General features: G+C 38.4%; 4 protein-coding genes and 1 pseudogene across 10 annotated transcripts; 3 read left to right on the top strand and 2 right to left on the bottom strand.

Moving 5' to 3' along the window:
• Positions 1-479: 479 nt before the first annotated feature.
• rcn3 (reticulocalbin 3, EF-hand calcium binding domain) lies at positions 480-9,160 on the top strand. 4 transcript variants are annotated; one of them, XM_085155849.1, is made up of 9 exons: positions 480-584; positions 1,280-1,503; positions 2,657-2,850; positions 3,597-3,769; positions 3,871-3,931; positions 4,019-4,110; positions 4,413-4,520; positions 8,138-8,194; positions 8,404-9,160. In XM_085155849.1, exons 2-8 carry the CDS (start codon positions 1,286-1,288, stop codon positions 8,156-8,158), a joined length of 867 nt encoding a protein of 288 aa, XP_085011975.1. In that variant the 5' UTR covers positions 480-584; positions 1,280-1,285; the 3' UTR covers positions 8,159-8,194; positions 8,404-9,160. The 4 variants fall into 4 exon arrangements, with proteins under 4 accessions (XP_085011975.1, XP_085011972.1, XP_085011973.1 ...); XM_085155846.1 differs by lacking the exon at positions 8,138-8,194; XM_085155847.1 differs by lacking the exons at positions 8,138-8,194; positions 8,404-9,160 and adding an exon at positions 7,365-8,115.
• On the bottom strand, positions 8,648-17,645 carry nosip (nitric oxide synthase interacting protein). Its single transcript, XM_085155850.1, has 10 exons — positions 17,546-17,645; positions 17,229-17,315; positions 17,000-17,105; positions 15,471-15,552; positions 14,584-14,719; positions 14,236-14,387; positions 13,654-13,770; positions 13,235-13,305; positions 9,970-10,078; positions 8,648-9,737 (listed from the first exon to the last, which is right to left on the bottom strand). The coding sequence occupies exons 2-10, from the start codon at positions 17,296-17,298 to the stop codon at positions 9,666-9,668; spliced, it is 915 nt and encodes a 304-aa protein (XP_085011976.1). The 5' UTR covers positions 17,299-17,315; positions 17,546-17,645; the 3' UTR covers positions 8,648-9,665.
• Positions 17,646-29,938: 12,293 nt separating this feature from the next.
• bcl2l12 (BCL2 like 12) lies at positions 29,939-42,715 on the top strand. Of its 4 annotated transcripts, none has more exons than XM_085155834.1 (7): positions 29,939-30,055; positions 37,334-37,505; positions 37,797-37,995; positions 38,443-38,665; positions 39,431-39,535; positions 40,915-40,991; positions 41,172-42,715. In XM_085155834.1, exons 2-7 carry the CDS (start codon positions 37,336-37,338, stop codon positions 41,505-41,507), a joined length of 1,110 nt encoding a protein of 369 aa, XP_085011960.1. In that variant the 5' UTR covers positions 29,939-30,055; positions 37,334-37,335; the 3' UTR covers positions 41,508-42,715. The 4 variants fall into 4 exon arrangements, with proteins under 4 accessions (XP_085011960.1, XP_085011961.1, XP_085011963.1 ...); XM_085155837.1 differs by lacking the exon at positions 29,939-30,055 and having other exon boundaries at positions 36,770-37,505; positions 40,918-40,991; positions 41,172-41,435; positions 41,552-42,715; XM_085155836.1 differs by lacking the exon at positions 29,939-30,055 and having other exon boundaries at positions 36,770-37,505; positions 41,172-41,435; positions 41,552-42,715.
• Positions 42,716-43,551: 836 nt separating this feature from the next.
• On the bottom strand, positions 43,552-55,023 carry tspan4b (tetraspanin 4b). Its single transcript, XM_085155854.1, has 8 exons — positions 54,638-55,023; positions 50,031-50,100; positions 49,671-49,862; positions 49,462-49,536; positions 49,054-49,149; positions 48,009-48,122; positions 46,809-46,892; positions 43,552-46,320 (listed from the first exon to the last, which is right to left on the bottom strand). Exons 1-8 carry the CDS (start codon positions 54,643-54,645, stop codon positions 46,252-46,254), a joined length of 708 nt encoding a protein of 235 aa, XP_085011980.1. The 5' UTR covers positions 54,646-55,023; the 3' UTR covers positions 43,552-46,251.
• LOC146520656 (5S ribosomal RNA) lies at positions 45,689-45,807 on the top strand (annotated as a pseudogene).
• Positions 55,024-55,390: the final 367 nt, after the last annotated feature.

Here is a 55,390-nt window from a genome sequence, read left to right as displayed (position 1 = left end):
TTCTAATTTTTCGAGTTTCACCTGTACCAGCCTAAGTTTGTCTAACATGATCGTTTTCTTTTTTGTTTGTTTTTTTCGTGCACGCGCGAGAAGGGGGGGCGCGAACATTTTTCTTGTAAAACAAAGAAGGGTGCCTAGCGAAAAAAGATTGGGAACCACTAACATAAGCCCATTTCAGGCGTGCAGACCCAATTCAGGGTCTGCACGCTTGAAGTACACTACGCGTACTGTCATATGTCTCCCTAACCACTTCCGGGAACTAGGGCGTATGTGAACCACGTGACGATCCCTCGCCTCGATTCCTCGACGGGAGCGAATGATGGTTATTACGTGGACCGTTTGCATGACAACGTGGCGGTAAGAAGCCAATAAGAACTTACCTTGAAACGTTTCCCTCCCGCCCCGCCTCCATACTTTGACGAACTTTTTATTGGTTAGAATTTTCTTTAAGGCACTGATGATTGGATAGCTGTGTATCTAAACCCGCCCAATTGCCATTGTTATTTAAAGGTAGCGTTTGCCAACGCGGACTGTTTCTGGAGTGACCCTACCTGTATATTGTAAAAGGTGGCGCAACAAAGCTGGTGAGTTCATCTTTTTCTTGCATGTAAAAAGTGATGTGTGGTGTATGACAGAGCTTTTGTGTATTTATTCTATCAGCACTTTAAAAATGAATTTCAATGTTAAGAGAGCGAGAAAGTGATTATGGATACTTTTACCTCATGATGACATGAATCGTTTACTGTGATTTGACGCTGCGGATACCAGATTTTTCTTCTTTCATCAGTGTCAATAATGCATTGTTGCTCCTGAACTATTTAGCTTGCAGACGACTTTTAAAGCAAATAAATAAACAAGAATGACCAGCTCAGAAAAAATGCTGGGAAAAGACTGAAGAACTCAAATTGTATGTCAGTGTGTGTGTGTGTGTGTGTGTGTGTGTGTATAATATATAAATGTTGACTTTGTCATCTGCTTCAAATTATTGGTGACTTATGCTAGTCCTGGCCCTCCTTAAGTGGAAAGATACTTCAAAAACAATCTTCTGAATGCTTCAGGTTGAGAGCTCTGTAGTTGGCTTTTATCCTGGTTAATTCAATTGGCAGTGAAGTTGGCAGTGAGCTGCCACAGTATTGTTAGCTGTTGTGTTTTATTCTTTGAGTAGTGTACATGTGTTTTGTAATAGTGTATTGTGTGTTATACTTTGTGCTGTGTTCTCTCATATGGTCTGTGCTCTCCACGTGAATTTGACTTTTTGTCTTCTCTTCACCCGCTGAAGTCAGTTATGATGCTGCTGAATTCATTAGCATCGCTCTACTTCCTGGCCGCTGTTGCCTTTGCTGTGCCTGCTCAGGAGAAGCGCATCCATCACCAGCCTGATCTGAGTGACCACGCCCATGATGATGCTCACAGTTTCCAGTATGACCATGAGGCCTTCCTGGGTAAAGAAGAGGCCAAGACCTTTGACCAGCTGACTCCTGAGGAGAGCAAAGATAGATTAGCGTAAGTTGGACATACTATCACAGATTTTCTAAACTATCCAGTTCTGCCTCAGGGGCGGCTCTAAAGAAATCTTATTCTGATTTCCATGGTGTGGCGAAAAATAAAAGCCATTTCTTCACACATATGCATGTGTTAAATTCCCTAATATGTATTACATATATTACATGGTAAAATACATCAAATGCAGTAAGTATACACATGTTTCGTATAAAACATGTGTATACCTACTTAGTCTGTAACTTTCTTAATAGCTTTAGACCAAATAATGAAACATTTCAGTTACATGAAAAAATAGAATTTTGACTTTATGTACTGTATAAATAAACATGTAACCAATACGTATAAAATTCAGAAAGCTACACAATATGAGGTGGATACAAGTCTAACTTAAGTTTTACACTCACATTCACCTAAATATACACAAAATGTCAGAAATCTGCACTGTCATGAACAAATGGATGATTTTTCACCAGAAATTTAAACCTAATTTTTCATAATTTATTGACTTTAAATTTATATTCAATGTAAATTGCAGCTAGGCTCTAAGGCATAAAACTAGGCTGATACTAATGTGTTAATCTAACTGGAGCTTTCGATTCTGTGTAATAATGAATGAATGACAAACTTATAGCTGTTCTGTCTAAGTATGCACCATTTCAGAATTTTTACCATTCGATGAAAGTACCTTGAGACGATTAAAGCATGTGCCTCTAGTCAAAATGTAATTCCCATTTCAAAAAACAGTTACAGAATCTCTAATACTGTATCTAATATCTAATATGTTACAGTCCATGACAAAGTGGCTACAATAATTTGGTTGAATCTAATAAAGAAGCATGAAGCCTGCATGTTTTCTTTATGCCTCCATGGGTATTCCAGCTTCCTCTCACAGTCGAAAGACGTCAGTGTTTATAATCCAGTGTTTTTTGAATTTTGTCATGGGTGTAACATACTATATTGGTGAATGTAGCCTGTGGTCTAAAGCATTTCAGCACTTAGTAAGACTCATTACCCAGTTCAGACTAGAATTTCACATACTCCACATTGACTAGAGCCCAAATAGGACAGTTGGATATAAAAAATTAGCATTTGATACAACAGTCTGGACACTAGACATAATCATGACTTGAAACTTCTCCGTCTCCCTTCACAGGAAGATAGTGGACCGTATTGACACTGACAAGGATGGCTACATCAGCCACGGAGAGCTGCATTATTGGATCAAACACAGACAGAGGAGGTACATCGAGGAAAATGTTAACAAACACTGGAAGGACTACGACAAGAACCAAGATGACAAGATAAGCTGGGAGGAGTATAAAAACACCACCTATGGCTACTATCTGGGTGTGTGTGAAACCCTAATAGTTCAATTTTTATTCTTTTCCTTTTTTCCCTATTTGATCAAATTTCCATAATCTCCTTTTCTGCCTGTTCCGCTTTTTGCTTTATGGCATGGAATTTGATTTTAGTATCACCATAATAGTGGAAAATAAATATTTTAATTACAGTAGAGACTAACATTGATTTCTGTAAACGGCACAGTGGGTGAGGGGCACAGTATTATTTAGCAAGTGGAAATGCAAATGGTTCAAATTTCCAGAGTTAGGATTATTCCATTGCAAGTTCCATCCAAAGCCCAATCACTCGATCACTGATTGTTTTCTCTCAAAGTGAAGATTTGCTTGTGTTTCCTAAAGTTTCTTAAAGTAGAGGCAGAGCCTTCAGCTATGAGACCTCTCTACTATACAACTAGCTCTAAGTATTTACTGGATACAGACACTCTGTGCTTAGAACAGGATTCAGACTTTTGACAAAGCTTATAGTTGATGACCCTGAACCATCCCATACTTCCCTGTTCTAAACTTAATCTGGATCTCAATCTGTGATGCTGGGAAACATGTCACCCCTTTTCACTTCCTTTGTGTTATACACCACTACTGCTTGTCATTAAATTTGGCCTTTTCTGTCCCATAGTTTGAGTTTTGTGTGCTTTACAACTTTCTCATCTGTTTCTCTTTAACCAAGTGCCAGTGGATTGTCCACACCCAAAAGACAATGATGTGCTGAAAATGAATCTTTTCTTTTCTTAGGAGAGGATTTTGATGATATTGATGACAAGGAGACTTATAAGTCCATGCTCAAAAGAGATGAAAGGCGCTTTAAGACGGCTGACCGAGACAGTGATGGCATTGCCACACGTGAGGAGTTCACTGCCTTCCTTCACCCTGAGGAGTTTGATTACATGAAAGATTTGGTAATTCAGGTAAAGCCTACTACTGATTACCGGGATGTAAATGTAAATGGGGCAAATTGTGTCTATCACTGGATTTTTAATTGTGAAAACTGAATGATATTCTTATGCAGGAAACTGTGGAGGACATTGATAAGAATGGGGACGGGAAGATCAACTTAGAAGAATACATCGGTAGGTTACTTACTTGACTATTTGAGCAGCTACTCTCTGCACTGGAGGCTGTCAGTCCTAAATGTGTGTATTATTCTTGTTTCACAGGTGATATGTACACAGCCGAGGATGGGGAAAGTGAGCCTGACTGGGTCCAGACAGAGAAGAAACATTTCTCGGAGATCAGGGATACCAATAATGTAAAAGATCCTTAGTTCTTCAAAATGAAACAGATTTTTTTCATTAAGAAAAATAATACCTATAAACACAGCCCCAAAAAAATGGTCACATTACTTACATTGAGATAATTGTTGATGTGAATTGGCGCTATATAGATAAAATGGAACAGGCAATGGCCAAATTGCTATAACCACTAGCATTTTCCAAGGTTTTTGGGTTGGTCCAACTTTAAGAAGCTGCTACTCCTGGTAGCAGATTCTCAGTGCCACTTAGGAGGTTTTAGACTGTTACAGTTACCCTTAAATGTTCTCTCTGTGTTTAGGATGGGTACCTGGATGCTGACGAAGTAGGACAGTGGGTTTTGCCTGGAGAGGTTGACCATGCTGACAATGAAGCCAAACATTTGATCCACGAGACAGACACTGACAAGGTAGACTAATCATTGTTTAAATTCTAAATTCTTTTAATTCTGGTGGCTTTTTTTCTGGCTTTATTTTGACATTAAAAACCAGAGCAATTACGTTTATTTACCAGTTCATTTTTTCAACAATGTAGGTGTAGCCGATGAAAATACAGCACTTTATTTGGTCCGTCATGAAAAATGGTGGCAGCTGCCAAACATATTTCCATGTAAACAATAGCATTGTGCAAAATTCTTGAGCCCCTTCTTATTTCCGTGTATTTTGTTTTCCAAGACTTTCTTGTACATGTTAAAGGTGGTGTTGAATAGGGCGATCGTGGCTCAAGAGTTGGGAGTTTGCCTTGTAATCGGAAGGTTGCTGGTTCGAGCCCCGGCTCGGGCAGTCTCGGTCGTTGTGTCCTTGGGCAAGACACTTCACCTACCGCCTACTGGTTGGCCAGAAGGGCCGATGGCGTGATATGGCAGCCTCGCTTCTGTCAGTCTGCCCCAGGGCAGCTGTGGCTACAACTGTAGCTTGCTTTCACCAGTGTGTGAATGGGTGTGTGGATGACTGGGTGTGTAAAGCGCTTTGGGGGGACTAGTAAAAGTGCTATACAAATACAGGCCATTTACCATTTGAACAATACTTCTTCAGGCTTCCTGAAGGTCTTTCAAAGTTTGTCTTTAAAAATGATCAGGTACAAAGACTGGGATGAAAATGACTGAAAAAGCAGAAAATGTCCAGAGTTTTCAGAGAATTTTGTGTTTGATTGTTAACACTGACCTATGATTCAGTAAAGCATAAAAAAAAGCATCTAACTCAAGGGGTGAACCAGTGTTGTGTATCTTCACATAACAGACAAACTAATAACCAATTTTAAATCGTGTCTTTAAGTACTTTCACATTTCTTTAGTTGAATCTATGAAAGATTTCAACATGATAAAACACATTAACAGAAAAAATATTTTTGCCCCAACAAGGTGATATGCCAAAAACTTGTGTGTCTTGAAAAAATGTATTTAACAATTTTAGGAAATTGGACAAAATGAAGATAAAAGAAATGTCAGGCTCAAAAATCATCAACAGCAGGTGAAAGTCAAGAAATAGAAAAAAACAAGCAAAGACTTGACGAAACAGGACCTGAGAGATGCATCTGGCCCTTTAGTTGATCCCTTTACTGTTTGCTCTGAAGCCTACTCAGAAACAGTATCAGTAGAAAGGTGATTGTCAAAAGCTGTCCTTAAGGAAGAGAAACAGGGGAAACCAAAGTAGTATAATTAAAAGCTAGTGGCAATTCAATTTATTTATACAGAGCCAAATCACAACAACAGTCGCCTCAAGTCACTATATAATCAACAACCAACCCCCTATGAGCAAGCACTTTGGCGACAGTGGGAAGGAAAAACTCCCTTTTAACAGAAAGAAACCTCCGGCAGAACCAGGCTCAGGGAGGGGCGGGGCCATCTGCTGCGACCGGTTGGGGAGAGAGAAGGAAGACAGAATAAAAGACATACTGTGGAAGAGAGCCAACAACAGGTCTGAATGATGAACCCAAATTCGAAATGATTGATTCAGGGTGTTGTCAGTATGTATGGAGGAGATCAAGAGAGAGGTAAAACAGTGAATAGCCATCTGTAAAACACAGCTGATAGTCTGTTATGGTTTCAGAATGAATATGAGCCAGTGGTGTTAATAATCTTGTCAAACTTGGTGAAATAATGAACAGTCGAGTTTTGATCTGCCATGCATTCTGGAAAGTGTGATGGCAACAGCTTCATTTTCCAGCATGACAGCGATCACAAACACACTGCATACCTGAATAGAAAAAACACACAATGGAGGCCTATCAGTATCAGTGGACTGGCCTCCCCAGAGCCCAGACATTAACAGTAAAGAAGCAGTGTAGGATTGTCTTGATAGAGAACACAACATCAAAAGAAGAAGTTTGGAATCTCCTTCAGGAAGCCTTTAATCACTGCTTAAAGAAATGACAAGAAAACTTGCCTGAGAGTGTTAAGTTTCTTTTGAAGAATAAATGACTTGCAGACTAGAACTGTACAGTCTGTTTTTACCTGTATATGCTGTACAGAGTGTTTTTGTATGCTACCCTAACCCTTGTACAGGCTGTATCGAAAAGCTATAGATTTTTGAAAGTAATGGATTTAGAAGCTTGAACTAAATTTTAAAATTCATAGTTACACATGATGTTTTAGATACAAATCAGTTTTATTTATAAGGCACCAAATGACAACAGGAGTTGGAATTTATTTTAAACAGTAAAGACCCTACAATAATACAATGCAAAAGTTACAATGTTCACAAGTACTCAGTGCGTCCCCATTAGTGTCCCCTTGGGAAGACCATATGATAGTCTTACTCGTGTCATACTTTTGCAGGCATGTCTGGAGTCATTGTTACTCCTATGCTACCTACTGGCAACCATGTGATACCCTCAAACCCCCTCTTTCTAACAGTACATATTACAATCATTACTGGTGAACGTTTGTGCAATTCAAGCACTTTGAAGTTGGTTTAATTCTTTTTGATCATTTCCATGTATTTTGAATTTTTAAATAAATTGCTGCACCTGTTTCCCTTTACTTTTTCCTAGCAAAATATAAAGAATGAGCAGTGGCTCAAGACCTTTGTACAGTACTGTAATAAGTATAAGAGTTCCAGCATTTTGGAGAGTTTGGTCAACACAGCGCTAACTTAAAATCACTTGTCTTTGAAATAATTGTGTTAATTTTGGATTAATTATTAACAAGCTTCTTTCTGTCTCTTGCTTTCTTCATTACTCCTTCTTTTCCTTCTCTCACTCAAACTACTAAATCAATGAAACCAATGGATGGAATCTGGTGACCAAACAACAGGATGAGAGAATAACCAAGAAGGAGATTCTAGCCAACTGGAACATGTTTGTGGGCAGTCAGGCTACCAATTATGGTGAAGACTTAACGAAGAAGCACGATGAACTTTGATGAAAATGTAGTTATGGGGATATCAGAATAGGCGTGGGACTTGGGTCTGGATTATGCTGTTTTAGTTGTATAATCAATAATGTTCTTATAATAAGCAGCATGAAAGCATGTCAAAATTTGCTATCAAATGTTTGTTTGAGTGTGTGGATGGGAGGGTGTGGGAGAGATTAAAGTCTTCTTTTTCTACAATTGTACTTATTATTCTTTAGTCACATTATGATTTAAATTATTACAAATATAATTGTCAGTGTTGTTCTCGAATTGTGTAAGAGATGTTGCTGGTTTCTGCCTTTTTTGTGATTAAGTTTAAAGTTGCAGTGTGTAAAGGTAGAATGTTCGCCCCATGTTTGGGGGTTGGGGGTTCAAATCCACCGAATGGCTACCCTGAAGTACCCCTGAGCAAGGTACCGTCCCTACACACTGCTCCCCGGGGGTTGGAATTTTGTGAATTTTAAATAGATCTTTGAGATTCCATAATGTCGCTACCAATTCTACACAGCAGTGAAAAGAAATAACGTGCAGGATATGCTTTGCTAAAACTAAAATGTATTATTTGGGAACAGATGAGGTGATGCTTGTTTTGTATTAGTTTTTAATGTGTGTTGATTTGCAACATGAATTCGCATCCTTTGCCTTAATACTGAAAAAAACAAAACAAAACACAGGAACAGAGCGCTGCACAGTGAAGTTTCAAACTGAGCCTCCACGGATATCTGGAAATGGTAATGTATCTCTCTGTACTGTAACATAATTATAACAATGTTCAAACAATCATATCTAATGAAGCGCTTGGTCAGTACACATTGTAAAATTATTAGCCTACAAACATAATTTATTCTAAAGTAAAGATTTTACTGTTAGACTCCATAAGAATATAAAGTATTCAGTTTAATTCAAATTGCGTCAAGCATCCCTCTACTTTGCTCATCAGGATGGCCGTCTGAGTCTACCTGAGATACTTGACAAGATGGACTTCATCAAGACCAGTACAATGACCGACTATGGAGGGATGAGGGTGGATGACCGTGATGAACTGTGACTTCAGTTTGGTCCCATATACAAATGTTTTACACAAAAATCTATGACTTGTGAATATTTTCTTATCTGAATTGATTCATCCTATACAAATTTAAAACACACAAGGCCACACTTATATCTTACAAAACTAACTCATCTTTAAACTGAGGTACACATGTTTATTAGTAATACATTTTTATTCATAATTCAATTCTTTAAATTTTGTATACATTTTCTGAGCTACAGTGAGTGTTACAAGAAACTACTGATTGAGTTTCATCTACTTTTTAGCAGCAGCAGGGCATACTTCTCTCTTACTGCTTTCTCCACTTCACCCGAGAAAAGCGTGGGAAGTGGGGGTGTGGTACTGTGGAGACTGCAGGTTTGGACACAGCCCAGTTGACTGATTCACTAACATACACACAGTTACAAAAATGTCAAGAAAGCATGTTTCAAAGTAAGAACATTACTGTGCATATCTAAGTGAATGAGGCCCGATGTGAAGATCTCCATCATGAACAGTGAAGCAGCTCAAATTTAAGCAACAACAGATCTGCTTAGAGCAGGACTTCATGCATGTTTAGAGCACCCACTCAAGTTTGTCAGACAATGCATTGGATTGTAAATTTCATCTATGATATGAACACAATAAAAACATTGAGACATTGCTTTATTTATAACTAAACTTACCTGTAGTCCATAAAAGCGGAAAAAATGGAAATACACTGGTACTTGTACATTTCTGCTCTGACTACTCAAAGCACTTTTCCTACAACACACACACTTTCATACAGCATATTTATGCACATCCTTACACTCGGCTATGCATCAGGAGCAATTTGGAGATCAAAGACACTAAAATATGTGAACCACTAATCTGATTAGTTCACAACCTGCGGTGCCTCCTGAGCACAAAATAAATCAAACCAAATAATAATAGTATGGATTTAAGCCTTAAATGCTGATTTTATTTAAAGGAAATTGTTGACATTAATCTGTAAGAAACATTTGGATGGCAGTTTCAGCAAATCTGTGTTGTACAGTCAGTGGAAGCATTTTCCAGCAAAATAAAAATACATTCAGGAGGAAATGCTGTCAAACAAAAAGTCATATAAGACATTATAAAGTAAGTTAGAAAGTTACACAATGAGCACCACTGTGGAGTCTTCGGTCACCTCACGCTTGCATCACTGGACGAGCCTCTTTGGCCGTGAGGTCAATCCCAGAACCTGCAAAGCCGGTTCCACCCTTTCAAAACACAAAGGACCACAGTACAGTTAAAGAGAGAAAAAGTCTCTGCTCCTCAAAAATCAGCTTTCAAACAGCAAACCACGTTTTCTGTGTCTACCAGGCTGCAGCATGACACCTCTGATTTCTGAGTGACAGCAACAGAATTCATAACATTGGGATGAGTGTTCAAAAATAAACATTTGAAATACTTTTTAAAAAAAAAAAACTGTTATAATTATTTTTCACATACCCTCTGCAGTGGAATAATGTCTTTTTCAGAAAGTTTGTCTCCCGTCAGAGGATCAGTCATGTCCTTTCTGATCAACTTCTCCACACACTCCTGCGTCACCACAGCGCCCCTGAACACAGGACACACGTCACATAGGGCTGTGCGATATAACCAAAATCCCATATCCCGATATAAAAACAAATTTTATGTTATTTGGAGGTAGTAAAAGTAATATTAAAGTAAAATTGAATTTAAATAATGTGGAAATTGAAAGAGTAATTATTGATGATAAACTTTGTTGGAAGCCCCACATAGAACATGTGAAACGGAAATTATCCAAGTCTATTTCTATTCTTTATAAAACAAGAGATTTTTTGAATAAAAACTGCCTTTATTTATTGTATACTTCCCTTTGTTTGCCTTATATGACCTACTGTGCAGAAATTTGGGGGAACACATACAAAACATATTTGGATTCAATATTTAAATTGCAAAAAAGAGCTATTAGAATAATAAATAAAGTTGGATATAGGGAGTCAACCAACCAGTTTTTTGTAGGATCATCTATGTTAAAATTCATGGACATTATATATTCTAAAACTTTAGAAATTATATATCGTGTGATTAAAAAGAATGTTCCAATTTGTATTTTAAGTATGTTTCAACTAAGAGATGGAAAATATGATTTGAGGGGGTCTTATAAGTTTGAAATGCCTAAAGTTCAATTCAATTCAATTCAATTTTATTTATATAGCGCCAAATCACAACAAATGTCGCCTCAAGGCGCTTCATAGATACAGAGAAAAGCCCAACAATCATATGACCCCCTATGAGCAAGCACTTTGGCGACAGTGGGAAGGAAAAACTCCCTTTTAACAGGAAGAAACCTCCGGCAGAACCAGGCTCAGGGAGGGGCGGCCATCTGCTGCGACCGGTTGGGGTGAGAGAAGGAAGACAGGATAAAAGACATGCTGTGGAAGAGAGACAGAGATTAATAACAGATATGATTCAACACAGAGAGGTCTATTAACACATAGTGAGTGAGAAAGGTGACTGGAAAGGAAAAACTCAATGCATCATGGGAATCCCCCGGCAGCCTACATCTATTGCAGCATAACTAAGGGAGGATTCAGGGTCACCTGGTCCAGCCCTAACTATATGCTTTAGCAAAAAGGAAAGTTTTAAGCCTAATCTTAAAAGTAGAGATAGTGTCTGTCTCCCGAATCCAAACTGGAAGCTGGTTCCACAGAAGAGGGGCCTGAAAACTGAAGGCTCTCCCTCCCATTCTACTTTTAAATACTCTAGGAACAACAAGTAGGCCTGCAGAGTGGGAGCGAAGTGCTCTAATAGGGTAATATGGTACTACAAGGTCATTAAGATAAGATGGGGCCTGATTATTTAAGACCTTGTATGTGAGGAGCAGGATTTTGAATTCAATTCTGGATTTAACAGGAAGCCAATGAAGGGAAGCCAAAACAGGAGAAATATGCTCTCTCTTTCTAGTCCCTGTCAGGACTCTTGCTGCAGCATTTTGGATTAACTGAAGGCTTTTCAGTGAGTTTTTTGGACATCCTGATAATAATGAATTGCAGTAGTCCAGCCTGGAAGTAATAAATGCATGAACTAGTTTTTCAGCGTCACTCTGAGACAGGATAGTGAGAACCAATGTTAAGTATAGATGTGTGTCAGTTTTGGGAGTGAAATTATGGAATGGACTTAATGATGAACTGAAGATGTGTTTTTCTTTGTCATTCTTCAGGAAGATTTTAAAAATTAGTATTATACAAGGTTATAGAAATTTGGTTTGTTAAAAAAGGTTTGTGTTGATTTAATTTCTTGATTTATCATTGATTTCTTTTCAAACTGTTATACAACTTATTTATCAATGCTATTTATTTTCTTGGTTAAGGATTTGATTATTTCTATGGGGGTAAGGGATAGGATAAGTATAAGCCATAAAGCTTCAGCCTATTCCTTTTTCGGTTACTGTTTGAGTACTTTTATGTAAAATTATAATCTGTTGTTGTTGACTGAAATAAACATTTCAATTCAAAATAAGACATCTATCATCCCGATAACAATATAAATCACAAACATTTTACATTTTCTTAAAGTTCTGTGAATCTCGGGCAGCTCGACTTGCGTAAAGTGTTTCCAGCTGGGCGTCGTGTACCTGGAGTCGAGTGTTTTAACCGATGCATGAAACTATACATTTTTAGACATAAGTTGTAACGGCCGCTTATTACACTTAGTATTTATTACACAGCCTGTTCTAACGTTTGAGTCTAAGGTTTATTTTTTAGCACCTGACGGCTCTTTTTTTGCTTCTCAACCGTAAATACTCTGTATACTCTTTCACGTGATTCAGTTTATTTTGAAAAGTCTCAATAGGATCTTGAGCTTTATTCTGAAAGGTTTATGTGGAAAATAAACAAGCGGACACGCAATGGTTTTACCGTCGTTGTTGCTAATGACAACACATAAAAACAGGCGCTTGTCCGTCCGTAGTGTGGTTATATTAAATTAAGAAATGAATGAATATAGCCACTAAAGTGACCATCAAAACAGTGAAAAAATATTGCCGTAAACAGTTTATTTTGCGACACCACAAAACAAACGATAGCGTAAAATAAACCGATAGATGTTTTTATATCGTCATCCGATATATATTGTTATATCGAACAGCCCTAATGTTACATATCCCCTCACACTCCAGAGAACATTGGACCCCATTTACTAACATTAGGGTGGAAATGATTTTATCCTGTGCAAAACATACATTTGTGTTCAAAATTTCTGTCTGATTTATGAAAGACGCGTAGCAGCTGATTCTGTTGTAACTCGGAATCGTTCATAACCAGCAGCCATGTGAAAACTCCACACAATTTGCACACTGCCCTGCCCACATTTCTTGATATAAAGAAACATGTTGACAATGTTGTAGGAGAGAAGCCTGACTGTAGAAAATGGAATAACAGGAACCCGAGGTTTAAGGAGAAAGAAGTACAGACGCACGGTCTGTCATGGTCAAGAGAGAGCTGAGCGTTAAAACCAAAGTGTTCAATGATCCCCCAGACAAGCAGATTTATGAAAGACCCTTATAGACGAGGGACCGAGGTTGCTGAGGACAGGTGGGACTGGGCTTACTGGTATTAATTTGTAGTAGTAAAAGTAATTTTAAAGACTTTGTGCTCTAATTCTCAAGACAGCCAGGCTGTCATTTGTTGGTATGCATGGTCAGAGGGACTTCTAAATTTGTTCATAAACAAATACAGGTGGCACTCACGATGGTCGAAGAACAGCACAGGGAACACTGTTGCCCAAGACGTCTTTGGTCACTGTACATATGTACCTGTCCTGGAAAGAAATGACAAAATTATACAGCCTCAAGACAAAGTGAAGTTACCAGACTGATTACTCATAGAATTTTCATCTAAGACACAAAACAACTTGACTTAACCAATAACACACACAACTGTTAAAAGGAGCTGCCATAGAGAAAGCTAACATCTTCCTGTGTGAAACTTCTAATTCAAATTCTGACTACACCTGCTTTGTTTATTCTTCAATTTAAATAACTTGTGTTCACAGCTACAAAGAAGCGTGTAATGTAACAGCTACCAAGTCTGAGGGCTTGCACATATGAGATAAAATTTCTGATGCTCTAAGCCTGACAATCTATTTCTGTGTGCTGAGTAAACCGACCTGGCGGGTGAGCAGGGCAACTCGATCCAGACTTGGGTCCAAGGGGGTGAAACGCACTGTGATAAGCTCATTCATCTTAATGGGTTTTCCAGACATTGGACATAACACAGTCTTGCTCTGACAGATGTTAGAGATGGACAGAAAAGTGCAGCCATTACAAAATTATGCCATTACATTTTTAATAACTACTTCCCATAAATACTCAAATTTAGCAGTAAATATATTTGAGTAAGTGTAGTCACTAAGCTGTAGGAACTGATCCACATGATCATGATGTCAGGTCAACCTGACATTGGCCTTTGAAAGAGGGTTAACATCAAAAAGAGGAACGCAGAGTAAACATACACTAAAACACTGACTAATAAAGTAAACAGGTAAACCTGGCAAACACACACAAATCTGGCCCACTTGTGCTCCAAGGTCTATTACACCAGCATTTTTAAGTAATTTCATGGCGGGTATTTAACAAAAAGGTGTTCCTGTTTCTCTTTCACCAGTCTGTTAAAAAAACAAACAAAAAAACCCAGCATACAGTGTAGCTCAACTCCTTCCTCGGCATGAGAAACATCATCAGTCACTCACTGGTTTCTTGAGAGCAGTGGGCTTGGCCTCTGGTGTCAGTGAGGGAATCCAAAAACTGGGCAGGCTCTGGCTGGAACTTGCAGCTGTGGCAGCACTGGATAATTCTCCAGGGCTGCTCTGTGTCCCGTCCTTCTCACTTCCAATGTTCTTACCTGAAAAAAAGAAAAAAGCAGTTTTGACAGAATTGTATTCATTATAAAAAATGTCTTAAAAATAGTTTGGGTGCATTAAATCAACACAAGTGACGACAGCAGCAGCCATAGCGCAGAGTCTGTGGGGTAGAGTCTGAGCTTTGGCTCCCTCTTGTGGCCAACAACGTAAGGTATATTTTGACAGTCATGCACGCACCAGATGTGAAGGGGTTGATAGGTTTAGATACAATGCTGTTCTCCTTTGTTTTAAACCTCTCCACTCTCTCTCGCTCTTCTGACTTGGACTCAAGTTGGTTGCTGCTCCTCTGCGCCTGCTTCTGTTTCTCGTACGTCTGAAGAAATCAAGGAAGAAAGCCAAGCACTCACAGTTCTAGACAAGTAAGAGTTCTAGACAAGTAAGAGGCCATTATTTCTTAGAGAAAGCTCTTTCATATGTGTTGGCTGCAGAGTAGATTTTATGTTGTTTGTTTCATTGTTTACAGGAGTGACTATGAAGCAAGTTCAACATATCCAAGCTCTGTTTGGATTAGCTGGCTTAGCAAAGCCTAAAAACCCAGTCGCAATGGCGCTCATCAACCTTCTTTTTTAAGTGCGCTCTTTCAGGGTCTGTGTGCACTTGTATAAAAAGTCATTTAACTTTTGTCCTGCACAAAATGCATCAACAGTTAATATTTTAAATAGAGTTTTTTATGCTATATGCTGTGTAACATGTACAGCTGAACATTAGAGCTCTGAAACTTTAAACTTTAAAATTTACTCATTGTCTTCTGGTCTGATGTGGAAATCACCTTATTGCCAAAGTCAAATTCAACTTTCTACTCAGTATTTTTGGTATTAAATATCAAACAAGCTCTGTTAATTCTGTCTAATCAAAAATATCAAACATTTTCTACATCACCAAATGAATACATGTAGATTCCAGTGACAAATAGCATACAGCTCGGTCTGCATGGCTTTCTTCTTCAGTGTTAGTTACCCCGATGATTAAGCCTTGATTCATAAAACAACCCCATGGTGTTTAGCTGTGGACGTGACTGTCCAAGCACCTGTGAGGAGTTAAGAACAGTTAAGTGAGTTACTTACTTTCATCTTTTTGGCAATCTGTGTCTTTTGGTGAAGAATATATTCAAGAATGGCCTGTTTTTCATAGAGGTATCCATCTGGACTGGTCACACAAACAGAAACATGACAGTGTCACACATATGCTAACATTAGATCGTATGCTTTAATGTGTGTGTGTTTATTAGAGATTATTATAATTACTCATAGTTCAATTAAATACGATTAATAACTAATTAAAAATATATAAAGCTTGGGAGCTCAGGTCTATTTGTCAGAAACTGTAGAATGCTGTGGCACAGAACTTGACCACTAGGTGAAGTCTCCTGACCTGTAATAAGATGGAGCTGGTGTGTGTTTGCTGATCACTTGCAAGACTGCACAACTGCCAAACAAGCATGATGCCATATCTGTTTGACCTGGCTAACTGTGGTAACTGGTTGATACCAAGGCTTCCTGGATTAGACGGACTAATTTCATTTAAATTACAAAGGAAAAATCTTACAGTCTGATGTCTACAGTGAAAGAATCTGGTTGTTTTTTTATGCTGTGGAGTCATTCTGCTGACGATGGTTTGGATTCATTTGTCCTATTATAAGAATAGGTCACTTGCAGTAAAGCCTTATTCAAAAAAATACTACGCACATCCGGTGCACAAACCCACCATTTCAAATGCTTTTGTTATTTGTTTTTGACATTGTTGACATGTTTTAAACCTGCCACTATTGTGTTGCTTTTTGAGAACTTTTAGCCAAATTCATTTTGTTATATTTATTTAAGTTCATTTTAACTGACTTCCTGTTTTAAAAGGTCTGGCAGTAATCAGGCCTGGTGTCACTAGGCGGGGAAATTACTTTTCCACGTAAGGCAAGGCTGGCTCGGAGAGACACCCCCCCCCCCCCCCCCCCCCCCCATGATGAATGAAATCATTTAAAAGTTGAAGTTATTAATATGTTAATATCAACTCTGGAGCTCCACAGGATTGCAAATACAGTTGTATTAAAGAATAACGACTCCCCCTACAGAACTGTCACAGCAGCTCCTCCTGTTCTATTGCAAGTAGTTCACAATTTGCTCTGTAGCTAATAAAAAAAGCCGTGCAGAGTGTTGTTGTTAAATCAGTTCAGAACATTACACACATCCTGTACTATGTCACTGACACAGCCTCTTGCCTGTAGCTATCCATAAATATAATTTAGAATTCGTCTCCACCAAGAAACCACCTGATCACTCTGCTCCTCTCTGTTGTTGCTAGAGGTCTATAAAAACCCAACACCTAAAGACTACAGAACCACGTGACGTAAAAGAACTGAATTCATTAAAGAAACTGCGTAGTATGATCTAAGGTTCATTATAAATAAATTCATGAATGTATTCATTTATTAAGGCTGTTGAGAGTTTATATAAAATGAAAATTTCCTTCCACATTTTTATATGTGCAATAATTCCGATAAAGGAATACCACTTTATTCAAAATTCTACTGTAATTATTCAGTTAGTGATGAACTGATCCCCTGTGTGCAGGTGTTTGTGTGTTGGAGTAAAAAACATACGTGACAACAGGATCCCGACAGGGCTGCAGGGACAGGCAGCAGCAGTCAAAGTCTTTGACTGCATCTCTGCCAAGTCGAACACTTTGTGTCCCGTAACCAGAGGCCGCTGAGCAGGATCAGAGTTAGATAATGACATGATTAGAGATTATACAGAAAATCATGTTCTCCTTCTGATCGGGCTAATCTGAGAGAACAAAGACAAGAACTCGCAGCACTGAGGATGTCTTACCTGTATCCTTCTTCTTCTCGTGGTATGTGTAGACAGCTCCAGCTGTGCAGTTCTTTCCATGGCGAGTCATTGTCCTTCGGGTTTTTTCTAATTTAAATGACAAAATTCATAATTTGTCTCATATTTGGGAAATGATTTTGTTACAGCTGATGATATGAGCAGATATATCTAACATTAGCTGTTATGCTAACATTAGCTGTTATTTCAAACTTCGAAAACACACTGCCAAACCAAACGATTGAAAAGAGGGCAACAGGTAAAAAGAAACAAAAAGGCCAGTTGGGACTAAAAAAGTTTTACAAGCAAATTATTATTACCAGATCCGCTTAACAATCTTTTCTTAACGCAGACGACAGCCACACGCTCTTCTTCGTCGTTGTATTTTCTTTTGTTCTTCTTCTCCACGTCACTCGAACACTGGTGAGTGACCAGAAAACCACCCAAAAATTACACCAGCGCCGCCAGATGGAATGGAGTGGAATAGAATTTCTCAAGAAACAAAAATAACACACACAGACAGACACACTAAGGAAACCCCTCATATGCTTTCAATCAAATTTGTCTGTCTTAGAATTGTGTTAATGTTCTTTTGTACTACAGCAAGTAAAAAAAGAACAAATTTAACTTCAATTTAAGTAGGCTCTTGATCCTCTGCTATCTTTCTCATATATCTGGTTAAGCTCTCAGTCATCCAGGTCTAAGGAGTCTGATATTGAACAATCTTGGTGTTTTTCTTTACTTGTTTTTATGGAGATTTCCCTCAAAAGAATGATTAATCACTAATCACTTAATAACTATTGATAGACTGGTCTAATAAGTGGCCTTGTTGAGAACTATGCATAGCTTGTCCCAAGGGCGTAGATTTGGCATGGACGGAAGGGACATGTCCCCACCAATATCCAGCGATTATTGAATTGTCCCCAACAATAATTTGATCTCTTCGAGTAAAGAAAAACAAACCCGATAGTAAGAAAAAAAAAGATCTGTCAGCGTCTCATTCACCCAGTGGTGCAGAAAGAGTTAAATTACGTTCTCTACTGGAGTTCTACCTCATGTGACAAATATGGCCAATGTGATTGGCTGTGCCTTTCAGGGAGCTCTGTTCAGTTTTAGCAGCAGCAAGCCTGCGCTGCGAGGAGGAGAGGAGGATGGCAGTAAAAAGGAAGAGCCTGGATATAAAAAAGTATTTTGGAAACTAACTGCACAACATGCAGCACTATTAGTTATCTCAGTCTCCCAGAGTAGCATTTCTAATTTTGATTGAAACTGTCAGAGAAAACGGCAGCCTCGAGCAAGCCAGGATATTAGTTTACAGAGGCTGTTAAAATTATATGTCTAACGTTAAAATGGTGGTGACACAATAATTTCATCCTACTGGCACTGACATATTCATAGGGTTAATTTTTGAGACAAAATGTCATGAGGTAGTCATGATTTTGCAAGTATTCCAACCAACACAAAGCTCAGAGAGTAATGGTGACACAAGATCACAGGTGAAATTGGATGATGACCTGTTGGTTCATGACTGTATTTGAAGCACATGTGTGACTGCATGTATTTGGAATGTCTCACTGTTATTCATCAGGTGACAGAGGCAGCTTTGCCATGTTGTAGCTCGGACAGAGGTGAAGATGCGAGGTCACAGGTGACTGACTGATGATTTGGTGCTATAGATTAACTAGTATTTATTATCATGACAACTGTTAGGCTGCTGATGTAAATTGATTCATTAGTGTATATTTGACAAAGAATCTGAATTGACGCGTCTCACTTTTTATATGGAACGAATCAGTGTGTTATTTTATCAGGTGGCAATATGTCCTAGTGCAGTCAGAGGGGAAGAGCCAGGGCCAAAGGTGAGGCACATCAAGCACAGAATAATAATTTTAATCTGAGGATAAAACGCAGGTACTGAGGCTAAAAGAAGCTTCAGTGCTCTCAGAAGACCAAAAACATGGCTAAGGTCAACAATGACTCAAATGAGTTTAAACAATGCTGCTGTATGTCCACCAGCAGAGACTGGACAGTATAGATGTAAAACAAATGTGCCAGCAGTTTATCTCAGCTAACGAGAGGAGCAGGCATGTGATTGGCTGCTTCACATAGTGGACATTGAGTTGTTGTGTGGGACACCAGTAGCTGTAACAGTAGTTCATGTTTAGAATAGAAAATCTCAGCTCACTGACTTGATCGGGGCAATAGTGCCTAAAATGTTGCATAATTTTGCTGAGAGATCTTTTACTTTGTGGTAATCTTAGATGAGTAGTTTTATGGACAAAAACCAGTGTTCCCTTAGTTCTAATGTATCAGAGATGTTGGTGTACTATAACTGAAGTAATGTTGTTAAGCCCTTCAAGTCATATTCTTTTATTGTCATGACTGTATTTGAAGCTATTTTTATTTTTGTATGATACCTGATTTATATGGAATATGGCTGAAGTAAACTAAAGCCTAAAATACTTAGTCAGTCAGTTGTTTAATAGTAATTTAACATTATATAATTCACATATAAAACTATGAATTGTAATTTTAAATGCTTTAAAAGCATGTAGAATAACATATGTAGGCAAGTATAATTCTCCTTTTTTATTATCAAGAAGCAAAGACAAAAGGGAAAAAAAAGAAACAGGGCAGGGTTCAGTGGTTGAATCATCCGTCCCCACCAATGCCACAACCAAATCTAAACGGTTGGCTTGTCCTTATTTCACCAAACACGGTTACCAAGATGTGGCGATAGATAATTTTAAAAAAGCCACTAGGTGTCGCTATGGATGTGGATGTCAGACTGTTTCAAAACCTCAATCCAAGTCCTGCACAGCTGCTTAGAAAAGCCTGGCTTTGCCCATCCCTACTCATGTGTTACTTCCATCATTAAGGATTTTTTTTTAAAATTTCCATTAATTAGTGTCCATTACTCAGTTTTTGCCATTAACTTCAAGCACTCCACTGTAAAATTATCAGATGGTCCTCTCTACTGGTCCTCTAGAATTTCCCCCATCCTTTTTAAACATCATATTTTATATCTATATAATATATCTATGCCACAAAAAAACAACAACTTCTCTGTTACCTTTACACAGTTCTTTTTTCTTTTTTGTGTTTAACTTGATATGTACAGTTGATTAAATATGTAGTGAAAAAATAATGTTATCCATTTATGGACTTTTCTCTACATGATGTAGAGTTGTTGTTAATATTATAATGCTGTGCTGCCCAACACAGTTAAAACGTGTATTCTCCCCACATGGGCCATATCTATGTCCCTTCTCATGTTTAGGGCACTTACATTGTTTTAGTTTCTTCTGCACACTAAAGCTACACATCCATAATTTTAGCACGTGTCACCACTGAAAAGAAGGAGCCTATTTGAAAAGCTCAAAAATCTTATTTTAACTTTGTCTGGAATACAGACTTTGAAAGTCCAAAAGGACAGACAAACTATTAACTCAGTTTTCAAGTAAGCAAAAAGTTCTAAACAAGAAAATACACTCTGGAAACTATCTGAAATAAAACTGAATAAATAAGGTAATGTTACCAGTACCTGATGTAATATCACACTCACCTTGAACCCATCCGTCACACCTTACCACTGTGTTGTTGTCCTCAAAAGTGACCAACACCGGCCTCACATCTTCAAATATTTCTCAGTTACTCCTGACTTCTGCATGCACACAGTTCTCTCTTGGCACCTGACCATCTGCTTTCTCTAGATCTACAAGGACACAGTGCAACTACTCCTGACCTTCTCTATACTTCTTCAACACTCAAAGCAAATATTGCATCTGTAGAGTTCTTTCTTTGCATGAACTGCTGCTCACTCGTCATCAGCTCTATTCGTAATCAAGCTTCAACTTTAACTTTTTTTTAATTTGGGGTAGCTGTAGCTCGGGTGTAGAGCAGGTCACCTACGAATCAGAAGCTTGGTGTGATCCCAGTCTGCTCCAGGATGCGTGCCAAAAATTCTAACACAAAGTTGCTCTCTGATGCAGCCACCGGAGTATGAATGTGTGTGAATGTGAATGAGGCAAGTTGTGTAAAGTGCTTTGAGTGCTCAAATAGAGTAGAAAAGTGCTATATATGAACCAGTCCATTTACCATGGGTGGCTGTAGCTCAGGTGGCAGAGCGGATCAGCCACTAATCAGAAGGTCGGTGGTTCGATCCCCAGTCTGCTCCAGTGTGCATGCCAAATATCCTTGGGCAAGATACTAACCCCATATTGCTCTCCGATGCATCCATCGGAGTGTGAATGTGTACGAATGTTAGATACTCAGCACTTAAACTTAGAAGTGCTTGTGTGATTGGGTGAATGAATTAGCTGTATAAAGCGCTTTGAGTGCTCGGACAGAGTAGAAAAGCGCTATATAAGAACCAGTCCATTTACCATCTAACATGCTATTAGTAAACTTCCATCTCACAGAATTTTAGCTAGTTGTACATTGGACTTAAATGATAAGAGTCCAACATATCTCTATATCTATCTTGTGAATTCCTTTTTTGCAATGTTTTTGTAGTATATTGTTTTGTCTGCGCTGTTCTCTTCTGGGCTTCATTTCCTGCTATGAGTCTGAAAAAAAATTTCTTCTCTTTACTTGGTCTCCTCTAGTGCGACCATCCCGGTTTCTTTATATTAGAGGTCGTCACTCTCCTCTTCATTTTGTTTAGCCAAATGCTATGCAAGGTGAACAAAACCACATACCACTTGATGATGGGATGAATCCCCACTTGACTCTATGGCCTCCAGATCTTATGACAACCTGTGACCACAGGGGTGCTTCTTCATATATAAAATCACTTAAAAGAGAACACACACACACACACACACACACACCACACACACACCACACACACACACACACACACACACACACACGTTCTAACTTTTATTGCTATTAAAGAACACTCCTTTTAATTAGACTCTAATAGACTCTAATTGTTAAATTGAGGTTACTGACGCATCACACAGATGAAATTAGAACTTGATTTTTAGCCCATAGTTTCTGTGTTTTGTTGCCTGGATATCACCAACACTGTATAATATAATAACTTAAATGAAAAACTACATATGTGTTTTCATGCATGTGTTTCTATATTAACCTACTAAGACCTGAACTCTTTCATGGCATGCATTTTTAATTTCCCTTTGCTATTTGGGCTGATTGGGACCTGAATGTAAAAACAAAGAATGATCTTTTACCTGATGTTGCTCTACAAGCAACATATGAGGACATTATTTTTTAAATTTCGATAGAGCAGTGGCAATATAATGTCCTCGTAAGAGATATCAGGCCCTTATAGAGCAAAATTTAGTATTGTGGTCTGGACAACCCAAAATGTGATGTCCACATATGAGGACCCCAGGTCCTAGGTTAAAGCAATGGCGACAGGGAATAGGTAGCTCAAGGACATTCAATAAAAATCAGGTATAATTATAGAATTATGAAAACAGTGTGAAATATGTAACGATTTACTTCTCCTTCACTATATGAGAATATTTTTCTTGGCAATACGAACAGCTGTACCTTGAATTTTTCAGTATGTAATCCAGCCACACATAAACCAGTGTAGTAAATTTTTTTCGTTTTTAGTAAAAGTTTTAGTAAAAGTCCAAAGCCTGCTGGTATTATGAAGTAGTGTTTCTCAGTTTTGCGGCAACTGCAGTAAAGAGTTTGTAAAGGCTGCAACAGAGTATTCTGAGGAAAAAAGTATGTGATTTAAAATACAGGCACAATTTTTGTTTATTGAGGATATCAGTAAGAGACCTATACTGCGTTAGTGATGGTGTTCCTCTCTCCTGGTGAGAAAATGATGTGCAGTAGCTGTAATGTCAGCAGTGCCTCTGTTTCCCTTATATGTCTTGTTTATTTCTGTCTGAACAGCATTTCCTGCCCATGTGATGGTGGATTTCCTGTTAACAATCCCTACACCCATTTCAAATAAAGCTCCAACTATAGTTGAAATATTGCTGGTCTGAGAAAAAGAATCACTGGCTGCTATTTTAAGAAGAGAAAAACATGTTTAAATGAATTTTATCACTATGCTGCAATCAGGCACTTTCCGGAAAGCACACACTTTCTTTTGCATTGACTGCCTCCGTTGTTCAGTTTCTGTGTGGAAACTAATCTATAAACAAAAATCAAAGTATACTTTTGAGATAATGTAACATTAACACACAAAAAACAAATAATAAACAAACAGAAAATGAATCATGATAAGCATAATCGAGGAAGAGGCCCATCTTCTTGCAAAGATAACTCCGAGGCCCACTCCACATTGAAGTTCATACCAGAAAAGCCACCAGACCATATAAGGTCAGACATATCCAGGTTGTTTGGTTAATGCAGTGATGCAGTTTAAAGTTAATGATGTGATGACGAATGCTACAGCAGATCACGAGTGGGATTAGATCCCCTTTGTAAACAACCGTCTCCCTCCCAGACACCCCACCCAGAAGATATCAAAGCCACTTTTCTGTATCTACTGTCTTTGAACATGAGCCCATCATCATCATCATCATCATCATCCTTTCAGCACCCTGCCCTCTAGTTCACCAACAATTCCCATATTAATTCCAGCTACACATACAAGAAAACAGACTTTAACCTTTGCTGATTACCATAATGTTAAAATTGTATTTGAACAATGAGGTTTGAGTAAATTCATTTATGTTAATAAAATTCAAACCATTTAGCCACATAATGGTGTTTTACACTGCACCTTAAAAACCTTACAGTACTGACTGTATCCTTGTTGTTTGCTTCCAGCAGTTCTTGTAATTAGGTGTTACACTTCATTTTGGGCAGTGTTTAATGATAATGATACTTGTAGTGATAATTTCTTTTGGGATCAATAAAGTATTCTGATAGTAATGGTTACCTTGAATAATTTCAATAAATGACCGATGACAGCCGTTCATTGACCTCAGTGAATCGTTAATCCAGTTAGACACAGCTTTTCTTTGTGAGCTGGTGCATGTTACAGATAGTAATCTTTGCTCTTAGCTGACAGGAATCAGAGCCCGATGGTGTATTCTTTGATGTTTTTTGCTCATCACAAATGATTCCATCTGCTAACAACAACAAAGTCACCATCAAAGTTGGTGTGCTCTGGCTTTCCTGTATCTAAAGGATTTTCTACATGTTGGTCCTCGTGATAGGCTGATTAGATAATTGAATGAATAAACAGGCATGTGCCTTTTCCTAAGAAATTGTATGTTTGCACAGCAATGCATATACATCACAGTTAGGACCCAAAAGAAACTTACAGTGACATATCAGTGAAACTTTAAATACATATACTATATACTAGAGTAAGCTAGATATAGTATATGTATTTATTCAGATTTATTTTAGAAGCCAGCACAAGAATTATTTACCATGACCTGTTCATCCCCTTTAGAACTCTACTTACAGCCATTAAAACATCAGCGTCTTTTGATCTCACTTTCTCATTAGCCCCCTCCCTCTGGTCGGTTGTTTGTGGTTAATTTCCTGTCACAGAGGAAGTGCCTCACCCAGCTGCCTGGCTCTTTATTGGCTCAAGCTCTGATGAACAGTGATTTTTGGGGGTGAGACAAAGTGACATGAGCACTCAGTCAGCACAGAAGATAGGCAGAGGGACTGGAATTTGGAGATTGAGACATGGGCACAAGAACTGGCTGAGGGGGTAGTGGTGCTTACAAAGTACTCATTCATACAGAGACAGATGAGTGCTGGACAGATTCACTGCAAGGGAGGAAATGGCTGCGTGTTGCAAGAGGTAAGTAAGCACAAAATGCAGACAAAGCAACTAAATGAGATTCAATAGAGCATGTTGAAAGAGCATATTCTCTGTTTTCTATTTTATCTTGTGTTTAAAGTGACTAATTACTGTAATTCTGAGTTCCATGTTTCCAATACAACTTACTGACAACATTTACTGTAATTACTGTTTTGACTGTAGTGTGCAGACTTGGCTTATTTTTTTATATTTCAAAGCACTGAAGCACTTTCCTTATATGTTTTGGGGGATTTTGGCACTTGTGACATTATTATTTATCAAGTTTTGCAGTTTAATCTCACCATTACAATCTCCTGAAGTCCTGCATGCGTTCTTGGTCTGGTCACTCCCAATCCTTGTACCAGTGTCTTGACACCAGTGACGCTGGACGGGTTTTGGGGGGGCTGTGCTAAAGACGGTTCATCATTCCTATTGCCTGTGTTTTCATAACTAGTATAATTCTCATTTTGTTGTTGTTTTTTCTTTAGAATTCCGTCACCGTGATAAGTACCTTCCTAAATAAAATAGACGCCAATCTTGGCGCAAACATTTTTCTGTCATGATCTTTGTATTGTTGTATGCTTACTTGGTCAAGTGGGAGCAACACACATATCACAAATAAATAGCACAAATCTTCACATATACAGACAATGTTCAATCCAAGGTGTTGTGTGGCACTCTGAGAAAACTGCTCAGAAATAGTGGTTGTGTCTCTTGTTCTCAGAAGATAATATATGTGGGAGATATAAATATACTGTATCATAATGACTTGTTTCACGGGGTATGAAAGAGTTGGTGTAACGTCAACCCTAACCCAGTTAGAGAAAGTTCTCCACTGCCTGTCCAGTGGCACAGAGAGATTATCCATGATGAATAAAAGTATGTTTGTTGACCTTTCCACCACAGCTTCAAATGTGCATATTCATTTGATATCAAAAAACATTTTAAAAAAAGATTTACAATTTTAAAAAAGGAAAAATCTGTCTAAGGATGTGGAAAGACTGAAGTGTTTCCTAAGAAATTATCTAAATGATATTTATATGACATTAAGAATCACGATAACAACAAATAAAAGACTCATCAAATCAAAATATTTTTATTCTGTGGGGATGATCACATTTGATCAAAGGTAGCTCCATAAGCAAACACGTCACCACATTCTGATGCAAATGCTCTTCAGATTAACTCGTGTATGATAGTGCATGACATCACATTTTTCCAGCAATATCATGTCACATCTGGAGAAGATCTTTACTGTTTTGTGTCCTAAATTGTATTATGTTCATACATAATACAATTTAGGACACAAATTAAGGACACAATTAATTAGATGATTAATATCATGAATCTAGAATTAGAGTCAGGTCAGACTACAATCCCACACCTTTTCCCAAATTTAGTGTGCATCCTAAACGTTTTAAGCACTTGTGTTTACTTTTGTCACAGAAGAGTTATGAGAAAGCCAAACTCTTATTTTTCTGGTGCCAATTTTGGTACTGCAGTGTAGCAGTGTGTGGATCCATAAAACCTCAAGGCAAAATCACACCAGAAAAGTCAAATACGGACATCTAGTGAAGTCATGTACAAATAGCATGTGAAGAACCGCACTAGTGCAAGCTAAATTCAAAAAACTGTGTGAATAGTATTGTGGAGATCGAAATGTACACTGAGATTAAAAATGAGTGCAGTCCATACTGTGAGTAACCTACTGAAGTAGAGTGATATTGAAAGATGTGAGTCCATGGCATATTACCCCCCTTCTTCATTCTGAATAAACAGATGCTTACAATCCCCTTAGTAATCTCTTTAGCTTATATAGAACATCGTCATGGCTGGTATGACAAATAGATTTAACTAACTCTATTGTAATATTACTCACCATAAAATGCCATAAAAAGCATTCTGTTCACCTGGATTAGCGTTTTCAGTGGGAGAAACGTTTCGTTGCTCATCAAAGAGACTTCTTCAGTCTCAGCTGACTGCAGGTTCATAAAGTACTTACTTCAAAACCATGTTCTTATACACACAGACACTCACACTTGCTTCATTGAACATATATTCATACACTCCTGTACCACGTGAGAGCAGCTCACCATACAGACTGGAGCGGGAAGCAAATCAGAAACCTTCCAATAAGTGGAAGACATCGACTTCCTCATTCTGCAGCAAGAAAACAGAAACACACAGATTGAACAGAAAAAATAGCTTTTACAAGCAGTCACAGGTACATAGACTGATTTAGACAAATTTGGGTAATAAAAAGAGGGAGGAAAATGTCATGTCAGGAGACAGTTACTGGTGTATCTGGTGGAGAGGAGAATGAAATTGGTGGTGAGCGTGGGAAAATCAAACACTAATATCAGCATCTTCTGTTGTGGACTCAGAAGCAGGACTAGTTGTCCTGGAGCAGCTGGTGACAGTCTAGACAGGCTCTGTACAACAATGGTACTCAAGCGGTGTTGTCTGCAACAAGGGATAGAAAGAAACAGAGGAAAACTGACAGTGACAGCAACAGTATGGACAGAGGAAGGAAGATGAGGAAGAATGGTGTTGAGTGTTGAATCAGAAAGCAAAGGAAGAGAAGTGGTATACAGCTAACTTACTGTGGTGGTGAGATCTGAGAAAGAGGACTGCAGCTATGCTTTGAGGAGCAGGAGCTATAATTTTGATATGACAAAACTGCTTATATGTACAGAGAATTTGCACCAAAGCCCATTAAATGTTTTAGCTGTTAAGAATTCAGACAGCTGTATGTAAAGGGTATCACAGGTGAGCTCATTGTGGAGGGGACAATAGAAATGGCAAGTGTGCAGCAGGAGTTCCTCCAGAATCCTGCAGCCACAGAGGAAGCCACAATGTAGCATTTTGGGGTTGCAAAGCAGTGAAAAGAGAGACAGAAATACAGAAAATTAGAATTAAATTTACAAAAAAATTAAATAAAACTAGTGATAAATGCAACATATTGAATAAAACTGAAAGAATATAAATAATAGTGAACGCTGCGGACCACCACTTCAGGATGACAGATTTAAAATGGGAGGAAATAAATGACAAACTTAAGATTCAGTCAAGCCAAGAAGCAATATGTATCAGATACTGTAATACTATTAACTACGCTCATTCTCCAATGGAATGCCAGAAGTTTCAATGCTAAGAGCCAGAAATTCAAGCAATTTATTGGAGATATGAAAGAAAAGTCCAAGACAATTCATGTCCAGGCATCCTGGGTTAAATCTAATTTGGAATTCGTTCTATTTAACTATGCAACAGTTTACAGGGACAGAGAAGAAGGAGGAGGCTGTGCCACACTTCTTAAGCAAGGCATCCCATATAGAATACTCATATAGAATAGGGGAGTGCAAATGAGCAAGAATATGTTGTTAGAAATTGGGCTGAAAGACTATGTGATAATAAATTATTATAAGCCATGTGGATGGCTGTAGCTCAGGTGGTGGTGAGTATCCTTGGGCAAGATACTAACCCTAACATGTTGATCATCTCCGAATGTGTGTGGATGTTAGTTAGGAAGCATTTAGAAACAGTAGAAAAAACTGCTGTTGTGAATGGGTGAATTGTCTAAAGCCCTTTGCGTGCTTAAGATAGAGTAGAAAAGCACTTTATAAGTACTAGTCCATTTACCAAAACACTTGCACTCAAAAAGTTGAAAAAAAAATAATCCAGAGAAACAACAAAAACATGTCATGGTGGGGTTTACGTTCATATTTTACATTAAAAATGGTTAACCCACCTTGTCTATGGTCACTTTGCAGCACAGCTGCGTGACTCTACAGTTTTCATTTTGGAACACTGCATTAACACTCAATCATCCACCACAATGAATATGAGGAAGAGAGGAGAAGATTAGTGACTCTATTTAAGAACAGCAAACAAAGCATTAAACTGTGGAATCTGTTAGTACACGGAAAGTAGGCAATCTTTTGATTTTCATTTGATTATGTTTGAACAACGGGATTAATGGTGGTGGCGGTAATGCACCTGTAAGTTGGGTGTGCCTACAGCATTTAAACTAGTAGTAGTTGAAGAAAAAGTGGAATCAAAAAAATCAGTGATGATTTATCAGTGTACACAAGTGAAATGGTTTCAATATTGATAGCAGTCCAGTGGATTGAAGAAACAAAACCACTAAGATCTGTGATATGTTCAGACTCGAGCTCTTCACTGGCCAGTCTGCAAGACAGTCACTCAGAATGCAGACCTGGCATTCTGATAGAGAGCCAGCAAACATTGTTCAGAATTGTTATGATGGGGCTTATGGTCACATTCTTATGGGTACCAGCGCATCATGGAGTTAAAGGAAATGAAATGGCAGATAGGACAGCAAAAGTCGCAAAAAGGAGACCGATAGTAGATATGGTTATTAGTGTGAGTAGGATGGAGCTCAAGAGTAGAATACGATACAAAATGACGGAAAGGTTGGCAGAAGCAATGGGAGGAAGAGAGGAAAGGGCGATGGTTTTATAAAATCCAAAGGAAGGTGGGGGAAATAAGAAGTACAGTCCGAAACAGGAGAGAGGAGACGATTAAATCGCGACTGAGATTCGGACACACTGGTTTAAATAGCACATTGTTTTTAATAGGTAAACACTGTACAGGGGAGTGTGACTGCAGTAGGGAACAGGAAACAATAGAACATGTTTTCTTGAATTGTCAGGGGTATGATATTGAAAGGAGACAACTGATCAAAAAGCTGGACAATATGGAAGTGCAGTTGGACTTGATTGATTTGTTTTGCACGACCTCTGTAAGTGAAAGTTATCGGGTTGTATTTTGGTTTTTAAAGCAGACCCATTTGTTCGAGAGGCTTTGAATTTTATTTATTTTTATTTTTTTATTTTTTGTCATTTCGGTCCACACTCCACACCAGTTGGTGGCGGTAATGCGCCATTTTGCTGTTTGCCAACCGCCAGTAAACCCTATACAGAAGAAGAAGAAGTGGAAGCGGCAGAAGAAGACGATTACCACGGAGTTCAATGTAGCTGCGCAAGCAAACGGCAAAAACACTCTAAACTTCAATTCGGGTCTACTTCGACACGTCGATACACACCTCGAGGTACAAAGTTTTTATTGTATATATAAGTTTGTCTCAGTCTAGCATGTATTTACCTTCCGTAAAAGTTAGTGAAATATTCTTTGAGCTCGAGTCATCATGACCGTGGAAAAGGTTTGTCCCTGGTCGGTCGGGCAATTACTGTTCTTAATTCACGTATTCTTTGATTAAAATGAATTGAGCTAAAGTTTTTAAACGATATTAAAGAGTACCTTGGCAGAGGTATCTCATAGTTGAGGGTCGTCAAAAATTTTGTTTTTTTTTGGAGGGGGGTTATAAAAAGTGTGTAAGGCGGTGTTTTGTTAAATTCATTTCCTGGTGGTATAAGGAATGAATGGAATGGAACTATTAGAATCACTTGTTTGTTTCTGTTTCTCTTTCAAGCTGTTTCGAACCCGTGTTGCAACCTGTTAACAACAACAGAGAGTTCGTAAAAGAATCGATTGGGCGGAACGTAGAAGAACGTATACACAATCGAACGTCTCTTGAATATTATCTAGAAAAAAAAAACTTTAATTGAAACATGTAAATAAGCAGTCAATTCTATAGCTCCATGGGGTTTTTCCATTTCATTTTGTCTCTTATGTTGAGCAAATTTGTTCCTTAGGGAAAAAAACAAAAAACTGAGTTACTAGCATAAGAAAGTACACGAGTATACATATTATAAGGAACAGCTCTTAATACTACCATCAAATAGGGAAAAGCACTGGGGGATAACTTCGCAATACGTCAGAATCAGAGAAACGTTACTAATTCCAGAGAGAATTTGTGCAGCACACATACATACAGTGCAGTGAAGTATGTTTAGTCTGGTTCAGTTTGTGTTGGTCTGACCCAAGTTGATGAACTAAAGACTCTCATAGCACCAGAAATTAAAATAAAGCAAAAAAAGAAAATTGTTTCATAGTTTATTCCTAAGCTTACAGCCATTACACATGCATAATGACAGTCGATTGTAAGTGCTAGTTTCAATCATTGGACCATGAAGTCAGTTTCATGATAACTAGACGAAAATCAGCCACAATAAACAATTTGCTGATCAACTCTCTAACTCTGTGGACAGATCAAGTTCACCAGGGAGGATATGAAAAATGGCAGGCTGGCTTTGTTGGTCTGCAAAATTTTCCTCAGTAATGGAGGATATTTGAAAGTCACTATGTATTTTAAACATACGGATTAGTATTTAAGGTTTGTATTAGTTTTAGTTATATTATTAGTTGTATTATATTTACCTTTTTGCATCTTGGAGCAAAGGAAAGGAGATTTAAAGTAGAGCAGGGCGATATGACCAAAAATATTTATCACAATATACATTTGAAAATTTGCAATAATGATATAACTGACGATATAATTGACACTAGTAGGGATGGGTATTGATAAGATTTTCACGATTCCGATTCCATTTTCGATTCTGTTTAACGATTCGATCCTTTATCGATTCTCTTATCGATTCTTTTTAAAAAAGGAGAACACTAAGGTCGAATAGCTTAGAACTTTGTTTTATATCTTCTCTTTGAACAAGTAACATGGCCTTACAAACCCAGCAGTGAGATCTTAAGAGATCCACAGTCTACGGCTCTTCAATGGGGTGTCACAGGGTCCCCGGGGGAAAAAAAATTTGTAAATGTAAAATAATAAAATAAACATTCTTCTGTAGCAATAACAAAGTATAACATAAATTATTCTGTAGCAATTACACAAGAATATCCAGTAATGTCCCTGCCTACAATTAAACACATTCACTTACCGAAAATCATCTGCTGTGGCAAATGGGTGCAAGGCTTTGACCACAAACTTAGTCACTGCTCGGTGACATTCGTCTATCCTAGCCTGAAAGGAGACACTACCGGTAGACTGCAGCGAGAACTGCCAGCATCTGAGCCAGACTGTCTGTCTCATCATGGTCACCTAAATGCACAGTAATGGCAGGTTTTGTAATAAGGCAGATCGCGCTAACATAATACACACTGTTAGTTGATTATTTACCTGCCGCATTAACGGGAGAGGACGTGCAAACGTTACTGCTGCTGCTGGGTTGAGATTCACGAGTCCGGAGCGGAATTAAAAACACGACATTCATTTAAGGTCATCGTGTGTTTTGTGAGCAAATGCTTTTGCATATTCGTAGTGTTTCCTCCCTTAAATGAAATATCTACTTTGCAAGTATTGCAAGTTGCCCTATTGTCATCCGTTCTCGTAAAGTATAACCAAACTTTTGAGCGTTTGAGCCGCCATGTTTCCCGCCAGGTAAATGACGCTCCGCAACGTGGTGACGTCATTCGGGGAAACTAGAATCGATAAGGGAATCGTTTGCAAAAATGGCAAACAATTCCAAGGAATTGAAACACTGGGAACCGGTTCTCAACAAGAACCGGTTTTCGATACCCATCCCTAGACACTAGACAAAATACTTTACAACTCCACAACTTTATTAGTGCAAAAAACACCATCAATGTATTTTCACTTAAACAAACAGCTGTTTTTTATGTGCATTAAAGTTATATAAAAATATAACAGTGCAAATTTCTTGCTGACAGTTTAACCAAAAGGCATTTCCAGTGGAAATTGGCCGACATATCCTCAGCATAACCATGTATAATATCCACAATACTTAAAAGAGGTTATACACACAATACGGTAATGTTATGTTGAAGCACAGTACGTATCACTCCGCGAGGCGCCTGCCTAATATAGCCGTAATGCTCCGACAATCCATCAAGCAGTGCAGTTCGCAGCTTAGCAAAGTCATACTAAAACATTTGACAGATTTTCGAGCGCCGTGTACGACATAAAATCGCTTCGAGGTCAAAAGGCACACGGGATTTTAAGGTGCACTGTTGATTTTCAGAAAAATCAAAGGATTGATTTTAAGTGTGCCGTATTTTCCAAAAATAGTGCTTTGTTGTGCATCTGACGGACGAAAGCCAAACCAGTTCCACACCACTGAAGTTGCAGCATTTTTACAAACCAATTCTGGTTCATCCGTTTCATTCAATGATCTGCTTTCGCCCTTCTCATTCTGCATCGCAGCCATGTGCGTATGTAAACAAAGGCACTGGGCATGCGCGTTTTACCCATATTCTATTGCGATATTTCATTTTCCTATCGTTGCCCAAAATTACACCGCTGTTACCGTGAACGGTATGATATAGCCCAGCCCTAATTTAAAGATTAAAATATCAGAATTTCCTAATGCAGGACATTATCCAGTCATTTGATTTAAACTGCAGGAATGTCTTAAAGACATAACGACCTGGATGGCCTCTAACATTCTGCTTCTTAATTCAGATAAAACTGAGGTTATTGTACTCTGCCCTGACAATCTTAGAAATATGGTATCTAACCAGATTCTTACTCTGGATGGCATTACCTTGAGGAACAGTAGCACTGTGAGGAACCTTGGAGTCATTTTTGACCAGGACATGTCCTTCAATGCACATATTAAACAAATATGTAAGACTGCGTTCTTCCATTTGCGCAACATCTCTAAAATGAGAAATATCCTGTCTCAGAGTGACGCTGAAAAACTAGTTCATGCATTTATTACTTCCAGGCTGGACTACTGTAATTCATTATTATCAGGATGTCCTAAAAATTCCCTGAAAAGCCTTCAGTTAATCCAAAATGCTGCAGCAAGAGTACTGACGGGGACTAGAAAGAGAGAGCAGATATTTCCTGTATTGGCTTCCCTTCATTGGCTCCCTGTTGAATCCAGAATTCAAAATCCTGCTCCTCACATACAAGGTTGTAAATAATCAGGCCCCGTCTTAGAAACCCAAATCAGAAAACGTTGGGACAGTATGGAAAATGCAAATAAATAAATAAATAAAGAAAGGAGTGATTTCTAAATTTGACTTATATGTCATTGCAGACAATATGAACACAAAATATTTCATGTTTTGTCTGGTCAACTTTATTTCATTTGTAAATAGACATCCTTTGCTGTCATTCAGACCTGCAACATATTCCATAAAAGGTTGGGATAGGAGCAATGTAGGGCTAGTAATCAGGTGAATTTGTTAAATAATGATGTGATTTGAAACACGTGATGTCAACAGGTGATTGTAATTATGATTTGGTACAAAAATTAAAAATTGTCTTTACATATTTCAATAATTTTCAAAAAAATTAATGTTCCTCAAATAAAGATAGAAAGAGATTTTGGATAGTTTAACTTCAACAGTGCATAACATAATTAAAAGATTGAAGGAATCTGGAGAAATTTCAATGCGTAAACGACAAGGGTGCAAGTCTAAGCCAAGATGGCAGCAGATGGCCCAGCCCCTCCCTGAGCCTGGTTCTGCCGGAGGTTTCTTCCTGTTAAAAGGGAGTTTTTCCTTCCCACTGTAGCCAAAGTGCTTGCTCACAGGGGGTCATATGATTGTTGGGTTTTTCTCTGTATGTATTATTGTAGGGTCTACCTTAGAATATAAAGTGCCTTGAGGTAGGGCTGGGCGATATGGCCTAAAATCCATATCACGGTATAATTTGAAGCATGTGCGGTAACGATATATATCACAATATATTATTTTCTTCTCTATAACGTATTCTACACACTATAAGGCACACTTAAAATCCTTTAATTCTCTCAAAAGTCGACAGTGTGCCTGGTTCTGGTTGTGCTTACTGACCTCAAACAGATTTTATGTGGTACACGGCGCTCAAAAATCTGTCAAAAATGTTTTAGTACAACTTTGGTAAGCTATGAAGCCGCACCGCCTGATGGATTGTCGGAGCATTACGGCTACCGCAGTCAGGAGCCTCGCGGAGTAATCTGGGTCCAAAACTCCGTCTGCTTCAGGTCCCAAAATCAAACGAACACTGCGGCATCACTGAGAGTTAAAAACTGTCTAAATTCTTTCATCTTTAATAAGTGATGAGCGTTGCTGCTTTACCAGGTGCAACAATTAAGTTTAACATCCAGGCATCCATGAAAACAGAATTTATTAAATTCAACGGAGTTAGAAGTTAGCAGGAAGTTAGCTCGCTAGTTTCCACCTAAACATGATATGCCATGTTCTGACTGAGAGATATCTGAAAAAATTAAAACGTACAGCTCTGCTACCACTTCCAACATAAATGAAGACAGAAAACTAAGCAGTGACGTTTGTAGGGTTACTGAAGTTGGACTAGCTGGTATATAGTGATGTCCTACGTGATTGCTAGCAAAACGGCTACATTGGCATAACATTAGCACAGTGAAGCTGAAGGATGAACGCTAACCTTTTTTCCACTAAAAGTTAACGTGAGGGTTTCTGGTGGTTAGGGACAAATGCAATTGCAGGGCTCTAGACTAACTTTTTGCCATGGGCGTACCGGTACGCCTAACTTTAAAAAGTTAGGCGCACACAAATTTTATAATAATTTATATAATATAATGTGTTTTTCTGGATACACTTTTTCTTTTTCAGCATTCAAAGATTGATGACACCGTGTCAGAGCACTGGCTATGAATTTCAGAAGGATCAGGCCTTAACTTAACAGAAAAGTTAGCAATAGTTCTTTTCCTATTACAGCTACATCCACTTCTGTCGTGCCTAGGCTGCTCACTAGGGCTGGGTATCATCACTGATTTCTATAATCCATTCGATTCCGGTTTTCAAAGTCCCGATTTGATTCAACTTAGCCTCAGACAGTCAGAAATATTATAATTCTGATCATTTATCAGTACTGACTTCATCAGAATTGTGAACATCACAGCAGATGCCTTTGTGTGAAAGTAACTGAGAATGAAACACAGAAAAACATGAGAGATTTTCCTGGTCTGGCTTTTTATAGCAGATAACCTTAAAAATATTCTGCAATGTTCTGCATATAAAGTTTAAATTTCTTCAGTATTGAACAACAGAAAAAATAGGCTTTCTTGTCTGAGGTCATTTAAGTGAAAAAAGAAAAAGACAGCAGCCGACAGTTTACTACTGTAAACAACGGTAGACTGGTGGGTAATAAGCGAATGAATAATACAGAAAACAGAGATTGGAGACGGGAAACTGTTCTTGAAGTACAGAGAGAGATAGAGAGAGAGCTAGCTGTGCATGAAGTGTGATTTTAATAGTCGTGGAAGCAAAACAGCAAAATTCATGACGACATTGATCAAATGTGAAGCGCTGCTGGCTCGGTGAATTTGGGTTGGAGAAAGACAAAACCTGCAGCTCAGAATCAGCGCAAAAAGACGTAATCACAGCGCGGACCGTACGCATCAGAATTGCTAAGCTCCGACAGCGTGTCCGTCTACGGGCCATCGGGTGAGAAAGCCGAGAAAGACAAAGTTGATTCTGATGCGTCAGGTCTGTTCTGTGTTTACGTCTTTGTGTGGAATCCGTGTACCTGCTCTCATTTGCTGTTTGGTTGTTGTTGAAATGGTTTTGTGAGCTTTAATCTGAGAATCTGGCGTTTCTGGCAAAACACAGTTATATTTAAAAGTCGATTCAGGATTTAATGAATTGATATCGCTTTATTCAAGCTACTCACCTCCCACTTCCACCTACACTTTCAACTGGACCACGGCCAATCAGAGAGGTCCTGCCCCTTACTATCTCTGATTGGTTTAGTCCATGATAGGGGCATAATGTGTGTTTGTTGTTGACCACAGGGAAGGTTGCAGATTTTTTTTTTTTTTTTTGCTACCCGAACAGTTGGTCGCACAGGTACAACCAAATATTTTTTTTTAGTCGCACTACTGAAAAAGGGGTGCGAGAGAATTCGGCATTAGTGAATCAATGGTAGGAAAGTGAAGGAAGCACAGTTTTTGGCTTTCCTCATATTCCAAAAGTGCTTTGTCTCTTTACTATTACTGTTGCCCAGCATAATTTGCAGATGATGTTGTTTGCAGCTGCTGCAATGCTTTCGATCAAAACAGGTGCAGCTTGATGATGACACCATCAACATGTGCTATCGCGGTAGAGCGGTATAGTAAAAATCTCTACCGCTGGCCAAATTTATATCGTTTCTACCATTTACCGTTTATAACGCTCACCCCTACCTTGAGGCGACTGTTGTTGTGATTTGGTGGTGTTTAAATGCAGTTGAATTGAACTATTTCACACAGGGCCATGTAGGTTTGGATTTTTTTTCCCCCCTTAATAATAAACACCTTCATTTAGAAACTGCATTTTATGTTTACTTGTATCATCTTTTTCGAATATTTAAATTTGTTTGATGAAACATTTAAGTGTGACAAACATACATAAAAAGAGGAAATTAGGGGGTCAAACACTTTTTCACTCCATTGTAGCTTATTTTTTGAGGATTTTATAACATTTTTTTTTCTGTAAACTGTAGTGATGTCAGACTCTGAAGGACGCCGCTCATCTGTGTCCTCCATCTCTTTGATTGAGATTAAGGGTGAGACTCATTTAGTGCTCCAAGCTTTTCTACATCGCTCCCTTTTGATTCCTCTGAAAGAGAGGCCTGGGAGGGTAGGAGGGGCCTACAATGATCACCACAAGTACAGGTAATATAACTCACTACTGTTCTATTTTTTGCTTGTTTGTCTTTGTGTTTGTATCTTTTTTAAAAATTGTAGCTCAAGACACAACATTCTGGATAATAGCTCACTGACTTGTGCTGTTTGTGACCTTTACCAGTGAGTAGCAATGATTAAAGGGTAGATGGTGCACACTGTGCTTTTTCATAGTTTTAGGACTTACTACATTTTAATCAATCTAAAGGTTTAAGTAAGTAATTATTTTAAATTTAGTAATTAAATATTTGCAATATTATTTGTCTTGTTTTCCCATGCTAGTTCCAACCCAAAACCAAAAATAAAGGATGAGCGGAATTCTCAGGGTGTCACTTCAGGGGATGAAAAAAAGACTGGATTCAAAGACCTCATAAAGCAACTGCCACATCGTAACAGCACACAACGTCCTGCCAAAGACCCTGAAGGCTCATTGGGCAGGAAGAGCAAAGCAAAACCTGCACACCTCAAAGACCAAAGCGAAGTAAGTGTGTTGTATTGTTTTGAGCTGGAACACATGAAAGACTGTGAGTGATGTTGGACCCAAACCTGCTAGTGTCTACATGGTATTGTTATACATTAATACTATGATACATTAAGACCATGGAGGCTAGAAAAGAGTACTAAATGGGAAAAATTTTCACTTCAGTGTCTCCCTGAGACTGGTTCTTTTTTTCCCTCATCATAATTATCAGTACTTCTGCTTCCTGGCTGTATACAGGATGTCAGATGTGTACATGCTTTTTGTTGCAACTATAACATTATAAGATTGGTAACACTTTGTAATATGGCCCTCAACTAAGGGCACAAGTCCACTGAAATAATTTAAATGTAATAATTTATGTAGTAATTTCAATGTATTTTATTTGAAATTACAGTGTAATTATTTAACTAAAATTTAATAGTTTAAATACTTCAACTGTTTCCACAGGATGACACCATATCCCCCTCCTGTACATCAGAAGAGGATGAAAGTGAAAAGAAACCAAAGAAAAAGCTCAGCCAAAAAAACATCAAACAGAAGCTCTCCAAGATCTTTAGTTTAAGGTTACAGAAGGATAAGGACAAACAGGAGCGTCCGTCTCATCCGCAGCGACCTGACACATTACCAATTAACAAAAAACCGGCGCCTACACCAAATGTCATCTCTCCCAGTAAGCTCTCTGACTGTTACATTTTCCAAAAGAAGAAATATCAGTCGTATTTAATCACATGGACACACAAAATTCGCTCGTCTTTTGTACATTTGTAATATTAAAGATGTATAAAAATTGCATAAATGTATTCATCTAAATGTAAATGTAATTTTCACGTGTTGCGTGGTGAACTATTGCATGCCGATTGATGTCAGCAATACTTCCTGACCATTTAATTTAGTAGGGCAAGGAATTTTTTTTCTGTTACAGCACCTTTTCATCTGACTTTTACTCAGGAACCTCTTCTTACTTTTTGCTGAAGAATTTTATTTGATGATCTTGTTGATAAAGATAATCTACAAAAGGTTCTTGCACTCAAAGGAGGTAACTTCTATGGTACAATTTTTATTTTGATATTAATATTTAAGAACATGGGGGACTTAAATGGCAACTAAGAATGGATGAGATTGAAATTTTTTTAGTTGATTGAACTGAGTGAGGTGGGAGAGATAAGATTTAAATTATTTTGAAGGGTATCTCAGTGACTCGAATAGAAGCTAGCCTGAGAAGGAGAATGCTGCAATGAGCTATAGTGTCAAAGGCAGCACTCACACTGAGGAGGAAGACAGTGGTTAATAAACTAGAGTCAGCCATTGCTTTCTTGGAAGATTCTACTGAACATAGTTCTCCTGCAATATACTCAAATTAAACACTTGACTGCATTTGAGTGGCAAAAGTCCTTTTTATTGTTCATGGATATTTCATATACATTTGTCCATACAGATCACCCTCCTGAGTTCTACAGTAATGTGGCAGAGAAGCTGGAAAAGATTGCCCAGAAGTCTACCAGTATAAAGAGAAATAGTCCCAAAACACAGCCACCAACAGGTAATTGCATGCACAGCCACGCATATACATTAATTCACTTTAAAATGGTATATTGACCGAAACTAGAATTCACAGAACAGTAAAGTAACTAATAAATGTAAGTAAAATGTATTTATAAAGCAGATTTACGGTGTTTTCACACTTGCAAGGTCCTATAGATTTGCTTTATAGGGTAGCAACTAACCACAAAATGAACATAAATGTTTCATGTTCTTCAATAGTGCAGAGCACCTTCTTTCTGTTTTACTTTATTTACTTTTGCTACCATCCCAGATGCATCAAAACGTTAAAAATGACAACAACCACCAGAGGACAGGAGGGGATGCATGAGTTAGACATGCAGCAAATGAGACATTAGTCTGTTAACAAGGGAATATTAACAGGGACAAAGGCAGGTTTTGAGTCTAGACTCAGAAGCAAAGATGTGGGTTTTTGCATATCATTGTGTCCAAAAAATAAATATAAAATATAGTCATTTATTTATTATTTCATTTATGGGGAAAAAAGCTGCCCAAATCTCCTTGGCACTATTTGAAACCTCCCCCCTTGTCAACTCATGAATTAACTGTGATTAACCACGTTTTTGGAAATGGTGAGTTTAATTTCACTAGCCACACCCAGAACTTATTCATCACTGCCAGACCTGAAATAGAACCTGATAAGATAAAACCAGCACATCATTCCACAATAAAAAGAAACTCAAGAACAAATGAGAACCAAGGTCACTAACATCAGAATAGGTGTATCTATAATCCAGTTTTGAGTTCCCTCCCCAGACGCCTTAAAGGCCCACTCACATCCTGGGCTATCTGACCTCAGGAAATCGCATGATAAGGTGGGGCCAGGTTTCACAATGAGCTCACCCGAAAACCCTGGCTGATTGGGACCCACACCCGTTTTCACACCTTGGCTCATATGATTAGAGGATCATCAGGGGGTCCTTTTGTCCCTCTTTGAGGGGATACTCCCACTGGGTTTAAATCTGGGACTCTCCGCCATTTGACCTTAGAACCGAAGAAGCGTCTCGGATGAGAGGTGAAACGTCTTCAAGCAACTTGAAGAAGTCCAGACGCTTTTCTTTGCAAGCTCCTTTGACTACGATGACCTGGATGACTGAGAACCTTCACATACATCAGAATAGGTTACAAAGCCATTTCTAAGGCTTTGGGACTCTGGACTGTCTCTCAGCTCAGCTAAAGAAACCTTACTGAATTGGTTGAAGATGACTTATAACACTGGAAAAACACTTGAGCAACTAGCGATTGATTAAAAAAACCCTGATAGATCAGAAATACATGCAGTACATTATGTGAAGTTAGAAAAACTGATCAAGAACTATAATATCTTCATCTTCAGTAAAGCTGATGTTTCTTTCTCAGCAGTATGTGATAAAGAAACAATAGTGCAGGAACTTGTCAAGGTGCTCTCTTCGGAAGGAGATTCTATCAATACTGTGGTAAGTAGTGGTTCATTATACTGTCTGTAAAGGTCCTTTATTCATTTGTCAAATGTTTTGGGAATAATAATAATAATTACAATAAATTAATCAATTCAGATAAACATAAAGCTGAAGACGGTGTAAATTTTCCTCATGTGTTTGTGTGCGCACTCAAAGCAAATGTACATCATTTAACAGATCCAATCGGACCCTTTTCTTCGCTCCAGTTTGACCCGTCTTTCATATGCATCATTTTCCAAACTCCTGGATGCTGTGAGCAGCAGTCATGTAGCTGAAACTCTTTCTCAGCAACCAACAGCCAGTCCTACACTGCAACGGATGGCTGTCAGCATGGAGGTATCACGGCGAATAGTGACAGCCACGGGAGCTCAGCGGATGCAAGGCTATGCAGAGTACTACATGGAGAACTTCGCCCCATGGCTGAAAAGCCATGGAGGATGGGTAAGTGATTTCATTTTTGCATTGACTGTGATTGTTTTTTTACAGATGGGCCTTGGCTGTTATGAACTCTAATTTTTTCTCTGTATAATTAATCATACAGACTTTTTCATCTGCAGGAGAATGCAGTAACTTTGGATGAACATCTAGAATATGACTGAGCAGTTGTTGTTTTGTTTTTTTTCAACTAAACACCAACTACTGGACCTGACGGGAAAGTGAAGAGGAATAGAGAAACCTTCTCTGCTTTAATATGTGACTTACTTTTTCTTCCATGGCCTTATGTAAACACTCAGTAATTCTTGAAGCCTTTTGAATTCTGCTGACATTAGAAAGACTCTCCAGGTTTTTGATTTGCACAAGTCATTTGTTGTTACTAATATAGATTATTTTATATATAAAAAAAAGGCCTGTCAGTTAAATTGAGAATACCTCTAACATCAGTTTTCTGTTCTGTAGTGACTGGGCAATTTTTACCTTCTTCCTTACTGTTCAGTGAATTGGAAAAAACTCCTACTTGTTTCTGTGTCCTTAAGACTGAGTCTAAACACTTTATTTGTATTAAAAAAAACTGTAAATACCACCATCCACCCAGTACCCATTTAAGATTGAATCTCACTGAAAAATCTAATTAACAATCACCCTTATAGTTTAGTTTCACAACTATCCAGTGAGCTAAAGAAGACCAAGAGCAAGATTTTATGTCTTCTTTAGTCAATTTCCAAATATTTACATTTGCATTTTATTCTAAATTTTGATTTGTTAGTTCCTGCACTGCATGCCTCACTACTGGTATTGTTCTTTCTGTGGATCTAATTTACATGGGATCACAAGATGTGGATTTGTGTATGTTAGCAAAAGCTATACAGAGAGGGTATAATGTTCAGAGATTAGTGACTGATATTTCTATTGCTATCGTTTGATTGACAGGTCTCTAATCCACAAAAAGGTAAACACTAAAGTTTTTGATTTTTTTTGTTTTTGCTATTTTTCCAGTTTGTTAAATTTTTAATTGAATTGGTGGCTGTAGCTCAGGTGGTAGAGCAGGTCATCTACTGATCGGAAGGTTGGTGGTTCGATTCCTGGCTTCCCCTAGTCTGCATGCCAAATATCCTTGGGCAAGATACTAACCCCAAATTGCTCTCCGATGCATCAATCGGAGTATGAATGTGTGTGAATGTTAGCTATAAAGCACTTAGAAAGATGTGCTTGTGCGAATGGGTCTGAATGGGTGAATGCACAAGTTGTGTAAAGCGCTTTGAGTGCTCAGATGAGTAGAAAAGTGCTATATAAGAACCATCCCATTTACCAATTGGAACAGTCTGTGTTTTTGCATGATACAAAGTGTTTTTGTATGTCTATTTTCTATTTGAGTAGGAGCATTTAAACGCCTCCTGTCTGTAAGTTATGAGGAGAGATTCTACATGTTTGAATTGCACTAGGTGTAATAGGGACTGTCCCTTTTTGTTGTTGTTTTTTGTTTGTTTGTTTGGTTTGGTTTCACACCAAGATGATCCTGGGTTTAAACCCACCAGGAGGAGCCTTTCTGTGTGGAGCATATTCTCCCTGTGCTCATCTGTTCTCTCCGGGTAATCTGGGCTTCGTTTGGCCACAGTTGTAAATCTGTCTCTCTATATAACTAAAGTGTGTGTGTGTGTGTGTGTGTGTGTGTAATATTTTATTATTTTTATTGCAAATAATAACCATGTCTTGTTGAAAGTGGACAAATTCCTTATGGATGTAAGTATTAACATGAATGGACATAATGTAATATTCAACCTAAAACCTCAGTAAAGCCACAGTCATACAGGCCTAAGAGAATGGTCAGCAATCCCAAATTATTTTATTATTCTGCCAAAAAAACAAAAATGAAAAATGAAAAAAATCATTCACTACCTAACTAACTAACTAACTAGTTAGGTAGCAAGTACAATTCTCCCAGACCTGTGTGACCAAAAAACTGAAACCTCATGTAAATTTCTCTGTTCTGTTACTAGGCTGCATTCAATTTACACTGTACGTATGTAATTGTGAGTTTACCTTTTATGTTTTTATTGATTTTTTTTTTTTTTTTTTTTTGCAAAGGCACTTTACATTATATTGACATGAAACATCCATCTGTTCTCTTAAGGTTTTAATAGTTCACTGTTTGTGTTAATTAATTACACCAATTTACAAGCAAAACACTGATATATGCCACACATGGGATGTAATGTCTGAGGGATAAATTACTGGTTTTATGTTTAGTCCTTTCTGTGTGGAGTTTGCATCTTCTCCTCATGTTTGCGTGGGTTGTTCTCTCCGGGTACTTCGGCTTCCTTCCACAGCCCAAAGACACGGAGCGACCAAGCAAGAGGGAACAGATGGATGGAGTTGAAACTGAGCTGCACGTCTTACAAGGAATCACCTGAATCAAGTCTTCATGTACTTTATCTTACTTTCTGCTAGTCTCACAAAGCTTACTCAGTTTGTTGCTCAAACTTTTGTCAAATAGGACATTTTTTATTTATTTTTTTTTACTGTTTTTCATTTTTATTCATTTTGCCCTGTATCAGTTTGAATATATAGGCTATAAAGGAATACCAAGAGTTACATTCTGAGTGACTATGAGGATATTTGAAAATTGTTGCGGTAAAATAAGTGAAGCAGATGTATATCCATTATGCCTACATTTTACAGGATAGAAATTTAGAATTAAACGTCAAATAAAAATCTATTTTCCAGGGTCCATGTGTCAAATATGGACCCTGGAGTTAATTAACCTCAGTTAATTAACTCCATAATTAACTGAGGTTAATTATGGAGTTCCACAGGGTTCGGTGCTAGGACCAATTCTGTTTACATTATACATGCTTCCCCTAGGCAGCATCATTAGAAGACATAGCATACATTTTCACTGCTATGCAGATGACACCCAGCTCTATCTGTCCATGAAGCCAGATAACACACACCAATTAGTTAAACTGCAGGAATGTCTTAAAGACATAAAGACTTGGATGGCCACTAACTTTCTGCTTCTTAACTCAGATAAAACTGAGGTCATTATACTCGGCGCTGAAAAGCTTAGAAATATGGTATCTAACCAGATTCTTACTCTGGATGGCATTACCTTGGCCTCCAGTAACACTGTGAGGAACCTTGGAGTCATTTTTGACCAGGATATGTCCTTCAACGCACATATTAAACAAATATGTAAGACTGCGTTCTTCCATTTGCGCAACATCTCTAAAATTAGAAATATCCTGTCTCAGAGTGACGCTGAAAAACTAGTTCATCCATTTATTACTTCCAGGCTGGACTACTGCAATTCATTATTATCAGGATGTCCAATAAACTCACTGAAAAGCCTTCAGTTAATCCAAAATGCTGCAGCAAGAGTACTGACAGGGACTAGAAAGAGAGAGCATATTTCTCCTGTTTTGGCTTCCCTTCATTGGCTTCCTGTTAAATCCAGAATTGAATTCAAAATCCTGCTCCTCACATACAAGGTCTTAAATAATCAGGCCCCATCTTATCTTAATGACCTTGTAGTACCATATCACCCTATTAGAGCACTTCGCTCTCGCTCTGCAGGCCTACTTGTTGTTCCTAGAGTATTTAAAAGTAGAATGGGAGGGAGAGCCTTCAGTTTTCAGGCCCCTCTTCTGTGGAACCAGCTTCCAGTTTGGATTCAGGAGACAGACACTATCTCTACTTTTAAGATTAGGCTTAAAACCTTCCTTTTTGCTAAAGCATATAGTTAGGGCTGGACCAGGTGACCCTGAATCCTCCCTTAGTTATGCTGCAATAGATGTAGGCTGCCGGGGGATTCCCATGATGCATTGAGTTTTTCCTTTCCAGTCACCTTTCTCACTCACTATGTATTAACAGACCTCTCTGTATTGAATCGTATCTGTTATTAATCTCTGTCTCTCTTCCACAGCATGTCTTTATCCTGTCTTCCTTCTCTCACCCCAACCGGTCGCAGCAGATGGCCGCCCCTCCCTGAGCCTGGTTCTGCCGGAGGTTTCTTCCTGTTAAAAGGGAGTTTTTCCTTCCCACTGTCGCCAAAGTGCTTGCTCATAGGGGGTCATATGATTGTTGGGCTTTTCTCTGTATCTATGAAGCGCCTTGAGGCGACATTTGTTGTGATTTGGCGCTATATAAATAAAATTGAATTGAATTGAATTGAAATATATTTTCTGCTACTACCGTGCTGGACTAAATACACAAACTGAACCAGCAGTTTGTGTATTTAGCCCCTTGCAGCAGTTTGTGCTTACGGCCATACCACCCTGAGCACGCCCAATCTCATCTGGGCTTGGAAGCTAAGCAGTGTTGGGCTTGGTTAATACTTGGATGGGAGACTTCCTGGGAATACCAGGTGCTCTAAGCTTCCTAATCTAAGATACTAACCCCCACTTGGTCTCCGATGCATCCATTGGAGTATGAGTTAAAGCACTGACAAAGGTTGGTGCTGGTGTGTATGGGTGAATGCGGCGTGTTGTATAGAGCGCATTGAGTACTCCAAGACAGTAGAAAAGTGCTATATAAGAAGCAGTCCATTAAAAGTGCTCCCCTGTGCTTTTTTTTTTTTTACATATTAGATAAATGACATCCAAAGGCTAAAAATATAGTATATACTAAATAAATATTTGTCAAATTGTATCTACAATGAAGGAAATGATAGTCATTACTAGGTTAATTAATATATCCCAGTTAACAGATGTCTTTGTACAGCGCGGTGTGGAAGAACTAAGTAAATCGATGTTGATTTTAGAAATTCAGTTGAGGAGTTTGATAGGCGTCACGTGACATCTGTTGAACAGCTTTTCTGCAGTTAGTCCAAGTGTTTCTCGGCCGAAAGAATTTGACAATACATGAGCATGGAGAACACCAGGGCCAAAATCTGACAAAACAAGAGGAGACGTGCAGGTCATTAATTAACAAGTCATTAACGCTACATATGACAGGAACTACACAGAAATGCACCAACTATGCACTCAGACTCCAGGTGGACTAGGATGTTGTATAATAAGAACTACTTGTCTGCACTGTCCTCAGCTGCCCATGTTCACATCCACAGTGTATAAGCGAATGCAAGTGATTTCGACCAGTTAAAAGCAATCAGCATGAATAACTGAATCAAGAAATTCAGACTAAACACAAGTATTCCTAATAGCTGATATATGATCTAAGATTTTGGAATCTATACCACCTTTCATTGTAAATGTACAAATACGTGAGCTACAGCTTACAACACATAATTACCAAAAGATACGTTATTTCAAGTTTTATGAGCCTAAAGGGTAGGCAAACAGTTACTAAGTTTAAATGTACATTTTGTTTATGGACAGTATCTATGTATAGTATATAGAAAACATTAATATCGTCTACCTGCACAACACCAATACACACTCCAAACACCAGGACAGAGGTGATGTTTTTTATCAGCCACTTTCTTGCTTTCTGGTAGCATGGCTGCAAAGGACATGGGGAAACAGTTGAGGCAGAGTAGTTATAAATAGAAAGAAAAGCGAAGAAGAATGCCAGGGCTGTATTCCAGGATGCAGGTTTAGCTAGCAGCTCTGAGTTCCTAAACCCTGAGATGTGTGAAACTCCTGTTTTCTGCTCCAGAGAGTTAACGTTAACTCTGAGTCAGTTATCAGGGTAAAAGACACTATGTTAGATGCAAATTTGTTCACAGATTAGAATTCGGCCATTAAATATCAAACAACATGTTGGAAAGAATGGTGGCTGAATTCACAAACTGAGTCTCAACATATTTTCCACTTAAAAATCACCTAAATAGTCTCAGTTATTTGACCAGATCAACCAGAAGATATCACAGGCTCTGTTATGGATCAGAACCTATGCTGCCATTTGAACCGCAAGTCAAATCCAAACCGTGATCCGTTTTTAATTCAGGCATGATCAGGCACAAATTCTGTTCAGCTCCAGGTAGACCCTGGCTATTGTAAGGTAGACAATGATCAGAACAGTTTCTAGAGTGTCATTAAAGTGGTGGGTGGGTTCTTTTACATTTTTAGAGAAGCCAGTTGAGTTTTCAATTACTTGAAAACTTTGAAGAACCTGCTATTCTTCCTGCAGAGGTCCAAGGGATCTTCCAGCAATTGTGATGCTTTTTTCTGGAGAATTGCTTAGGGTGATTTCATATCTTTTGATCTTGAATCTGGAACCTAAGCTGGAGCAGAGCTGGTTAGCTCTACCGCATTATAGTGATCTACCCTGGTAAGAAGTGAACCAACTTTGTAGTTGACCACAGAAAACTATGGGCCAACCCTAAAGTTACCCGGATAAGCCAAAATCGTGCTTCATAGCCTCAGGTTTAGTTCACAGAGTCTGTTACCCTGGTAGCTGATTCAGAGTTGAAGTCTACACAATTCCTGAAACATAAATCTTGTAGTTACCAAACTAAGATTTGTTAGCAAATTCTGCTCTGAAAAATGCAAAGACTTTAGTATGCAGTTGCTCAAGCAGTATGTGTGACACATACATTCATTGATCTGTAGGAAAATTCTGTTTCATTTGAGAGGTTTATCCCCCCCAAAAAATAAAAATTAAAAAGCAACAAACCTCAGTCCATCCTTCAACACAGGTCTGTGTCCCAACTGAGCAACATGATAAGGGTAGCTTTCCCTGCAGCACGTTATACCAGTCTGTTTTGTTGGTTACGCCACAGCACTTGAACTGGAAGAGCAGATGACAGGATGCAAAGAGGACAGTAATATCAAATATTTAATCTACGTTTAACATTTACACGTGTAAACTCATGTAGATCCTTTTGACTTGACAGTTTTCTCTTGGGTTATTAGGGTGCCTATACTCTTGTCATGTACTCTCATCACTTATTTTGAATCTGTGTTTTTTTAATGTTCATAATTTGTGGCTGTAAAGTTCATTAAACTGACAAATGTCCACCACAAGGTGGCACCATCACCAAGAACAGTAGTTACTTCTAGATTTTGCCAACTGCATCTTGGTCAGGTTTATTTTGAATTGGGGTTGCGTTTGGACTGCACCAAGCTGGAGATGTATGGCAGACTGTGGTGCGAAATTGCTTCATACAGTCCTTCATAGCAAGATGCAAATTGCTTCATACAGTCCTTGGCAAATATGACTGTAATGTGTTGAGACTTTATTGTGTCAATACTTTAAAAATTTTAAGGCAATATTTAACAAGACTGTGCATGTGTTTGTAACTGTCGTTGGTGATCAGTACCTTCCACACGGACTAGAAACCTCCATGAACTTATATGTGTAGCAAGATGCAGAGTCTGCAATCTCCAGTGTGTCCAGACATGAAGCTAGTGAAACTGTAGTGTAAGTGCCTACAGTCATTTTGCAATCATTTGGTGGTTTTGGCTTGGTATTAATTTGTTCCTTCGTTTATTTTTGTCTGTAGCCAGAGCCACTGTTGTATTTTCAGTGCATATTTTTTTATTGGATGTTTTGTGATTTTTCCTTTTTGTATATTATCTGTATGCCATTAAAATGCTGCAAGAACCCCTGTTATTGTGTCCCATGTGGCAACTAATTTCCCATGCTACACAGTATATCCGTTATTCTGTTGAAAAGAGGATTATTCTATTTTCATGTGCTGTTCAGTAAAAATGCTCACCATTTTCTGGACATTGTCCCAGGAATTCTTAAGGCCAGGATCTGATTCATACATCTTCATATCTTCCTTTAATTCTTTTTGTGCTTTTGAATCCAGCTGACAAAAAGACAGTGAACGAAACAAGGATATACAATTAATCATAAAAAAATCAATTGTATATATATAATATAGACAGACTGGCACATTAGATAGATAGATAGATTAGATAGATTAGATAGATAGATATATATATAGATATATATATAGATATATATATATGATCTCTATGATCCTCATCTGTCCAACTAAACCTGTTCATGGCCTTGCACAACTGACACTTTAAAAAAAAAAATTATTGTTCTGGAGCACCTCAAAATGAAAATAAAGAAAAATAAATGAAAATGTGAACCTTGTAGAGAGTGAGCTTACCTGGTCATGAAAAATGTGGATAACTAAAACGAGAGTCACTTCTGTCAGGACCAGGAGTAACAGGATCAAAAAGAACTGCAGAGACGATAAGAGCAGTTGGAGGGTGAAGCGATTCATTCAAGGGTGGCTTACCCCACTAATATGTTTTCACACTAAGATTAGAATTTCTCAACATAAGGTACCTTTATTACATGTGGATGAAGTCTTACCGTAAACAATAGACAACGCTGCTCCTTAAGCGCTCCAAGACAACCCAGAAAGCCTGTTATCATAGTAATACCACCAGCAACTAGCAGCAGATTGGCAGCTGAGAGAGACGGAAATGAAAGTGGAAGAGAGGAAAACTCTGACTGCGTGAAGGACAGCCAGACTCCAACTCCAAACAGGCCACATCCTCCTAGCTTCTCAGGAAATGTAATGTTAACACAGCCAAAATTTAGTACAGAGTGGAAGACAGTGTGAGTGAATGAATGCAGCATACAACACTAAATTGGTAGAGACCACAAAGAAATCTTAAATTAAACACAAAGCCAACTTAGAAATCAATTAAAAATTCTGCAAATACTAACCCAGAAGATGAGATTAAAGACAAACATCAAATACTTGACAACACATAAACAGCCCTGTGACACTGGCATCCTGGAAAAGAGAGAGGGAAATAGGACAACGAGAGATCTTTTAACAATATTTGTCTGATCAATTTCAGTTATTTAGTTTTTTTTAGCCTATGTGAAATACATTACATACAGTACATTGTTTTGTTCTGAAAAACATAGTTAAATATAAATTAATAATCTTTCATGGTTTGTTGTGCTGTGTTTTGGGTGTCTTATAAAGTGTTGAGGGATCTGTGTCAAAAGAGTAAGTTAAGTTTGGCACACTTTCTATGTCTAACCAACAGTGCTGAAGCCATTCAGAATACTATCCTTAAAAAGCAAAATATTTTGTGAAAGCCTGTTCCACCTCTGCTAACTTTCTATCATAGAGTTCTGCTCAGACCACTTGCACTCATCTGTCTCCCAAAAAGAAACAAAAATCTAATGCATTATTGGGGAAAAAAAGCTGAAGTAAAAAGAGTTGACGAGTGAAAGATTGTGAATGTGTATTTAAAAATCTGTTTCTTTTTCACTACACTGTCAATATACCCAGGTAGAAAAATTTCCTCTTATCTAAGGATTATAATTTTGCTATATGGTTTTGATCATTTTGTCTACTTATCCATTCAGACAAGCCACAGGGGTGGTAGTGGGATCCTGTAACACTGTCTGTCGATGTAACAGTTATCCACGACAAGAGAGGCGTGTTTGCCCTTCTGTCTGTGTCGTTTTAGAATGGGCAAAATTACTTTACGTCCGTTGTTGATTTCCCTAGGAAACTGGCCGTTCATACCAAAAGATATTTCTTTTAATTCACACTGTTTGGTTTTAACAAGTTCTTTAAACTGGAAATGTTCAAACTTAGCAATGATAAGATCAGGCTCTGAGACGACACTGCATGAAGTTTCTAATCCACGTTTCGGTGTTATCTGGCCGGGATCCCAGAGAAAATCAATGTCTCGCATACGTCTTGTTTACATGTCGTGAATGTGTTTTAGGGATTTCTTGTCCGCGTTTAGAGTTAATAGCTTTTGTTTGTGGACTCGCGTATCTGAATGTCGGTTGTGAGTAGGTCCTCAGTATCTGTTATACAGTGGGGCAAAAAAGTATTTAGTCAGCCACCGATTGTGCAAGTTCCCCCACTTAAAATGATGACAGAGGTCAGTAATTTGCACCAGAGGTACACTTCAACTGTGAGAGACAGAATGTGAAAAAAAAATCCATGAATTCACATGGTAGGATTTGTAAAGAATTTATTCGTAAATCAGGGTGGAAAATAAGTATTTGGTCACCTCAAACAAGGAAAATCCCTGGCTCTCACAGACCTGTAACGTCTTCTGTAAGAAGCTTTTCTGTCCCCCACTCGTTACCTGTATGAATGGCACCTGTTTGACCTCATCATCTGTATAAAAGACACCTGTCCACAGCCTCAACCAGTCAGACTCCAAACTCCGCCATGGCCAAGACCAAAGAGCTTTTGAAGGACACCAGGAAAAGAATTGTAGACCTGCACCAGACTGGGAAGAGTGAATCTACAATAGGCAAGCAGCTTGGTGTGAAAAAATCAACTGTGGGAGCAATCATCAGAAAATGGAAGACATACAAGACCACTGATAATCTCCCTCGATCTGGGGCTCCACGCAAGATCTCATCCCGTGGGGTCAAAATGATCATGAGAACGGTGAGCAAAGATCCCAGAACCACACGGGGGGACCTGGTGAATGACCTGCAGAGAGCTGGGACCAAAGTAACAAAGGTCACCATCAGTAACACACTACAACGGCAGGGAATCAAATCCCGCAGTGCCAGACGTGTTCCGCTGCTGAAGCCAGTGCATGTCCAGGCCCGTCTGAAGTTTGCCAGAGAGCACATGGATGATACAGCAGAGGATTGGGAGAATGTCATGTGGTCAGATGAAACCAAAGTAGAACTTTTTGGTATAAACTCAACTCGTCGTGTTTGGAGGAAGAAGAATACTGAGTTGCATCCCAAGAACACCATACCTACTGTGAAGCATGGGGGTGGAAACATCATGCTATGGGGCTGTTTTTCTGCCAAGGGGACAGGACGACTGATCCGTGTTAAGGACAGAATGAATGGGGCCAAGTATCGTGAGATTTTGAGCCAAAACCTCCTTCCATCAGTGAGAACTTTGAAGATGAAACGAGGCTGGATCTTCCAACATGACAATGATCCAAAACACACCGCCCGGGCAACAAAGGAGTGGCTCCGTAAGAAGCATTTGAAAGTCCTGGAGTGGCCTAGCCAGTCTCCAGACCTCAACCCCATAGAAAATCTGTGGCGGGAGTTGAAAGTCCGTGTTGCTCGGCGACAGCCCCAAAACATCACTGCTCTTGAGAAGATCTGCATGGAGGAATGGGCCAAAATACCAGCTACTGTGTGTGCAAACCTGGTAAAGACCTATAGTAAACGTTTGACCTCTGTTATTGCCAACAAAGGTTATGTTACAAAGTATTGAGTTGTATTTTTGTTATTGACCAAATACTTATTTTCCACCCTGATTTACGAATAAATTCTTTACAAATCCTACCATGTGAAATCATGGATTTTTTTTTCACATTCTGTCTCTCACAGTTGAAGTGTACCTCTGGTGCAAATTACTGACCTCTGTCATCATTTTAAGTGGGGGAACTTGCACAATCGGTGGCTGGCTAAATACTTTTTTGCCCCACTGTATTTATGTTGGTCCGGCGGATTTCTCCGTGACGTGCTGCTCAAAATATCCGTGGAGGAATCTTCGAGTTCCTCCATTCTGCGTGGTGATATCATTAGTGATTGTATGTTTGATTTAAGTTTGCTGACAGATGTTTGTTTAAATTAAAGTCATAATTTCACTAGTTTAGAGTATAATCTGGCAGCCGGCGCAGCAGTTTTGTAAATCTCAAACCTCGCAATTTCACAGCATCATGCGCTCTTTATCTTATCTTATTTGCTCCCCTCCCCTAACTTCTACACCTCCGATGCCATAATGGCTCACCGTAACAGGTAGTTTTGATTTGGCAGGGTTTACCACTGGATGCTTTTTCTGACGGAACCACTTGCGTTTCTGGCTGGTATCGAGCCAGCAACCTTTTGCTTGCATAGCAAAATTGTTAACTAGCACAACACTTTTTAACAATACTTGAAAGGTTCTTGAATTTGACTTGCTTGAAACCCAACTTTAGTGGGAAAGTCTTCATTTATAAACATTTGTGCCATGGACTACTGACTCCACACAGGAAGTTTCCAACAGGAAGGAAGTTCCCTCCCCTACTCACTAGACCCAGTTACAATACTCAAGTTATTTTACATGCCTTTGTGAGTCACAGAGCCCAAGGCCCAGATTTGGTTTTTATTTTATAACAACACAAAATTCAGAGGAAACCATGTTTCAGTGATTAGTGTGGGGAATGAGCTGGAAAACAGACTAACCCAAAGTTATCTGAAAAAAATATCCAGGATGCCTCAAATGTAGCTATGGTACTTAGGAATTCAAACTGTCAAAGACATTTATATGAAGTAATATAAGATTTATTGTTAATAAGTAGCTAATATGATATTAGCAATGACTCAAGACTATTTCTTTGTCCCTTGAGTGTTGCATGTTTACTTGTGTGTGCAAATTGAAAATTAGGTCTTCTTTTATTGCTGATTTATTGTGATTTCTGATTTTAATTAATTTGTCACCACTGATCCACACCCACTGCATTATCATTATTAATAATGATATAATAAATCTTGCAACACAAATTTGCAACATATGGGGCAAATATTTATAACAGTATCTTACATTCCTGACTGCATTTCTTACCTTTGTTTTAGCACCTAATTTTCCCGGGTCACAACAGTCTGATCAACGGATTATTAATTTGTGTGTAGGAGATTTGGGGAAATTTGCACATAATTTATTTTTGCAAGTTCACAGAACAGACATAAAAACGGGTGATGGAATATGAAGCCCTCAAACTTAATCATAAGATTTAAATAAAAAATACAGAGAAATTATTATCTCAGATAATGAGATTTTCATTCAGTACAATTTGTTTAGTCTGCCAAAACTTATGTATATTAATAAAAGTAATACCTTCATATAAGGCACTTGACACATTATGTAATTTTTCTTGTCAGGCTAGTCCCACCCTGGCCTATTTTCAGCAAAAATGTTGCAAAGAAGTATATCCATCTGATAGAAAAAGTGGTTTCTACCAATTTTCTATTGGTAGAACACAGAAACATATCCCGTCTCTCTCTCTCTTTTTTTTTTTTAGAGTTTAAGAGTTACCAGCTGTGTCCAAAAGCGAATAGCTTCATGAAAGCAAAAATGTTTGGCACATTTATTTTAAACATATTTTAAACATTATCAAGATCCAAAAATACAGTTCAGTTTTCTCATTTATTCTCGAGCTCTTCACTCCTATCCTTAACACAGCCATCTTTATTCCTTTATGTCTTTAAATTAGTGAAAATCTTGAAGGTAGGAGGGGGAAGCAAACACCAAAATAGAGTTTTAAAATATAGGGAGGGACATACTGTATCTAACTAATACTTCTGATAGTGTAGCATTTCTGTACATACTTTACCTTAGCATGTGGTTCAAATCTTCAAAGTCTCTGGTCTTTGTGACGCTCCTGTTCCAGGCTCCTTCAGCTCCTGACTTGGATCTTTACTTGGTTTTCCTTTTCAGATGTCTTTCCTAGAGCAAACAGCCTTTTCAGTTTGTTTTCTGGATCTTCTCTTCTCTTCTCTTCTCTTCTCTTCTCTTCTCTTCTCTTCTCTTCTCTTCTCTTCTCTTCTCTTCTCTTCTCTTCTCTTCTCTAGACCATGTTAATGTTCATTTTTCATGCTCCTCTGTCAGACTTTAAAATTTTCATATTAAAGTTCTTTATACCACTCTTTTGTTCCTTTTTTTCTAACAGACCTTCGTCTATGTCTGTCCCACTCTTTCACTTCCTCTCTGTTTCTCCCTTCCTCTCTCCCTGTTTCCAGATGGTTGTGGACTGCACTCTATGTCCCTCCCCCTTCGCAGTTTATCACATTACTTATCCCTCCTCCAGGCCACAGCCTCTAAAGTCTAATGTGGCCTGCTTACTCTGTCTTTTTTTCTTGGTTTAAGAAATTTTTGGTCACTACACATTTAAGAACACCTAGGAACAAAACACAAGCATACAAAATATCCTGAGCAAGTTGCTTTACTTCAGATAACTGCAGACATGTCTAAACATAAAGGATTTCTGACAAAAGATCCATTTTCTTTGTTTTTCACATGTCACTCCTGAGTATTTCAGTTCCTCTGTTGCTCTTCAGGTGATATTACATATTTCTTGTTATTGTCA

The sequence above is a fragment of the Neolamprologus multifasciatus genome, chromosome 4 (genome assembly GCF_963576455.1).
Source record: "Neolamprologus multifasciatus chromosome 4, fNeoMul1.2, whole genome shotgun sequence".
In the NCBI taxonomy this organism is placed as follows: domain Eukaryota; kingdom Metazoa; phylum Chordata; class Actinopteri; order Cichliformes; family Cichlidae; genus Neolamprologus; species Neolamprologus multifasciatus.
Note: the sequence above shows the minus strand (reverse complement) of the source record. Positions and strands in the feature narration are given on the sequence as shown.

Coding starts and splice junctions, on each gene's coding strand:
- rcn3 (XM_085155846.1), top strand. CDS start 1,286: ATGATGCTGCTGAATTCATTAGCATCGCTCTACTTCCTGGCCGCTGTT. Junction 3,932..4,018: donor CAACTTAGAAGAATACATCG/GTAGGTTACTTA, acceptor CTTGTTTCACAG/GTGATATGTACACAGCCGAG. Junction 4,521..8,403: donor ACGAGACAGACACTGACAAG/GTAGACTAATCA, acceptor TTTGCTCATCAG/GATGGCCGTCTGAGTCTACC.
- nosip (XM_085155850.1), bottom strand. CDS start 17,298: ATGACTCGCCATGGAAAGAACTGCACAGCTGGAGCTGTCTACACATAC. Junction 17,106..17,228: donor CGAGAAGAAGAAGGATACAG/GTAAGACATCCT, acceptor GATCCTGCTCAG/CGGCCTCTGGTTACGGGACA. Junction 13,771..14,235: donor CCACTGCTCTCAAGAAACCA/GTGAGTGACTGA, acceptor AACATCTGTCAG/AGCAAGACTGTGTTATGTCC.
- bcl2l12 (XM_085155834.1), top strand. CDS start 37,336: ATGTCAGACTCTGAAGGACGCCGCTCATCTGTGTCCTCCATCTCTTTG. Junction 37,506..37,796: donor AATGATCACCACAAGTACAG/GTAATATAACTC, acceptor TTCCCATGCTAG/TTCCAACCCAAAACCAAAAA. Junction 40,992..41,171: donor GAGATTCTATCAATACTGTG/GTAAGTAGTGGT, acceptor ATCATTTAACAG/ATCCAATCGGACCCTTTTCT.
- tspan4b (XM_085155854.1), bottom strand. Junction 49,537..49,670: donor AGCGTTGTCTATTGTTTACG/GTAAGACTTCAT, acceptor TCGTCTCTGCAG/TTCTTTTTGATCCTGTTACT. Junction 46,321..46,808: donor TGTGTATTGGTGTTGTGCAG/GTAGACGATATT, acceptor TTGTTTTGTCAG/ATTTTGGCCCTGGTGTTCTC.